The sequence below is a fragment of the Diadema antillarum genome, unplaced genomic scaffold (assembly GCF_040938485.1).
Source record: "Diadema antillarum isolate AM-2024a unplaced genomic scaffold, OU_Dant_1.0 scf00000077, whole genome shotgun sequence".
NCBI lineage: Eukaryota > Metazoa > Echinodermata > Echinoidea > Diadematoida > Diadematidae > Diadema > Diadema antillarum.
In genome coordinates this window covers 1561232-1633320 of record NW_027270966.1, presented here as the reverse complement: position 1 = coordinate 1633320, position 72089 = coordinate 1561232, and the positions used below count along the sequence as shown (strand labels likewise).

Here is a 72089-nt window from a genome sequence, read left to right as displayed (position 1 = left end):
ATAGTATAATTACTCAACTTGATACATTGTATGCTGTTGCTGTAAGATAGCTTGCATCCATGTACACATATTTCATGGGAGAGTAAAGTAGACACAAGAAATAAGATTGTAGAGGAATGCAGATTAGTCAAAACTTTGTTGAAACACTGCACTTTTTGCTGAGTAAAGTCCCAAATCAATTTTCAGTAAGGGCTAGGGCATTCATTGTGACAGATATCAATATTGTAGGGTAGAATCTAAGCTATTCCTAATAATCATATGTACTAATACTTTTGCCACAAATGTGTAATGTCCGTAACGCATTGGTTATGTAATGTCCGTAACGCTTTTTAAAAGGAATTGTGCAGGTTCCCGAAAAACTGTGTGGATATGTTGTGTGATATCACATTTTAGCTTTGCGTTTGAATTTAGAACAAAATTAGACCAAAACACAGTGTGTTACAAGAACTTTTACATCTAAAACGTTACGGACATTACGCTTTGAAAGAGGTGGAAATTCAAAAAATTGAAATGCTCATCTTTTAAGAAAGAATTATTTTCTTTCGATACCAAGGAGGATGATGTAAAAATGAGTCATCAGCTTTATCATAGCATAAAAATGGTTGCCTGAAAGTCATTTTATAGGGAAAATTTCTACTTCAGAAGAATTACATGCAAATTATACTGAATTTTTCTGCAATGTCTTAGAAAAAAACACACGATTTCAATACCTAAAAAAATACATTTTTCCAAAATGTACCAAATTTTTTCATCATATCAGTTTGATATGACCCTTCCTGAATACTTTCCAGGGTAAAACAAAGTTGTTTCTTGATTTTCATTTTTCCACCCTCGGGTAACATTTTTCACGGAATTGCCCACATACAGAACACATGATTGATGGGTTGTGTGGGCTCTCTAGCTACATGTATATATCACTGGGTTATTTTTGCTACTGTTGTGATGATGCGCTCTGCCGTCATACAATTTGAATTGAGGACATATTCTTAAATTCCCCTGCAAAGTTGGCTATTCGTCACAGCGAGATGTTAACAAATGGGAACATGGATTAAATTCTACCAAATTTTAAGACATTATTGCTTTTTAGTTATCAGCGCAAATCCCTATGGCTTATGATTAAATGTATGCACATTACCTACTTACCACAGCTACTACAGTATACCGGTACCAGTGAAGAACAATCCCCGTCCCTCTTTTCCAATAAACTCATTTGATTCATTACACTGCCATTTGGGCTATCCTGTTTCTTTGATATCAAGTAATGCTACTCTACCCTCATTGATATGGACACCCTTGTTGCCAGTATACCTTGTGAAAAATTTCTAGCTGATGTAATATTTTCAAAACAGAGACTTTGGACCTTTAACTTTTTGCTATTATTATTCTATACAACTGTCTATTCATTTTTACCCTTTCTGCCAAATCATGTTACCACTGAACACTTCTAGAAGACATTACAACTGACTTATAAATGACCCTCAACCTTAACAGATTTTGCCTACAAATCTGTAAGGCACATTTAGCAAACATCATATAGCATACAGTACCTGGGCCAAGTTTAAAGAAAAAAAAAGATTAAAAAAAATCTGTCGAGCTATTTTCCTTAAATAATTTGAACAAGATGTGGAACAGACAGATACATGGACAATCCAAACACATACAGGTGTATTGCCCTCAGACACTCTTCACAGTGAAGGCATGAAAGCTGAGCAAATTAAGTGCCTAATATCATTTTAAAGAAGGACTGCTAGCACAATTCATGGAAAAGTAAAATGAAATAATTGTCTGGTTTCGCAAACTTTGCATTGGTTTTACAAGCATGCGATACCATGATATGCAGTGATATGCCTTCTATAGACCACAATATGTGTTTGAAACAGAGCTACAACTTGTAGCACAGCACCATTGCATAATGTCATGACAATCTTTTTTTCATATCCACAACTTTTGCTCTTCCTGTCTGTAAAAGTACATTCTTGCACTCAGTCTAGAAATGATTCTGCAGTAAGTTTATTGAAAAGTTTAGGCTTTGAACTTCATCCTACGGTGTATGAATCGTGACATCCTGTAACTTTTCTCAATAACTGTGAGGTTCTTATATTGATAGTTTACACGCTTTTGTGAACGTGATATTTATACCTGTAGAGATGCAAAATAGAAGAACACTTCAGACTTGAACTGAAGATAAAGATTTTGCGCTCAACCACTGGATACAATGTAATTCCAGGCTAAAGTTTCACAATGTTTACATATTGCTTGAACTAAGCTTACCTGGATGTCAAAGATCCCACAGAACATCATTTTGAGTGGTTTTATTTTGTTAAGTTTGTTTGTTTGTCGGTTTGTTTTTTGCTCATGTACTATACATGTATGCACATTTACACTTGAAAAATGGTCTGTCATTAGTGTCAAACACTAATCAGTTTACACCAAGACCGCAACTATTGTGGCAACACTTGGAGGCAGAAATAAAATGAAAGGAAAGGAAAGGCATATCATGTACAATTCATATACTAAACCATGGCAAAGTCTAAAGTGCACAAAGAAAATGGATACCTAGTTGTTATTGGTTTTTTTTTTAAGCACACCATGCAACAAAGTTTTTCCTTCACCCTGTTTACAAGTGAGTGCTCAACATTAAACTCACTGCATGGGAAAAGAAGCTTATCATTTCATGACTGCTTCCACAATGGTCTCCATTTTTCTGTTCTTAAGGGGCAGTTTGGGGGTCTGCGTACAATAGTGATTTGTATGGACGCATATGGGGACATCTTTGGTACATGTAGGTATCATACAGGTGTGTCACTGCCCTCATCTTGAACTAATGTTGTTCAAACTCTTAGCAGAAAGGGTCAAATTGGTAAGTTTAGCGGGTAGGTCAAGATTGCATGACAACTGTCTTTTCTGGGTGCCTTCGAGCACTAAAAAATGAACGAAAGTGAACTGTACCGTTCAATGCTTTATTTAGAGTTTGAATGCTCTGTTGAGAAAGTGAACCTCATGAGCTATCTTTAGAGGGGTCACACATTTTGTACCAAGAGGGTCATTCACCTGGTGCACTTAACCCATTGAAGATGAGACCCAAGTATACTCAAGCAAGTGTCTTTGGGAAATGTGTGTTGTAGCAAACTCAGTCCGTCCTCACAAGGTAAACTATAAATTTACGAACACCCCGAACAAAGAGACTGAACTCTTTGCATTTGACGCATGTTACGCGCGTTCTTCACATCCCATGCAAACTTTTGCTGCACATCGTGAAGTGGTCCACTTTTGACTTGGTTCAGTTCAGTACATTTTAGACAGTGTATCATGTCTGGCGTAGGTTCGGTACGGTCCGGTTTGCTCTTAAGAGAATGCTCAAACACACCCTTTGTATTCTTCAAAACAGAATTAATAGATTGTCAATAATAGCTAACTCTCTCAGCAAAAGAAAACTGCATATCAAATGAATCTCAGTGTTATGAAAAAAAAAACCCAACAAACAAAACACCAGGAAACTTATTCCTATACTGTGTGTTACGTTGACTTGTTATTAGTTGGGGCATGCAGGCCAATTCTTATCACATTCACATGATTTGCTTGTTTTGAATAACATACACTCTCCACAAGTAATCTGCGCATATCCTCAGAATATGTTTGTATCTCTTTGACAAGATGACATCATAACATGTATTGTAGAGTCTAGCAATGAAAACAATGTTGGAGGGGGAGGGTAAAAATATACAATGTATGATACACTTGTTTACACATTTTAATAACAATATGTGCTCCAATGTTAATTTCACAATGCAATCTGTAAACTGAATTCTACTCATTTGAGAAGGCAAACGGATTTGTTTTCATTTTCAAATGAACCGATACTGCTGTTCAGTTCTCACAGAATAAAACAACATCTTAATCACATTGTCCAGTGCTACACTGAACAATGTTCAAACTAGGATTGTCAACAAACTGGCACTCCAAGCAGAAGCAGTAAGCTTAGAACTGCAACTAAATTTCTGAATGCCCTGTTCCCAATTCTAATCTATGGAGTAATTCCATATCAATTTTTTTTAAAAGTGTCTGAAATGATGATTGCAAAGAAAAGAGAGTGCTTAACAGCAATATGTTTTTTAATATATATTGTTTTCTTTTGCTCTGATGTTTTGTACAAAGTACAATGTATATCTGTAGAATATAAGTTGGTCTGTTAGATATTAACATATAACTTTTTTTTTGTTTAGCAGAATGATGTAGGATGGTGTGTAAATGGTAAAATATGGTTATATTTTGTGCAATATATTTATATTTGACAATGACTTTTGATGCAGATGTTATGTATGACAGTTCAATGTGTTTTATTTAATCTGACTGTACACATAATATGTCATTGCAATGTACATTTTAGCCTTCGGGCTACGAGTTTGCAAGTTTTTTAATCAAATAAACCATTCTAATAATAATAATAATAATATTTAATAATAATAATAATAATAATAATAATATATTTTGTTATTCATATTTCCATATAGAGACTTATGAAGCACCTGCTAGTAGCTGTACTCAACAGTTGAATTTCTTGTCAAACATACTGTACATTAGGATAGTACATCTGTATTAATTGAGTTTTGTTTCACATTCACGTCATTTGTCTTTATCTTTATACTAATACTCTGAAATTGTCAAGTCTGACATCTTCACAAATCTTAGTATCAATGTGAAAAAATTTCGGCATTAAATAAAATTTTTATAGAGTAATGTATTTCTTTGCATACTGCATACATTAGCACATAACAATAATTTTGTCTCCATAAAAGATGAGGGAGAATATTCACCTATTCATGTACCACAACGTGTACATTAGTGGATTGTTCTACTTCATGGGTGATATTCTTGTGGTTGCTTAGGATGCTTAGGGATGATGAGAGCCATTCAATCTGTTAGAGATATCTTATGACCCCTTGCCACTTGCCTAGGAACTGGGCATGGGCATTGTTCAATCTGACAGACTATAATGACATGCTGATCTTCAAATGATATGAGCCATTGATAGAAATGCACTGTGCAAGGGATATCAATAGTTCTTTTGTGGTCGCGTACAACTGCAATGCATGAACAATGCATGGTGGAACAGATATCATCTGTGTCACAAATTAAGATTACACTTGGCCACAGATTGCATCTGATGTTGGAAATGGGATCAATACACCCATGAATATCAAATCTTGTCAGAAGCAAAGGTAATGCCCCTGCTGATGACAGTGAGGAAAGCACATGAATACAAAATGCGCAATTTCAGGCAATCTACATTTTGCAAACCTGAGTACAGTACACGGCTTAATTGGGTAGAGAAAGAGAGAAAGAAAGAAAGAAAGAATTTCAGATGCATGATTTCAAGGTGATAGCATACAATGTAGCTAGCTTTAAGGAGGAGTACCAAACCCATTCTGTAATCTTGCAATCTGTGGCTAACCTTTCAACAGCTCATTCATTCACTGTGATGTTATAGGTCCACAAAACTAGAAAAACGTATACATCACTAAATATTTGATTAGAGTAATCTGATTTATACGTAAATTACGTATAAATCAGATTACTCTAATCATTAATCCTTCATAAAGTTCAGTTTTTGCACTCACTCCCACTCCCCCTCCATCTTCACATAAGACTTCCCTCATGAACTGGAATGAGCACTTTTGCACATGAAATCTGTGGTCTACCATACTGCCATGTGTACATACATACAATGTATGTACTCTGCACGTGAGGTAAAAACTTCCTTTCAACAACACTTGCGCGCACGAATTTGTCTTTATGACTTTAAATTCTGAAATGAGATTTTTACCACATTACTGATATGATGCAAATTTAAAGGAGGCACACTTATTACAAATCAATTCTTGAGAACAACCTACACAAGGTGATACCGTACATTCAGGACAACATTAACAGCCCAAATTACATCAACAATAATACATCATGATCATGCACAAGCTTAGTGAGAGACTGAGTGGCGCATACCTTTAACATGCGAACCTCTCGCATAGCGATCTTTTTCACCATCTTGTCATCTTCTCCTTCCAGAAACTTCTTGATGGCTACCACCTGATTGGTCTCCTTGTGCCGACATTTCAGCACCTGGCCATAGCTCCCCTCTCCGACCAGGCCAAAGCTTTCATATTTCTCCATTGCCGTGGCCGGACCCTTCATTGGGAGCTATGGGCCGACCTGTGCAAGTTACCTGTGCGTGGTAAGAGAAAAGTTAGGTGAGCTAACAATTTAAGGAATGGGGTAACAAGCCTACCACTCCGCCTTCCAAGAATTGGAATAATATTGAGTGCCATTCCACTTTGACTAGCTGAGATTTATCATATTGCCAAATCATTCAAAATAACATTTCTTGTTTTCTAACAAATTTGACATCTTCATGATATCATGATATAGTATACTTTCAGATGGATTTTTAAAAAAGTACCTGAAATCACATACCAATACCACAATGTGACAAATGAATAAAATCAATGGTCATTTGGTGGGGTGTGTGGCATTTAACAAGACATCTCCTTGACAGTGTTTACCATGGCTCATCAAAGTCATACCCATTCTGTAGTGCATGGGAACACTTTGGTTGTACTAGATCTTACTTACAATTTGAAGTCATGAGGATCACGCCTAGTGAGTCAATTCTTTTTTTTTTTTTTTTGAGAAACATAACAAAATCTGATGGGTAGAGGATAAACTCGCAATGGATAAGAAAATAAAGTCATACCAAAGTATTCTAGGCTCTGGAAATATGAGATAAATGTACCTAAATGGATAAAACTATTTAAATCCTGATAATGTCAACCATCTACATGTGTACTCAAGCAATGTTCCTCTCTTGATATTCTACTAACAAATATGTCAAAATCATGCCCCAAAATGTCCTCTGCCTTTTTATTCATCACTCAAATGGGATAGAGAAGATTAAAAGATCCATCAATGTGGACAGACTTTGTATGCAATACTTGACTTCGCGGGGGGGGGGGGGGGGGGGGGGGGGCTCAATTCACTTTACTCACAGTCACATTCAAGAAACTTTGTTTCCTTACAATGATTTCCATTTCATTCCAATAGTATCTGTCTGTCATTTCTCCTTGCTTTTCCAGTCTTGTCACAAATGTCAGCCTGTTAAACTGCAAATGTTTCTATGAACATCTAGTTCAGTTGTGCTTCCAACTTCAGTAGTTTGGTCTGTTTGGTTAGTTTTCAGAGAATTTGCATGCAATTTGATCTGCACAAATTTAGCACCAGTTTACCATGTATGTAGTACTGTATGTGTAATAAAATTACTCAGGAAACAGGCGGAATGTGTGAAAAATGGAGTACAATCAAACACATGAACATTTGTGTCAAGTATCAAGATGGTGCATGGTGAGAATGGAATGAACACTACATTGCAAGAAAATGAACTTGTACAAAACAAGAGGAAAATTCATAAACCATAGGTAATTTCCTTCATGATGGTGGTGTGTGATGCAAATCGCATGTTAATAAGGCTGTCAGTCACTTGGGCTGTAACGTTAGTGTAGTGTGGATACATTACAATGCAACAAACAAGTTGCAACCACACGTGTGGTTGGATGGTATTAAAGACACATAAATGTGTGTGACTGTATCATACATTGTCTTTTTAGTTTATGAAATTTAAACACTTGAGAAAAAACAAATAGGCTCTATAGATCTGAAACTTAACAGTACCGTAGTTATGGGTAAACTCGGCCTAGCGGGTAAAGTCGGCCGCCAGCGTGCACAGTACAATTTTATGTACTGTGCGCGCTGGCGGCCGACTTTACCCACTAGGCCGAGTTTACCCATAACTACGGTACTGTTAATAAATGAAGTAAGCTGGAAAGGTAAAGACTGGTGAATGAAGCAAGAACTTTATTCACCAGTCGAAAAATTTGCTGGAAACTTACCGCCCAGCAGTTGAAGAGTGCAGATTCACTCTTTCAACACGAAAGACTCCTTTGGCTTTGATACAATGTAGTAAGACAGTTCTGCATTTCCTCTTTTTGCAACCCTTCATCGTTACATCTTTGGTTTATTCTGGTGTTGTACTGCTCACGACTCTTGTTGTCCTCATGGTTTGATGTGTTTCTTCAGAGCTGAGGTTAGGAGGTAGAGGCACGTAGACGAATACTGACTGATTCTTTCGTTGTTCAGGCGACGGATCGACTAGAATTTCTAGCTTAAATGCTGCTTAAAACAAGACAGTGCAAGGACGATCATTTCAACATTCTATGGTCATAGTTTGTGGTTCGTATTCATGGCGTGTTGTAAACAAAACAGGATCTAACAACTGCTGGAAAAGTATACAAACGTAAATGAAGACTCCAAGTACAAGAGGTTGCGAAAGTAGTAGAACGCGACGCTACGCTACGCGGCACTAGTCCGGCTGAGAAGCTCAAGAGAAGGACGAAAGTATGCACCAGTTATGTGGAATTGACGGCAATAACGATGGACAATACTTCTCAGAATCTCACCTGCGAACACTGTATACTGTCATATTTCTGATGTCCCTAGAAACGTCTGAGAGACTTCGTCAATCACGGATATATCAGCAATGAGATGGGCACAATGTTGCAAGTCAGAATCTATTTACTCTTCCACCATTCGCACTCGTCTTGTGTGCACTAAACGATCTTGTGTACACACACACGTACACACCAAGGCCAGGCAACAACCAACGCAAACCGATTCGTCGGTCCGCCACAGCCGCTGAGTTCAGGGTAGCTACTCGGATGTACGGTCCTCAATTCACAACACACGCACACAAACACTCGTGCGCAGCGCACCATACATCGTGCACACAATCGGACCGACGTACACTGCGTATGGGTCAATGCGGTGCGGTGCATACTCTCACTTCAATGCACTACGCACCGTGTTGCTACGGGTAACAGACATCAATGGGATGTTACGAGGACTGATGAAAGAACGTGAACCTCTTTGGGAGCTACCAATAAAATCCGTCGTCCTCGTGGCGGCGGCTTACTTCGGAACGAACCAATTTCTGACAATAGCACCGACCTCAACAGGTGTTTTAACGATTAAAAAAAAAAATCAACCAATTAACTGACAACACTGATATAAAACTGTCTAAAGCACCTTGACTGTATCTACTTCACGCTGACATTTTCAGCAGGAAAATGGAGGTGAAATTCTGATTTTGATGTCTACATAGGCAAAGTGCAAATAGGTCACCTCGTAGGTGGACGTTGATAGGATTAGGATACGGGATTCGGATGAATGAAGACATGAGATTTCCTTTTCATCGACGAGAGATGCGTCCAAGTAGACCGTAAAGTGCATGGCACAATATTTTGAATGGTAACCAAAGTTTGTCAACAACATAACGCTCTTACAGTGAAGATCCGATTGCACAAGCCCAAAGGCTTAGGTCTTAGAATTACATAGATTACAGACAACTACCGTCGTTCTGTAACACTATTAAACAGATAAGGCGATGCTGCCATACGTTGTTGTACACCATTTCGACTAAAACTACAGAATTAAAAGTTTCTATTTTAAAGTCCTACCAAGAAGGTTCAAAAGATAGAGTTCCAACTGGCTGTAGTTGTCAGTTTTCTATTGATGCACAAAATAATTCCACAGGTGCATTATTTTGTGCCTTTGATGATCGGGGTTCGTTAATGCCGTCTCTCTGAGCAGTCTCGAGATCTTTTTTTTCAAACTCCTAATCTAATGTCGGCTATATTTTGCTTGTTTATTTACTGAATAAAATGAAATTTCACTTTATGATAAAAAGAATATGAAACAGATGTCAATTCCGTCCAAAAATATGCGCAAAAGTGTAGATCTGAGCTGTATGTTGTGAAAGTGTTTGAAATTTTATCCTCGTCCTCAAAAGCTGGTTTTATCACTTGTCCGATTATTTCCGTCAAATGAAACTAAAATGATATCATCTTCAAGTTAAGTTCTGTATAAAGTGACATGTCTACAGATATGACATTGTATGCAGTCGACTAATTTTTATTTTTATTTCAGCACTTTTTGGGCAATTTTTAGTTGCACATCCCTTTGTCTGTACTTGTATTTCCCTAATCGTTTCAGCCACCCTATAAGGTCGCGTATGTCACCTAGTTTTCTTTTTTGTTTTTGTTGTATAATTGTATTTTTTTTTTGGCTTCACTTTTTCAATCAAGTTGCGGTCATGACAATGCTATATGCAAACTTTATATGATATATATATATATATATATATATATATATATATATATATATATATATATATATTTATTTATTTATATTCATATGTACAGATATCCAGACAGTGAGAAAGACTATGCAGCTAATGCCATCTTGCAGTAGGATATGGTGAAAATAGTTAGAGGGACATTTACCCCAAACATGTATGGCCTATATCATAGGATTCTGTCAATGCGCTAACTAGTCGAAGGAAACTCGGATAATCCGTTTCAAAGTTTTGAAGGTTACATTCGAATAACGGAGTAAATAACTGTACATGCACTTGCAGTACTCAGCTAGCTGTAGCAAAGCGGTGGATGGGTTGGTAGTGGAAAAGGTCAGACACAAGGTGGCGCTGTTCATATTCTGCAATCAGTGCCGAAGCATTACGGCACTGTCTGCAATGATTTGAAGAGTTTGTTCGCAAAAACCGATAAGTCCATTTGCCAAATGGAGATATTTGCGATTAAAGGTCAAGAAAAATAGAAAGAATAATAAAAAAAATGTTTGCTTCTTTTGACCATAACTTCAAAAATGTACCTTTATATGTAGTGACCAATATATCATTTAAAAGGTATTATTTTATACTATATGACAGAGATCTTTATATACTTCAAAATCTTCAAAAATGGACTTATCGGTTTTTGCGAACAAACTCTTCATTTTGACTACAGGAAGCTCTGCTTGCAACAAGTCCGAGTCTGATTTTTAAATCTCACTGTGCCCCGAAATCATGAGTTCTATTTACAAAGAAAAGAAACGTAAAAATGAATGTGGCTTGAGGGTCGGTTTATTGTCGTTTTCTCTTCCAGTGGAGAGTATGACTGCAGAAAGATTTCATAGCGTAAAGGCGAACCAAGAGTATTGTCATATCTTGTTAAAATCGACGTATACAGTGATAAACCTACGATTTTTTTTTCATTAATTTACAGAAACTGTGACATAAGTTGTAACTACGATGTAAATTTAACAAGGAGATCATGTCTTCATATATCTACCATCGATCTGCACTCAAATCTAAACTTATTATTTGATAGGAGATAGGTTATCAGAATTTAATCCTATCGCAGCAATGATGACTGAAAAGGCTGAAGTGTCGAGCAGACGATAGAGCCATAGAAGATGACGTTTGTGCATTAACCTGCAAGGGATACCGTCCTCGTTTTTGTGCTGATGAATTTCGAAATGTGGTTTTGACCAAAGCATACCATACTCTCTCTAGTCTCATTCAAACATGTGAAACTCATAAATTCCATAACTTTCTCGATCATTCAACGTCTGATTTGATTAATCTTATCCACTGGTCCCTCAAACGGTGGATTTTAACCCTTGATGGGTTTCACTCAACCTCCCCTCACACATTCATGCAAGCACACATGCACGCACACTTGTATTTCATTTCCATCTGAATAATATGAGCACAGTAATCTAAACTGTACTTGAAGAGTTTGTTTGTAAAAACCGATAAGTCCATATTTGCCAAATGGAGATATTTGCGATTAAAGGTCGAGAAAAATGAAGAGAATAATAAGAATATTTTTGCTTCTTTTGACCATAACTTCAAAAATGTACCTTTACTTGTAGTGACCAATATATCATTTAAAAGGTATTATTTTGTACTTCATGACAGAGACCGTACTTCAAAATCTTCAAAAATGGACTTATCGCTTTTTGCGAACAAACTCTTCACTTTCTGTACAAAATACACGCGCACACACACATACACCTGCAAGCTGACATGCAAGACAAAATATAATGCACTAAAATACCACTGGTATCATGTGATATATTCTCAACATTTATTACAAAACAAGAATCTCAATCATTTCAATCACATCAGTGCATTAGAGTTGCAACAATACACATAATTTTTCCAGAACACAATATGAAACTAGTGACGCTTACTCTCAAATATTGCAATACAGAAAACGATACATTCTGCAAGCAAGTATCAAAGCCTCGTTTTCCCTTCTAGTATATGCTACAGGCATTGGATCTTTGATTTAAAACTGTTTACATCTCTGGGGTAACCAGTACACCAAGGTCCTCAAGAAAAAAAAGGGGGGGAAGTATTACACTTTCTGTCTTCTCATTGTGCAAGCCTGGGGTGGGACAATGGATAAGAAAGTGAGTTTTTTTTTTTTTCTGAGTTATCAGACCAGCTTGCCAAATAAGGTATTGCTTATGTATGAGAAATTTTTTCTATTATTTTTTTCACTTTGCATATGAATGAACTGTACACTGGAATTTTACAACATATTGCATATCATACCATGATGTGAACCAAGATTTTGGGAAAAAAGCCTCTAATATGAAAAAGCAGAACATTCAAGCCATCAATAAGACAAAATCATACAGATTCTTTAGAGACGTTGTATTAAGTTTCAGGATTTTTATGATGCTTTTTTTCCCCCAGAGAAGCTGATTGCATATTCATTTGACACAAAAATAGAGATAATTGTTGCACATTTTGTAGGAAGGAAAAAAACAATACTGCAGGGATTTTACTGCACGATATTTGTTAAATCACCAACCACCATACTAGTGAGAAGACCTGAAGAATTCATCCATAAGATTATCACATGGGGTCATTCCACATAAAGATGCATATGTTAGAAAAGTTCAGATGTCCTTTGAGATACATTAGTGCATTTTGCTAATTCATTAGTCTATACACAGTTTGTTGTACGGTTGCAAAATGTGATCACATATTCCATGTAAGCAATTAGACTGCGTTAATGTCTTGTATTCAAGAACACTAAATATTCAATGCATCTACTAAACATTAATCTAAAAGAAACCAAGATGCACAAAATCAGGATAATCTTTCTCAGATCAGTGGGGATGGGTTTAACTGAATTAAACTCAACTAGTGATAATTACATAGATATAAAGTATTAGTACAGCTCGAATAGTTTCTGTTAAATAATAGTAATTAAAAAAATGCTGCACTACTATGACTGGTCAACGAAATGAAAATAATTAGAAAAAAAAAAGACACAGGGCATCATACAGGACTCGATCCACAGATTACTACGCATTTTTTTTTTTCATTCGCCAACATCATCGACCAAGCATGCTACAAATGAGTACATAACTGTAAAACCAGAAATTTTCGCATGCATGAAACTTTCACGAATTTCCCAAGCCAAGATCTACGAAACTAAAATGCATGCAAAAAATCTTGATAACACTATAATTGTATATGCATTAAATGCCAATGGTAATTCGTGAACATTTCATGCAGTGAAAAAGCAGTTGGCTCCAATTTTGAGAAAATTTCATGCCACGAATATTTCTGGTTTTCCAGTATTCAAAAAGCATGTTCCCCCCACAAGTTTGTACATTTAAACTGTCTTCAAAAACAAAAACAAAAACAAAAACAAACAAATCAAACAAACAGCACAGTAAACAAACTGATGCAACTGTTTCAAGTAAATTTTACAGACGATGTATAATGTGGTATGTGCTCTAATGCATACATATTGACAACACTGACATTGGAAAAGCACAAACTGTACAAGCACAAAATAGATTTTTTCACACAATCACAATTTTAGATAGTTAAAATAAGGGAATCAAACCGTGACACCAACAATTTACGTGATATAAAATACATCTTAGTCTCTATGTTTTATCTGTAATCGATATGAATTATACACTACAAAATTGTAATATTCAAATTCATTTGCCTTTGAATGTCTTGCATTCTGTGGCCAAACAACATCTTGCTATAATTTTTAATTGTCACGCATGTTCTGCAACATGTTAATACAAATGATTCACAGCATGTCGCATTTCAGTATGCATGTCCTCAAAGTAACTTTTGTGACAATTGTGCGATAGATTTGATACAGCCAAAATGTATGTTTTACTAACAGATTCGCTGCATCTTTTATCAATTATATTGCGGGTCAGTAAAGAATTTTGCATCCCCTCGGTACAGACCATGGTTGCGTAGGACTTTGGACTTTTGGGCATGATCCCGAAGCAAGTCTTTAAGAAGCTGGTCCTTCTCTTCCTGGTCCAACTTTGCAATCATTTCATCGTGCCAATTCCGCTCAGACAACAGACGCTGAATATTCCTGGAAAATGGGATGCCAGCCACATGGGTTGGTTTGGATGGGAGGGATAGGGTTTAGGGGAATAGGGTCATAACAGCAGGGAAAGGGAAAAGTAACAAGGTAGGGTAAAGGCATATGGGTAAAATGGAAGAGTAAATGCCCAAAGCCACTTCATCCTATCAACTTGCATTAAGTGTATTAAAAACATTAACACAAAAAGTCTGGACAAATGAGTAAAACAGAAACTTTACATAATATCACATCACTAATGTACTCTCTGTGAATGCCATGGGATGATCCTTCAGAAGTAAGATTTGATGTTGAATCCTTGCCTTACAAGTAATAGACACAGCAGATAAAGATAACAAAACAGCACAAATAGTAGCAGAACACTGTTTATTTCATATGACACTTAGAATTGCATGAGACAACGAGTTAAGAGTTAGTGTCTACAATTGCACATGGTCAGACAGACTAACATTATGGCACTGAGTTGAAAGTTAAGACATGAAAGACATGGAATATAACCTTCCCAACAGTAACAACTATGCCACTATAGTCTCTTTGGCTTAAAAATAATTATGTTCATCATATCATTGAACATTTTGTTGTTTGCTTTAGGATGAAGAAGTGATGCCATAACCTGAAGCCTTCTATGCACACTAATAAAATATCTTGGTAAAATGTACACAATGGTCCTTTGATGTACTGATGGACCAGTGTATTCTTTAATATTTCACCAAATATCCACAGTCTATCCAACTAGCTGACAAAGAAGTTGCTTTTGACACATTTTGTGCTCTGTGGCATAATTAGTAACAGCTGGTCAATATTTCGCCCAGCACAGATATCCATATTTCCAGATGGATCAGGTACTGCATAAGCTAATCCTGGAACTGGACGGTCAGTGTTCTGTGTCCCTGCTGATAATGGAAGGTTTTATCGGATGGTTCACTGGATATGATGGAAAAGGTGACAACAAACGCGAGAAAGGAAAGAAAGAAAGAGAAGATGAGTGAGAATTAATGAGGTTAGGAACAAGATGAGGGAGAAAGGAAATGAGAAGTAGAGAGGTGGGGGAGATAAAGTGCATTTGAACAAAGTGAAATTACCAGTTGGCATCAAACTACACAGATAGAGGGACAGAAAGAAAACTGGAAAAGTATCAATTAGAATGCATTACAAATTTCACACCACTTGTGTATATATATATGGATATTTAGGAATAGGAGGAACACATGACAGATATAGATGAAAGAATAATAGCATAAAAGAGCAAAGTAGAAAATGACGCTCAGCCATTCAAAGTGTGAAAGGTTGACAAAGTGGCCTGTATGATGCAACATTACAGAGGAACTTATTTTAGTACAATTTCTGGTTTTATGATTATCTACTGAGTCTTGCAAGGATGTTGACAAATGGCTTAATATGAGAAAGACCAAGAAGTCCATTTTGTGCTCTTCTGCATTACATTAATGTTTATAGAAAAGCATATCATCAAATCGGTAACTTTTTATTTGTCTTAGGGAAGGGCAATTAAATACATGTATACAGAGAATGCTGCACATGAAATCTACAACTAAACTGAATGAACACTTCAAGCATTGAAGAATTATTTTAAAAAAATGTGTTTCTACCTTTTTTTCATTAGAATTTTTTTTGAAGTATGAATTAAGACCACAAGAAACCATCAAAAGACTATCAGATAAACAATTAGAAAATGAAGTCTGGTGACAGTTTTGGAAATTCTAGCACCTCGCATCATCATCCATCCTTTAAATACACATTTGTAACTCATTTAGTGGCATTACACATGTGTCTACACATCTTGGCCTGCTGTTTGTTTTGTATGTGTGTGTGAGATTGAAAGCCCACATGGATATATGAGAGTTACAATGTATGATCGTTTCTGTTCTCAGGGACAAACTACTCTTTACTCTTTATGCATGTTGATTTATGTTCTTCTGACTTACCTTTCTCTTTCTGAGTAGGAATGTTGAATTCCTTGTCTGTCTCGCTGCTTCACCTGTTCAGCCAGTTCTCTTCTTCTTTCATGCATGGCTTGTTCACTCTGCAGCTTAGCTCTTGCTGCATCATGTGCATTCGCCTCTTCTTCCTTTAGCTGGGATAGACAGAGAAATACGATTGACAATCAGTCAGTACGTTAGGGATTGCTATCATTAGAGTTCTATGTGTGTATGGTCAATACTACATCGCACAAAGATTTTGAAAATATTGAACACAGTGCTTACATTTAATCAATCTATGTGTGCTAATTCTATGCAGACAAATCACAAAAACATACAAATTGAAACAGGATTACTTTTCAAATTACATTGCTTTTACAGTAGGCATGATAGAATTAGAAAATACTGAACTGTCAGAAATCCCCATGCTGAAGGAAATACATCACATGATGTTGTGTTTCACCTTCGTATCTGACTGAGATCAGCACAGTCAATGTTTGACAAACTAAACTACTGACATTTGTGAAAGTTATTCATATAGCTTGTTCCCTTTAAATAATTAATCAACCATTTCCTCTAGAATGTAGACATCTATCTGGGATACAGGAATGTGTTACATGTAGGTTTCATTTCGAATTACAAAGTTTTTAATGCCAGGATGGTAGAAACTCTCTACAACAGGCAGTATACTGTGATAGTTATGTTACACATATTTTGTACTCTTGCTGTTGTTACCGCCTAATACGGCCTTACAGGTACTTTTTATGACAGAGCCAGAGCCTCACACAGTCGCAGGCAAGACACTGACACAAACACTGCATGACTGACTTTCTGACTGACAAAATCGTCTAGAAAGGGTCTAACCTAGTAGTAAGATAGTGCCTGGAATAAATCTAGATTCTAGATTGTTATGTTCTACTATAGTACTAAATTTTCTAACGTGTTGGTTAGACCTTCCTGCACACCAGACACAAGATTAAGCTTCCGGAAAATCCCACACTTGAGTTACGTTACCCTTATTACTTTAAGTTAAAATCTATTTAGATGTGTAGAACATAGATTCATTTCTTAAAAACAGAAGAAAGATGAGAACCTAACATTCCAATACTAGAAAGGCCAGCCTTCATTCTGGGATTTCTAGACATTAATTGTTTTGAACTTAGTTTTTACTATTTAGATTAGGAAAACCTACCTGCTCTGCCGCAAATTTGTTCATGACAGCATATTTTCTATCGATGACACGCTGCTTTCTTAGTGCCTCCCAATGATACTGTTGCTCACTCATCCTGACGGCTCAGAGAAGGTTTCTTTGGGGGAAGCTTTGCAGTATTATTTTCTTGCTCTCTTGAAATTTTGGCTGGCAATTATTGCTTGTTGTGGTATGCAACCATCCCCTCGTTAAAGTATTGAGTCGTAGGCTGCTGCAACACTCTCCGTGTGGAGCTGGCGTGGGTATGTAGACAACAACAAGCGATACGTTGTGTACCCTTACGTGTGTACGTGTACATGTTGTTAGAGCTGTGCTGCTGATCCCAGCAGCCGCATACAGCGCTTCGGTTACTATGACAACGAGTGCAGCGCCATCTTTCGACTGCCTACTAGTATTCCATGAACCAGCTCTCTTCTTCTTCTTCTTCTTCTTCTGATTAAGTCTGCCTCCTTCAATAGACTGAAGATTCTTGCAGACTGGTGCTATTTACATTATAATACAATTTATTTACAGATATTTACAAGTACATAAAAGATTTGACGAAAATAACTAGCCACTGTGATCAACCGTTAGACGGTTCGAAATGATCCCACAGATGGCACTGAAACAATTTCTGACGACAGGGAATTCCAGTTCCTTACAGTTCTTGGGAAGAACGAATGGCGATGCGATTCAGTTCTCGAATATGGTACCTGATAGGAGTGTGGTTGCGAGGCTCTCGTCAACTGAGTAGCCTCTCTGACACCAAAACTACTAGTATATTTGAAAAGTTGAAAGTTTGAAAGTTTGAAATACTTTGCCTTGAGAGTTTCTTGTTCAAACTATGGGCAAAGGTGACTCCACAAGAACTATTTACTGAGGGGTGCAGCCCTGAAGTGAATAGTTCTTTTGGAGCACCGTTGAGACCTATAGTTTTAACAAGAAATTTTAAGTCTTTCAGAATTTCAGAATTACCTAGTGACATCATTTTGCAAATGTTTGAGTTTCAAACTTGCCAACTTTCTTACATACCTAAAAATTCCCGTAATCACGTAAAGCTCTTTCAACCAGTCACCAGAGGATATTCTTTTTTTTTTAAATCCAAAACATAACATAAAAATTATACTTTGTCTTCAGGCACCGAGGCCTAATAGTTTAACCAGAAACTCGAAATTAGGCAAAGTGTATTTGTTTTCTATTCTGGATCAAAATTTAATCAAAAGAAGGGGAAATTGGGAAAAAAATTCAAGGCGAGAAATCGTGTAATGAATGCGATGTTTTGAAGGGACCCGATGTCAGAACTGCTTTGTGACGTCACAACTGTTTTGTAAGAAACTGTTGTATTTCACAGAGTGACTGTTCGTAGCAGCGTGCAATGTCACGATTGCTTTGTGGCGTCACAATTGTTTTGTTATAAACAGTTACATTTCAGAGAGGCGGTATAGTGCGCGATATCAGAATTGCTTTGTGATGTCACAATTGTTTTGTAAGAAACTGTTACATTTCACAAAGTGACGGTTCGAAGCAGTGCGCATTGTCAAAATTGCTTTGATATGGCGTCACGATTGTAAAAATTATTACGTCACAGAGAGGCGGTATGGCGCAGTGCGCGATGTCAGAATTGCTTTGGTATGTCATAGTTGTTTTGTTGAAAATTGTTATTATATGTTTTAGAGTGACGGTACATAGCTGCGCACGATTTCAGAAGTGCTTTGTGACGTCATTTTGCAAATACATGTAGTACTACAATTGTACTACGTTATTTGCAAAATGTTGGTATAGACGTCATTTTGCAAATAGTATTTCATGAGTGTCAAACATGCCAACACTGACATATAGTTGAAATACATGTACTACCGCGTGAAGCTCTTTCAACCAATCATTACATGATAACTTTTTGATCCAAAATATCATATTGCATGTAATGCATGTCACGTAGGCCTAGGCCTACTAGTAACGCAAAGGGGGTATCTCACTGAGCTGCGAATTTTTGCGAGCGTAGCAAATTCTAGGGAATTTCAGCGTTCGTTACCAGTTGCAAGCAAATTTACAAGCAATTGCAATCAAATTTCCAAACAGTTTTCATTGTCTTAAACAGTTTTTCTTGTCTCAATTTCGAACAAGTTTGATTTGTTTACGAATTTGATCGCAAGTAGCAACTGATAACGAACCCTGGCGAAATCTAAAATTCCCTGCACTCTTAAAATAGTTGGGCAAAAAATGCCCAACTTTTAACCAACACTGGGCAACATACTGTCCACACAACTATCGGTTAAAATCTGCCCAACTGCTGTTGGGTAATGAGTTTGCTATGTGGTTGGGCAAATCAAATTGCCTATCAGCTGTTGACCAATCAGACTTTACCCAACTTTGCAATTTCCCAACCGTTGGTTATATTTTGAGTTGCACAACCAATTTTATATTTTGAGTTGCACAACCATTTGCACAATCAATTTTATCCAATTGGATATTGTCCAACTTCCATTTGTCCAACTGTTTAGTAAGTTGAATTTTGGTTGATCAAAACTTTTGTGTTGGATGTAGGCCCTATGGTTGTTTACAAGAACATGTGTATGTCAAGACATTGTTCATATCTAACCTATCATAGTCCTACAGCTAGTCGTAAAGCCTATACCTACAAGTACATCTAGGTTTAGCCTACATCCTAGACCTAGTTAGTACCAGGAATATTTCATTCACATATATAGGGCCATTTAATTACCATGTAGATTACACTTTTATTATAAAAATAATTATGAAAATACCTGATCAAAGATACAAGTTGAACAGTTGAAATTGTGAATATCACGGCAATATTATTCAATAAATGTCTAATACATTTCAGACATTTCAGAGTTTATTGAAATCATGAAAAACATTAATTCTACCAATATTTTATCTTTTTCAAGAAGAGAATTTGAATAGCTTATGAATATTCATGAGCAAAAAAAAAAAAAAAACTCAGTAGAAACCAATAGAAACCAACTGGTATCAACTGATACTAAATTTCAATGTTTTAGTTACTGGGTTTTAATCTGGAATGAAGTGGTAAGCAAGTCCAGTCAGGTATATGGGTTTCAAATTGTGTCATCTAACTATTCGTAGTCCTACAGCTAGTCGTAAAGCAGCATGGGTTTCAAATTGTGTCATCTAACTATTCGCACACAAACCGACACACACACGCACGTACACACACGTACTGTACACACACACACACACACACACATACACACAAAACACAAACTAGCAATATTGTAAGAGTACTAGTATCCTGTAGTTTGCTCCCATGCACAGACAGATACTCCCACAATGCTGATTTTTCAACCCCTCCGATGTTGACGGAATAAAGGGAAACGTAAGAAAATTATGTCAAAATGGGTACGTCCACAATGTAGCTCTTGCTTACATAAACGTATATGTATATATATATATATATATATATATATATATATATATATATATATATTATATATGTGTGTGTGTGTGTGTGACGGAAGGAAAACTTGCAGTATAGACGTTGCAGTGATGTTCAGTCTTGCCTTTATTCCCCGAGCTTTCGGCTGTTTCACCAGCCTTTTTCAAGAGCTTGATGAGACATAACATGACATAACATAACATAACATGACATAACATAACATGTCTCATCAAGCCCTTGAAAAAGGCTGGTGAAACAGCCGAAAGCTCGGGGAATAAAGGCAAGACTGAACATCACTGCCACGTCTATACTGCAAGTTTTCCTTCCGTCACACATATACCAATGATGCAGTACCCACCACGTACGAGGCCAAGCCCGCTTCACATTATATAATATATATATATATATATATATATATATATATATATATATATATATATATATATATACATATATATATATATATATATATATATATATATATATATAACATATATATATATATATATATATATATATATATATATAACGAGAATAAAGAAGAGGCGTTAGACGTAGCTTTTGAATCCTCACAATTGATTTTACTTCTCGAGCTTTCGGGCCCTGCCCTTTATCAAGACTGAGGACAAATCGGACAAAATACGGAACATGGATATTATATTTTAAAAAAAATGATAATGATGATCAGGACAATAGTGAAAATAATAACGACAATGATAGAGGCAGAGACGGCAGAAAATAACAACACTAATAGGAGAGTAAACATGCGTCAATTTTACATAATATAACATACATACATTACCATCACAAACAAGTATACATATAAACACTTACAAACACGTATGACTAAACATCTGCGCACACACAAGTCATGTACATATAGATACAAATATGTATATGCACATACATACTTGTTAATCTCCTCACACATGTGAAGACAGGCAACCATGATTCATTATAAACAATAACGGCAATTAATAAAAGTCATAATACATGTAGTAATTAGTAACTCTCTCTCTCTCTCTCTCTCTCTCTCTCTCTCTATATATATATATATATATATATATTATGTATATATACAATATCGTGTCTCTCTTCAACCTGTGTGCGTGTGTGTGTGTGTGTGTGTGTGTGTGTGTGTATGTGTGGTCCCCCCTCCCATTCCTAAAACGGAGAACACCCTATAGTAATTCTTGGTACCCCTTGCAAATTCGTAAGGTTCGGCCATCCTTCCATACGTAGGCCTATACCACACACACACACACACACACACACCGTCACATACATACACACATACACGCGTACACGCACAGACTTTTTTTTACTTGTCCATGAAAATTTACCAACTTAGAAAGGAACGTAACAAAATTACCCAAGTACTGGTAAGAAATACCCAGCCTTAATGTGGAAAATAATGTTCGTAAATTATCTTATAAGGCGAATTTCTACCCAAGTATCAGGTATAGCCCAACAATAATTACTCAACACGCAAAGAGAATGCGTCACTTACACAATAGTGGGGCAAAAAGCACCCAACTCTCCATTACCAATTCTGTTGGTAAATATTTAATATAATATATAACGTAAATAATAAAATATTTAAGTAAAAATAATTGCCCAATGTTGGTTTAATCACCTAAAAGCTCAATTGGGCGATAATTCATTAATGAAAATAACACATTTGATAGAGGAAAGGAAAACATCGACGACTAAAAGTAATTTATGCGATAGAATGTTGTTGTTTTCTCCCTGCATACCGGACAAAGACGGCATTTTCCGCCGTCGTCGTCGTGGTCATTGCCGCAGTTGTTGTCAGCAATTTGGTGTACTCTCAATTAAGGCTTTCCTCTTGCATCAGCTTTGAGCCATGACCACCTGGCACGAAATTCATACCCACCGTACATCACCTTAAATGCCGATTAAGTTCAGATAATGGGTAAAGTCCGACAAGGTCAAAGGTCAAACGCAAAGGCCAATGAACTTTTCCTATAGTCCCAAAGCAATATTACTCTCACAGTCTAGGTGCACGGTTATCAATAGAGATAACTCTCCACAATGCAGCTTTGAGCTATGACCACCAAACTCACAACACAGGTGCATCACCTAGAAATGGATGAAGTCCGAGAATGCCAAAGGTCAAACTGTATATGAATTTCCTCTGATATGCACCGTACGTATATCACTTGCAATATTGTTTATAATCCTCAATAACATTCCGTGACCACCAAACTCACGCCACAGGTATACATAAAGATGCCGGTGAAGTTCTAAATGTTGAGGGAAGTCTGACAAGGTCAAAGGTCAAAAGGTCAGTAAACTTACATTGAAAAGCACTGACATTGTACTCACAAAATGCGATGCAAGGCATCGCTTGGCGTGGTTTCGTTATTCCTAAGGTTCGTTATTCCGAAGATTCGTTATCCCGAAGGTTCGTTAATCCGAAAATGTGATAAGGTTTGTTATTCCGAAGGTTCATTGATCCGAAAATGAAATAAGGTTCGTTATTCCGAAGGTTCGTCAATCCGAAAATGAAACAAAGCTCGTTATTCCGAAGGTTCGTTATTTGACGGACCCTATTTCATTTCGGATCAGCGAACCTTCGGAATAACGAGCCCTTTTTCATTTTCGGATTAACGAACCTTCGGAATAACAAACTCTACTTCACTTTCGGATAAACGAGCCTTCGGAATAGCGAACCATATTTCATCTTCTGATCAACGAACCTTCGGAATAACGAACCTTCGGAATAACGCCACACGAAATGTTTGGATTAACGAAACCTTTTTCATTTTCGGATTAACGAACCTCTAGGTATAGGGAATTTGTGTTTCGGAGTAAAGAATCTTCGGAATAACGAACCTTCGGAATAAACGAACCTTCGGAATAACGAACAGCACCCCTTGGCGTTTGCCTTATTTTAGTTGCACATAATATACAAGTCACTTAAACCGTCTTTGTACTTTGATTATCAAAGATCATCCTTTGGAGCATGTATGGCACCTACAATGATTAAGAAAAATGATAACATGTTATCTAGAAGAACCAAACAAAATTGCCTTCAATTTTCGTTTAGGCCTATAACTATTTACAGCGAGACTTGGCGCATAAGACGTAAAGTGATTCCCATACTTTTGTCCGTGGCGTTTCCAAAAGTCTCCGCAACCTTGCAGGGACGATTTCGATACGATTTGGAGACGTCGCGGGGACGTCGCAACTGAAAAGACATGGAGAAGTCCCCGCGATTACAGACATTCGCGGCATGAAATTTTCGCGAATTGAATCCGACGGCCTTTTCGTGGCATGAAAATTTCGCGAATTGCCACTGGCGTTCAATGCATATAGTGTAGACAAGAACTTTCGCGTGCATTTTATCATTTCGCGAATTGCCACTGGCGTTCAATGCATATAGTGTAGACAAGAACTTTCGCGTGCATTTTATCATTTCGCGAATCTTGGCGAAATTCGGAAAATTAAATTGCACGCGAACATTCCTCGTTTTACAGTGGATAGCGGAGATGTATGTTGTGCCTTATTAAACCTATATGAGCAGTGCCGTTGCAACTTGGACTCTATATACAAAATTCGCAATTAATCCTAAAATGCAAGGAGATATTTTCTCATTAAACCATATTAATTGTGTGGACGGTTTACTCTAGAAACAATTTTTTAAACTTTTGTTCACATTTTAAATTTAACAATACTTAGCATTGGTTATATTGATTAGCGTCTCTATTCCTAACTCACATTTTAAAGCTATTTTAAAGAACTTAAAGCTAGGCTTTTGTTTCATCTGCAAAGGGTAAATAATGTCTTTAAGACTCAAATGGTCATATAAAGCTTATAGGCCTATAGAAAAATATTTCGATCCTATTTCTGGTGATTTCTGACAATGACGTTCTTCACGTTGATCAATAGACATACAACTTCTGTGGCAACGTAAGTGAAGAGTTGGGTAATTATGTAAATATTGTCACACACAAACACCGAACACAGGGGGCCTATAGGCTATAGACTAAGGGGAAAAAACAGACTAGAGGTATACTTTGGATACATCTTTTTATGTAGAGGGCCTATTAGTTTAGGGACTCATACCATGATAATCACATTGCATAGATGATTACAGTAATACTTTAATCGCATTTGATTGCTTTAATCACTTATTGATCACTTGTCTCATTGATCACTTATTGGCCCCGAAGTTAGACAAGGAGGAGTTTGATTCTAAAGAAGCTTCGATAATGGTTCTATAAGGGTAGACGGCCCATTTCTTTTTGCTCTTTCCATAATGCACCATAGACAATAGATTAAAGGACAGGTTCACCTTCAATCATAGACATGTAGGTTGAGAGAATGCAGCAATATTAGTAGAACACATCAGTGAGGGTTTGAGGAAAATCGGACAATCCGTTCAAAAGTCATGAATTTTTGAAGTTCCTGCTCAGTCACAGCTGGATGAAAAGACTACTATAGCTTGTGATGTCACATGTGTACAACGATATAAAGAAAGAATAAAGAAAATTCAACATATTTTCACTTTTCTCTCATAACAAAAGAATACTCGACTTCTCTCTTTCAGAAGACAGGGGGAATAATATTACCCTTAACATACGTCAGTAACAAGTCGAAGAAATGTGCACTTTATTCAGAAAGTAAAGTTTTGTGAAATTCTATTTTTATTTTCCTTATCATCGTTGTACGCATGTGACATCACACTGTAGTAGTCTTCTCATCCAGCAGTGACTGCACAAATACTTTTCACTGATGTGTACCACTAATATTGCTGCATTCACTCAAACCAGTGGCGGATCCAAAGGGGGCGCAACCGGCGCACGCCCCCCCCCCTTTATTTTTCGTATAAAACAAAAGCAATAAAAAGAAAAACAATGAAATGAAACCCGGAAGTGGCACAAGAAATATTAGTCACGCTCCCCCCCCCCTTTACAGAATTCCTGGATCCGCCCCTGCAAACCACATGTATACAGCATATGAAGGTGGATTTGTCCTTTAAACGATACTTTGACTGTACTTATTTACAACATGAGGAAATGATAGATCTAACGATTATCAATACATGTGCACGAGATATTTGTTTACTCCTTATTATAAGTCTATGCCTTGCATTAACGGTTATTACATACACAGAATAAAAGATTAGCAGTTTCGGATCAGTCGCAATGAAGAAAGTCGATTTAGATCTTTTTGTTAGTTGAAGACTGCCAACTCTACGAATAAGAGAATTTTTCATGCATCTGATTTCCAAGTTAAAGATAGGGCCTGGGCCTATACCATAAGGCTCTTACGGATTGAAATTCAGCGCCATGTTTTTGTTTTTGTTTTGTTTTGTTTTGTTTTGTTTTTGTAATCGCCATGCGCTTGAAATCGCTCACTGTAAAAACATCGGTGTTAGATTTAACACCACAGGTGTTAAATCTAACACCGATCAAACTTCAATAAAGGACCACACCCACAGGTGTTAAAAATGCACTGTGATGGTGTTGAAAAGTGTTCACCTGACACTTCGTGGTGTTATTGACACTGTACCTGGTGTTATTTTGACACTGTACTGGTGTTAATTCAAAAATGACACCACATGGTGTTGATTTGATATTTATTGGTGTTAATATCAATGGTTTAACACCCGTCCAGCTTCAATAAGAGACCACACCAGCTGGTGTTACTTTGGTGTAAATTTATTTTCACATTTTTTCAAAAATCTAGTATTTTATGTACTCCTGATTGCCATAGTTTATGGTGAAACTGGACGTGGAGTAATTTTGAACTATATTAAATGTCGAATGATTGGATTCTGGTTGAGATTAGTCAAGGGAAAAGAAACCAAGTCCCTCTTCTGCATTTACAAGGAGACATACACTCCCCGTCAAAATCACAATGGTTCTTATTCATTGCAAATATTTTTTTATTATGCAGGGCTATAGGGAATGTGTGGTTAGCACAAGGGGGTGGATTTAGTGCTGCATGGATTTCAAACACCTCAAAAGTTAGACTTTGTGATATGCTTATTCAAGAGTGGAGAGCAGCAACATGGTCAAATAGAATCTGTACAAAGAGAATGTTTAAGGATAATTTGATGTTAGAGAAATATTTACAGGTCTTGTGTAAGAAAGATTACATTACATTAAGTAAATTTAGATGTAGACCAATGGATTACGGTTTGATACCTAATAAGGGCAGGTTTGATGCAAGCCTGACAGATGAATTGCATTGTACTATATGTTCATCCGACGATATAGGGGATGAATTTCATTATATTTTTGTTTGTCCCTTTTTCACAAAGAGAGACTATTGTGTTTACCAAGTAGCTTGACGGCCAGTAGACCAAGTACATTATGGCCAAATTATTCAATTCAACTAATGCTTGCCATTTGAAAAAACTAGCCAAATTTGTCAGAATTATTATGTTTCAGTTCTCTTCAATACCAAAGAAGAAAGACAGTAGTTTTGTAGAAAGTAAAGTAGATGTGAATGTTTGTACACGTAGTGGTAGAGTATACTTTACGCCTTGTTTTGTAAACATATTTATTTATTTATATCTGTTATTTTCACATGTACATGTACATTATCACTTATATTTTTGTATTCATTTATTGTAAATATGTTTGTACTCTCATATCCCGAGAGGGGGTCGATAGAGTCAATAAAATCTTACAAATCTTACAATCTTACTGGGAAAGAAGATGATGATAAACTGAAAAGTTACCTAGCTGCAATAAAGCTATAACAGGCCGCGCGGGACCTATACTGAAACTGTTTCTAGCTATATCTTATATGAATAAACATAGGCCTATTGGACCTTCTGTTTGTTTAATAACGTTATGGCATTTACTTCATAATGAAAATAAAATCGTAGCTGAAAGAGCTAGAACAACATCACAGACACGAAGAAGAAATGGAAATAAATCATTATATTGAATGGGTTAGTCAAATACAGGTTAGTAATGGGCTAAACAGAGTCACGTGATGGAGGTACATTCGTTATGTTCGCCCATGGGCGAACATTTTTGGTATTGTTCTCCCATGGGAAAACATTTTCACGTAACGATAATGACGCACAGTGAATTTGGCTCTGCGCGAGGGAGCGATCGAGTGCGTTGTGCTGCATGCTGGTGGTTGCAAAGATGCAGGGGGGTGTTTCATCAACGTTTGTCAGCGCTGACATCTTGAATCACCGTAGTAACAGTCAGTGACCAGAGCATCTCAGCCAATCAAAACCAAGGGCTTTGCTGAAATTGTCAGCGCTGACAAACGTCGATGAAACCTCCCCCCGGTTGAATCTCTACGATCTTTGGTGCGACGTTGACGTATTTGACTAACCCATATAATATAACAGATGATCACTTTTGTTGTCGGGAACATGTATCAAACGTTCCACCCTCAGGGTTTGAAATGCTATTTCGGGAGGCTATAACATGTCCCTGGACTTCGATCGTCTCGGGACTTATAACCTCATGATCCCTCAATAGCATTTCAAACCCTTTGGATGGAACATTCGTTATGTTCCCTCCCCCGCCAGTCATCATCTATATAATGTAGGCCTACTGGGTCTAACATAAATAAAGACATTTTTGGACCTGAATGCTGATAGGAAGCTTTATAATTGTGATATTTCTGCAAGGAAGGAAACGGTGTCATGTTCAAGCACGTTTGCCCTTTGTTTGCACCTTTCCGTAGGATATTACGTCACGCCACCAATTTCTGCTTTATTTTTCGGATCGTTTTCTCGCCCTGAAACTCACTTTATTGTACGCGTACGGTGCGCGTGTGCTGTTCTTACGGGTTTCCCACTTGCATATCAGGGCACGCACTACTGGTACGGTGCGCAGTAAGACTACAGTTTTCGATCAGACGCGCACTTTGAGTACATGTGCAACAACATTACTTGAACGCCCGGCACACAATTTTTCATCAATTTTTTTGGTTTTTGCTCATCAACCAGTCGTATTATTTCAATACCGATGAAAAATTAGGGCTTATCGGGGAACAGGAACCATTCTACTTGTGCAAGGTGAGGAAAGTGTATTTTAAGAATCTTTTTATCTTTGTTTTGGATTGGAATACGCACGTTTTATCCCCACAATAAATATGCCGGGCCGATTGAGAATGAGGTCGAACAACTTCCTTCCTGCATATTTCTCGATTCGCACTTATGCCAGTGTAAAGAAAATTTTTGTGAATAGAAGCTGAAATGTATATTACATATGTAAGGAATCTTGTCTATTTTACTTGTAATTTCATTGTATTTCATGCCAACACCGCCACACTACCTCCACTTTACGCGTGACAATAACGCACGTGAACATTAGTGGGGATTTTGACATGGGGCATCGCGGGAGTGCAGCGGCGCGGCGTAGTTGTGTGTAGACAACTGTGTAGGTAGTGTGTGTAGGGCCTACACCTACAGTATCAGAACTACAGCAATGATTGCACATAGCCCTACTGGGTAAATAGCTCGACATGAACGTGGTCGGCACGTTCAATTGCTTGACATCTGTGCTATCGAGTTTTAAGCTGAATAACAGTAGATTGTGCATCATGACATTGGCAATGATGCACAATGTCAGTCAGTGATTAATATTATTTACATACAATCTTGATGAGGAGTGATACGTCTACGTCACTAGTACGTGATGAATCTGATGATTGCAGAAGTGATTTAGTATTAATCTTTGGGAAAAGTTGTTTTACTTCATGCACTGTCATGACATTTGGCAATGCCAATGATTACAATTTACAGAATCTAATTCTAATGAATGAATTGCAGAATTGATCTGTAATTTGGGAGAGGTTGTTTCGTGTATTGAATTGATTAGGATCAATAATTATGAAGGCGGCACTTTTTATAACGATATTGAGAATAACGGGTAAATTAAAACTGATATTACATCCTTTTGGCTTTGATGATCTCGTCATGTGAAAATTAAATTCTCACCTTTCTCTTCCATGCAGTTTGTGATGAAAACAACTTGTAAATTTATGGGGAAAACGTTTTGTACTAGTATTTTCCAATGCCTCTGGCGACCCGACGACGTGACGAGAGTACCTTGTATGTACTACTAGCGTTGGGTTGCCAGCGTGCATGATGCAGCTTGCACGTGTAAATGCCCCTGTATCAGACCCGCATGTACTCGTATGGCTGTGCGTGCATGCACTCGGGTTCTCAATCCAGCACCCATGCACACACAACACATGCAATTCGCCATTCATCAATACTCTCAGGGCTGTCATCGGACAATCATTTTGTCACTGTCGAGCTGCTACCCTTATTTTCTCTCATTTTTCAAAACACACCCATAAATGGTTCAACCTAATGCTGTAAATGCCAAAGTTCAAAATGATATGTGATTTAGCTAACTTACCTTCAAGATATTGCCTTCCCTCAGGGTGGTTCACAATTTGAAATTTGAGCATGTTGCTACTCGTAGCTTAGAATCTGAGAATATTGCAGGAATTGTATATGCGCAGAGCGCACATCATGAGCTCGTAGAACGCAATAATTTGCAGCTTATCTCTCATTGTGCTGCTTACATTCAATGTTATCCCTCATGTTTTGCACACAAATATCAAAGTACAAGGTAGTTTGATGTTGTGTTTTACTGATGTTTTTCACATGTTTGAATACATTTTGTTTTGAGCTTGTTGCAAATTCCTGAGGATGTTGCACAATATGTTGCTGACTTTTGAGGATGTTGCACAAGAATTTGAGCATGTTGCAGGGACATGCTGAAACCCTTCGTGTATCACCTTGTTCCCCCAATGAAAAAGTGGACGGTGCTCGACCTGTCGTGTAGTGGGTGTGTGTCAAACATAGTACTGAATTCAAACTCATTTGTTCATAAAGTTCTTCCCAGCCACACAGAGATTTTTCACTTTGACAGAAGGACATATTTTTGTACTTTCCACTGGACATAAAAAAAAAGAGTCATACACATGAAATAATAAAGTAACAAACAGTGGCAGGTGCATGAATGAGTGGCAACTTCATGGTAATGGCGACCTAATGGTAGGTGACATTACATGTAGAATATGAATCTATTTGTAGCCTAGGCCAAGTAAAAAAGGAGTTTCTTGTCTGGATTTTGGGAGAGTGGTGATGATGGGCGAGGTCCTTAATATGTATTTGATATCATACTATTGGTCTACTAACTACTTTTCTAATCTGCCGGTTGAGGCCGCTGCATATGTTGGCAGGTGCAAACTAGCACAAGGTGCTAGTGTAGTTTTGTACTGCCTTGTATTGGGTCTGATAATTTCTGTCATGCACGCACAAAGTAGAGTAAAACCACCATTTTTCCGCCACCCTCCAGAAACCGGACACATGTCACTAGCCAGCAAATTCTGTTGTCACAACACATGCATATCACATAATTTCACATCTACAAGTAACTGGCACTGTCTTTCACAACAGGAAAGTCCCCAAGTCACCCCCAGAAATCCATCAAAATCCCAAATTTTGGCGTAAAAAATGCAGAATCTGCACAACTTATCCAAAGCGCGTGCGAATTAAAGTCTTGTACGTGATATGCGAAGACATGCATTCACCATGTACAAATCTACCGTGATGCTTCCCTCAATATTGCCACGTTGCATAATAGCAGTTGCAGGTTGCAGGCCCGCTGTGCAGCGGCTTTTTTTAAAGCAATCTCGCCCTGCGGTGCAAAATATAGTGGATAAGTGTTAAATTATTACTAGAGGAGATTCTAATGCAAGGTATGCATGACATCACGATCAGGTGAAATTGCAAGGTTTTTTTGGCTGCTCTAAAGCAGTAAAATATCAACAAATTACATATTGGCAACTCAACAAAGATGCGGACAAGGAACACAAATTTTTTATATTTTCATCGCCATTTTCAAAAAGAGTGATGTGGCGCCAAAACCAGATGGGTGAGAGGACGAAAAATCCCCATAATTCTGATTCGCAATGTGCATCATGGACACAATCACACAAACCTTATACAGTTGAACCTCTCTTATCCGGCCTCCCTTTATCTGGATCTCTCTATTATACGGACGCAATCTCGCCGGGATTTTTAAAAAAATAATTACGGGAGGAAAGGGGGATTCCCAACTCCTTGAGAACTCCTACACAAACACATGAATTACATATTACTTCCAACATGATTAACATACATTACATCAAATTTCCTTCCAAATTGCTTACCTTCAGACATTTTAACATCCCAAAACATCCCCAAATCATCGCAAGAACATGGACAGATTATGCGCTCGAGTCCTGTCATATCGCATTGCCACATATAGGTCCATACACAGCCGTCGATATTCTGTGACTAGATAGACATACATTGTTTCGAGTCATTGGCTGAGCAACGAATGATATTGACCACTCAAAAATTGTTCACACACAGTACACACACAAAGAGAGAGAGGGAGAGAGAGTGTGGGGAAGAGAGCAACCGAATCGCAATGCGCTATCTATTTTGAAGCGTAGTTTCGTCAACTCGTACTGTTTATTTTCAAGATCTACTTGATACATTTCTTAATAATTATTTAGGTAAATCATCCCAAGAATTTATAAAAGAAAATGATTTCATTCTTGCAAACACGAACCTCTATTTTGGGGTCTGTTAGTGTTACTGAGTGTAACAATGAAAAGGTTGCAGTATACACTTTACTACCGGTACATGTGGTACTACAATGGGCTACATCAGTACATGTATAAAGCATTGAGTCTCCCGTATCCGGCCAAATCCCTTATCCGGATGAGCCCCGGTCCTGACTTGTCCGGATACGAGAGGTTCAACTGTACTCCCAAATTGACTCTTGATTTCATCAGAGAACAAGCTCATGTAGTTGTATGGAAAAATATGGATTAGCAGTTGTTACATACGAGTTAACCATGCAAACAGACGGATACATAGACCGGTAGCTGTTTATCATGGTGAGAAGTGCACTCGAGATGCACAGTCAGTCTCTCGCGTGTGCGTGACACCACTGAATGGTCTGTTGTGAGTATGAGTACTACAAATACCGATTTTAGTGACTCATTCGAAGATGATTATTTGCCTTGAATTTCCAATCAACAGAAAAGTGCATGTTACTTTCGAAAGATTTCGAAAGACTCTAGCAATAAATGTGTGCACAAATACTGGCAAAGTAGCTTCCAGGCCTCGAAATAGGATTTTGGAGGGGCACGGCCATTTAGAAAAGGGCACTTTTTCCAAGAGGCCAGGGCACTTAAGTCAGTCAGAGGGGCACCAAGGCCACATTGGAAAGGGCATGTTTGGTGTTTATGAAAAAAGAAAGAAGAAAAACAAGCCGAGAAAAACAAACAAACACACACACACACACACACACACACACAAAGTGCAACACACAAATCTTCCCTACAGCTGTAACACATTCCCGATCTCCGCGTTTCTATCAGGTGAAACGACATTTTTTAAAACAGGAATAAAACAAAAGTAGGTATTGATTGAAACTCGACACCCTTTCAGGCCAGCCAGGCCAGGCTGCCATGAAACTTCAAAGCAAATTCCGACAGCTGGCTGGCAAAACCACAAGGCAAAGAATTTGCGTGCGCGTGTAGATTACTATGATTAGTCTGTGACAGACAGTTCATGACCTCCAAGAATGCGCCAATACGCGCGGTTTCTTCTGTTGATTGGTCTCTCTCTCTCTCCACCCCTCCCCATTCCCCAGTCTGGCACACTTTGGCATCGTGGGATTTTTCTTTTTTCTTGGTGAACTTGGTGTTCACTCTTTACTACTCTATCTGAATATGCGCTGCCTAGCTAGTACATACTCGCGGCCGCTGCGCTGCGGAGGCAGTCGGGGACGGTAAAAGCCGGTCGGGCGTACATGTATGTACGTACACGTCGTCTCGTATCTCGGAAAGATAAGAGTTTGATACAGATGTATCGGGACGCGAGTGAACTGAAGATATGATATTTGAGATCAGGAAAGTTGTTCAAGCTTATTAAAGAGACTTTGAGAAAGGGCATATCATACGTCATAAATAATAACTTTCATTCTAAAAGGGCACCACGGCCCCAAGAAAAAGGGCACATTTTTTTTGGCCGTAACTTTGATCAAAAAACCAAAGGCATTGCGGCCAACGAGAGGGGCACCGACGGCCATGGCCGTCGGTGGCCGTCGGTTAATTCGAGGCCTGAGCTTCAATTCCAAGACTGAGCATCTGTATATGACCTGCTGCTAAACAATCTACTGCAACAGTCTTACAGCATGCTCGCTGTGCCGGCTACCTGAAAATGCATGCCTTCTCCACACCGACTACCCCGACCGTACCGGCACTCCCTATGTCTTGACAAGGCTATGAATGATGAGGGTGGTTATAGAACTTACGATGCAAAGAGACATGACATTGCACGCATGGGACTGCAAATTATGGAAACAGTAAAGGAATAGCGCAGAAATATATGTTGGAAGGTTAGCGAGATAGAGCATGTGTGCACACACACAACACTTACATTGTATGATAACACAATGGGGGAGTGGCTTCTGCCTTGGTAAAAATACTTCTAATGCATATTTTCTGACCACTGTGCACTTATTAACCACTTGCTGGAGGTCCTCATGTTATGCATCTTATCAGCTTTGTTTGCAAACATGATTGGGTCACTGTTTCGCTCTTACTTGGTAAAAAAAAAGAAATAGTAATATACTGATGATTTGAAAGCCGATTTTCTCGAGATAGAAACATCACTTCATGAAATATGGCTTAGTAACATAATTCTCTTTCATATGAAATAGTTCATCATCTACTTTCATGGAATTTCAAAAATTACTGAAACCCCACAGACAACCTAGCAGGGCTGGACATAAGCAGTGGCTCTTGGCCACTAAGAATTTACGGTATGTACACAATATGTATGTTAGGCCACAAAAAAAAAGAGTTATATTTCAGTGGCGCGATTTGGCAACTAAGATTCAAAATGGATTGTCAAGTTTGCTCTTTTTTTCTTTTCTTTTTTGCCACTTCATTTCCTTTTCAGGCCACCAAAAATTTAGATTTCAAGATTTTATTTGCTCAAATGGGCTACCAGAAAAAGAAAAGTGAAGTTTCAAGCCCTGACCCTAGTAAAAAGAATATGAGCACAACTTATTTGTCGATAAGTGTCATAATGTACATACTGTTTGTGCTTTATACTCAAAAACACCTCCAGATAAGTAGTATTGCCTATTTCATGGCATTGGCAGGGTCACTAACATTATGACTTGATTCAGAGGGATTAATTTTGCAGATCCAATGGATGAAGTGTCATTTTTTAGTGCCATTTCGTTTCTTGGTGTTGTAGTGTGTGTGTTTACTTCTTGCCACGAATGTAAATGGGAATTAATACTAGTATAATACCCACATACCCTTGTTCAACTGTTAAAATACTAGTAATACTGTTCAGCGATCAACAGTGAAATTCACATGAACAGTTTAGCATTTATGCACAACAATGTAGGTCTCTGCCCTTGCACTCATTTTGGTAGGTTAAAGTGCAAAAATTATTGATTAATTGAGGATAAAGATGTGTGAGTTGTGCTCAAATCTGAGCTTCTTTGTTCCTTGTATGTTGACCTCATACACTAATATAGCAGTCTTGTTTTATAGTTAGTGTTTTGATATCTTTGCAAGGGGAAAAAATGTGTGCAATTATCACATGGTGTACATGTACAGTGTATGCGTGTGTGTGTGTGTGTGTGTGTGTGTATGTGTCCGTGTCCAGGCCTGGGCCTGCATTGAGTGTGCTACAATACATGAGCACATGCGATACACACAATTGTGCTACATGCAGGATAGCTCCTTGGGGTCAGGCTGAGGTTGCAGGGGTTCCAGTATAGTGGTTCAGTGAGATTTTTGGCTCTCTTGAGAATGGCTACCGAAAAAGCATTGGTGTTCTGATCGCGATTATTCAGTAGGATTTTTGGCTCGTTTGAACGGTGATGTGGAAAAGTGAGATTTGGATTGCAATTCAGATTGCAATCCAAATCTCACTCCAGCTGTCGGAACATACCTTGTACGCTTGGTTCATGGTTGTATTCGAAAGAGTTTCTGGGACAATTTTCCACTAAAAAAACAAACAAACAATCTCTTTTTTATCCCTTTTACCCTCTTATCCCTTTAACCCTCTGATCTTTAAGTTCAGCTGTGTTGAGAGGCACTCGAAACAATAATGCCAAGTAAAATATGTTCCAAACTATGCGACATCTTTGCTGGTAGCTAACATGTATGTCCTTCCCTTATGTACACAAATTCAGTATACTGAAACTCTCACTGCCACCAGGCTTGAACATGTTGGCTGGCATGAGTAGCGCATAGTGACTCTTGCTGTTTGCAGTGTTACGACCAAAATCACTCTGAGAATGATCGCACAAAAGAAACAATCAACTGATGTTCAGGCGGTTTATTAACAGTGATATTGTGGGTACAGACTGGTAATCGGTTTCACATCAGTACAATAATGATCAATAGAAACAAATATAGCCAGTAATGGAATCACTTACGTACGCATTACACGCAATATCCCTGGAAATGTCCAAATACGATGCTCGATGCACAAACGAATGATCCGCGATGCACCGATGAATGATTCCTCTGACGTAACTCCAGAGGTACAGGTTACGATAGTCCGCAGTATAGATCCGGGGTAAAATCCACGATATACGTCCACGGCGAAACGTGCAGAGTCCAAACGTTGTGACGACCACGTCCAGTTGATGCGTTGAATGATGATTCACTTTATATTGTCCAGCTAGGAATCCAGCCCGTCACAGCTTTTCCGTAGCAATGTCCATTGACATAAAAATATGGAGTCTATCTTCAATGTAGGCAAATTAATTATCTGCAGGCAAAATGTCTCCCAGGCCTTATCTCCACAAACATAACAGGTCAGCAGGTAACACAGGACTGACTATAACAAGTCGCTTCAGAGCCAGAAGTGACGTAACTCTCAGAGCAGAGGTGTTGGGTACTCTGCCTACTGCAGAATTTCTCTGGCTTATATACTATCCATTCACCCCCTTCTAGCACATTCTATAACTCTCTCCAACCTACTAGCCAGTCCAAGTTCCAGGAAACCTGGATGACTCACTGCCTAACTATGTACAAAACATCATTACCAAGAATAACTACCAATCACATTGGGCTACAGGGACAGTGCCTCACTCAGCCAAATATGTAAGCACTTCCCAGAAAATTCTGGAAAGGGTGAACTCATTCTAAATTGAGTGAGTTATAATGTATTTCCTCTTACATGCATGTACTGTGTAGTTACATTGTATACCACCTAGAAAATTCTCCACTGATCTGGTCAGCCTGTATGTACTATATCTATACCACATAGAATGTTCTCCATTAATCTGGTCCACCTGTGTACATACACATTAAAACAGCCCGGCATACAGTACATCATACATGTACGTGTACATAACTACTAGTGTGTACATTTGTGACACCATCCCCCATGGGAAAAAGAAAGCCTTGCTGTAGCAAGGGTTTCTTTTACCTTCACAATTTCTCATTGTTATTTGCAACGAATGTGAGGTAAAGTCCAAGTCAAGCAACAATAATCACATACTATCACATGCCTTTTGGATAGCTGTATTAATTCCATGTTCTCTTTTCATGGATACTATTTACAATGATATTGCTTAGATTCTCGGAGCTTATACAATCATATCAAACTGTTTTGCACACATTAATGAATATGCTAAACACATACACTGGAAATGATATGCGGTGAAAACTTTTCACCTTTGATACTCTCTTTATGTTACACTCTTGACAGAGCGTCGGCAATTACATTGTTTTTGCCTGCCACATGTTTGATTTTGAGTGCATATGGCTGCGTCATCATGCTCCATCTGAACAACCTGTTGTTCTTCATTTTGAACCGGTCTAAAAAGACCAAGGGGTTGTGGTCAGTATAGACCGTGATCTCCCCTTTGCTATTTGTCAAGTACACTTCGTATTGCTGGAGGGCAAGGATGAGACTGAGAGCCTCCTTCTCAATTGTGGAGTACTTCTTCTGGTATGTGTTCAATTTTTTGGAGAAGTAGCTAACTGGTCGTTCAGTGCCTTCTTCATCTTCTTGGAGCAAAACCGCTCCCACTCCTACATCGCTAGCATCTATTGCCACCTTGAATGGCTTTGCGAAGTCAGGAGCTGCCAAAACAGGCTCATTAGCAAGGACTGCCTTTAGTTTCTCGAAGGCTCTTTGACACTCATCAGTCCAGGTGTACTTTGCCTTGCCCTTCAGCAGGTTTGTTAGGGGGGTGACTACAGTGCTGAAATTTGGTACAAATTTCCTGTAGAAACCAGCCATGCCCAGAAATCTGAGCAACTCCTTCTTGGATTGGGGAATGGGAAAGCCTAGTATAGCCTCTACCTTGGCTTCTCTTGGCAATACTTGTCCCTGACCGACTACATGCCCGAGATACACCACTTTGGCCTTTGCAAATTCACTCTTTGCCAGATTAATCACCAATCCGGCCTCCCTGAGTCGATCAAAAGTTGCCGCAAGTGTGTAATGTGCTCCTCCCACGTGTCACTGTACACTAGGATGTCATCAATGTATACTACACAATTGTCAAGTCCGGCAATGATTTGGTTCGTCAGCCGTTGGAAGGTGGCTGGAGCATTTTTCATGCCGAATGGCATTACTTTGCATTGGAACAAGCCATCTGGTGTAGCAAAGGCAGAAATCTCTCTGGCTTTGTCAGTCAAGGGCACTTGCCAGTATCCCTTTAGAAGGTCTATCTTACTGACATATGCAGAATTTCCGACCCTGTCAATGCAGTCTTCTAGTCTGGGAATGGGGAAAGAGTCTGTTTTCGTCACGGCATTCACCTTTCTGTAATCTATACAGAATCTTTGAGACCCATCCGGTTTGGGCACCATGACGATTGGGGAGCTCCAACTGCTTTTACTCGGTTCTATTATGTCATTGTCTACCATGTATTGAACCTCTTCTCTTACTTTTTGCAGTTTGCTCGGGTTTAGTCTGTAAGGGTTTTGCTTGATAGGGTCAGCATCTCCTACATCAACATCATGTACAGCCAGAGGGGTGCAGCCTGGTTTGTCTTTACACAATTCTTTGTACTCATGTAACAGACTAGTCACATCTTTCCTCTGATTTTCAGGTAGGTAGTTCAGTGCCTCATCTACTTTCCCTAACATCTCTGAGTTAGACAACCTGGCACTAGAGGGCTCACTTCCATGCTCATCTTGAGCTTCTCCCTCTTCCTCTACTTCCTCTTCTACCACCTGAGCTACGCCTACCGGCTGACCAGCCTTTCTCTCATAGTACTCTTTCAGCATGTTTACATGACACACCCTCTGATCTTTGCGTCTGTCTGGCGTACTGATCACATAGTTCACATCATTGAGTTTCTTTTTGACATAGTACGGGCCACTGAACTTGGCTTTCAGTGGTTCACCTTGTATGGGCAGCAGTACAAGAACTTTGTCACCTGGGTTGAAAGTTCGGGCTTTGGCATTTTTGTCTGCCTTTCTCTTCATAGAGTCTTGTGACATTTTCAAGTGTTCCCTAGCCACCTCACAAGCCTTTGAAAGCCTTTCACGAAACTTTGACACGTAGTCAAGTAGGTGGACCTCATCATCCTCCGTCATGAATTTCTCTTTGATGAGCTTCAGTGGGCCCCTAACTTCATGACCGTACACCAACTCAAATGGGCTGAAACCCGTCGACTCATTTGGGGAGTCCCTCGTTGCAAACAGCAGGAAAGGGATGCCCTTATCCCAATCCTCGGGATACTCCTCACAGAACGCCCTAATCATTGTCTTTAGGGTCTGGTGGTAGCGCTCCAACGCACCTTGGGATTGGGGATGATAAGCTGACGACTTCAGCTGCTTCACACCCAAACGATACATCACCTCTTGAAATATGCCTGACATGAAATTTGACCCTTGGTCAGACTGCACTTCCTTGGGCAACCCATACCTAGTGAAAAACTGCACTAGAGCATCTACCACAGTCTTAGCAGTGATATTTCGCAATGGGATAGCCTCTGGAAACCGTGTAGACATATCCATGATTGTCAAGAGGTACTTATGACCCGACCTAGTCCTAGGCAAAGGTCCAACACAGTCAACTAGAACCCGACTGAATGGTTCTTCAAACGCAGGTATCGGAATCAATGGCGCCGGCTTCACTGAATGCTGTGGTTTACCAGCCACCTGACATGTGTGACAAGTCTTGCAAAACTCAGCCACATCCACATTCAACCCTGGCCAATAGAAATGCCTCATGATCCGATCCTTTGTCTTTCTGACGCCTAAATGGCCGCCAACAGGTAACTCGTGAGCAATCCTCAAGATCTCACCGCGGTAACTAGGAGGGACAACAACTTGACGGACCACCGTCCAATCCTCATCAGCTGGCCTATGGGGAGGTCTCCACTTCCTCATCAAAATGCCATCTTTGACATAATAGCACTCAGGGACCTTTTCAGCCTCAGCCTCAGAACACGCCGTCTGAGACAAGCCTTTCAACTCAGAGTCTGCCTGCTGTGCTTCAACCAAGGAAGACTTGCTAAACAGCCCATCACTGTTAGCCTTGGAGCCTAATACAGCAACCCCATCATTCAAATCCTTGAAAAAGGTTTCTGCCAACCAAACACCGGAATTCTCCTCCACATCAACAGAATCCGCATCATCTTGAATAGCTCTACGAGCCTGAGACCTAGTCACAACACAATCTGGGAAAATCCCAGGAAACTCCTCCTGCTACTGCTCAGTTTCAGCAACCACCACTGGTTTACCCGAAACAACTGGAGACGCAACCACCTTGTCCCCAGCCAAGTCATTCCCCAACAAAAAGTCAATGCCTGCCATGGGCAACTCAGGAACAACTCCAACAGTAACAGGACCAGAAACTAGGTCACACTTCAAATCCACTCTATACAGTGGCACTGACATATAACTGCCATCAACAGTCTGAATCAAGACTTTTGCATTCACTGCACTATCTGGTGGAAAAGTCATACCACCATCCACCATCAACGACTGAGAGGCCCCCGTATCCCTCAGGATAACCACTGGCTTACCTGCCTCACCAGAAGTACATGGGGTCACCTCACCATCAAACAAAAAGCTACGATAGCTCTCATCCACCTGCTTCAGCCTATCTTTGAATTTGGGAGATTGACTTTCAATGGCCTGTGTTTCACTGAACGGGACACTGTTTTCGGGTAGGACACTTTTTGACATGACAAATCCCAAGTCCTTCTTTGTTTTGTTTTGCAACTTCCAACACTGTGACTTTACATGCCCTGTCTTGTTACAGTGAAAACATTTGATGACATTTGCACTTGTACTGGACCCTTTGTCAGATTGAGGTTTTGGTGCCGATGAAGTGTCAGAACTTGTGCCTTTTTCAGAACCAGCATTCTTTGGATTGCTCGACTGAATTTTGTCTCTCTTGTTTCCAGAGAAATTCCTGAAAGGTGGTCTGTTGTCATTTCTGTGGGTCAGCTCATACTCATCAGCCATCAAGGCTGCTTTATGCAAACTTGTCACTTTGTGATCATCCAAATGCGACCTCACACTGAAAGCAACACTCTTTTTGAATTCTTCCAAAAGAACAACCTCACGTAGGTTATCAAAGTCCTGATCCACTTTCAGGGATCTGTACCACCTATCAAACATCATTTCTTTTTCACGAGCAAACTCAACGTGTGTCTGGCCTGGCCTGCGGTACGAATTTCTGAACTTGTGTCTGTACGCCTCTGGCACCAACTCATAAGCATTCAACACTGCTTTCTTGACTGTAGCATAGTCACGTGATTGCTCTTTGGAAAGAGATGAGTAGACATCGGCTGCTTTACCAACAAACACACTTTGAAGGAGCATGGGCCAAAATTCCTGTGGCCAGTTCAAACTGTCAGCCACCTTCTCAAATGACACAAAATATGCATCAACTCTGTTTTCTTCAAACTTTGGCACCAATCGAATATTCTTGGCCAAATCGAATTCAGGGGGAGCCCTTTCACGATTTCCAACAGTGTGTGCATGAGTCAATTCCATCTCACGCAATTTCATTTGCTGCTCCATTTCGAATTTCTTCATTTCCATTTCTCTTTGTTCTCTTTCCCTCTCTCTTTCTAATCTCATCTTCTCTTTTTCCAGTTCTACTTCCCTTGCTCTTTCTCTCTCCTTTATTTCCAATTTAGCAAGCTCAAGCCGTGTCTGATCAGAAATTTGAGCTTGATCTGGAGTATCAATTTCTTCTTTGAGCTCCATGTGACCAGCTACTAAGTCAAGAATCTCTGCCTTTCTTGCACCTTGTGGAACATCTACATTCAAATGCTGTGCAACAGCAGTCAAATCACATTTGCGTAACCTTTGCAAATCTTTGAGGGACAAATCTGTCCTCTGAACAAATGCCTGAACATCCATTGTACTGATTGACATTGTTACAATGTATAACACACAATATACAATTGAACAATCAACTCAACTGGTATTTTGTCTGTACCAATATTCTGGATTCCGGAACGTTCCAAATTCTAAGTTTTGGCTTAAATTCACTTCTCGGACACAAGCCCCCAATTTTGTTACGACCAAAATCACTCTGAGAATGATCGCACAAAAGAAACAATCAACTGATGTTCAGGCGGTTTATTAACAGTGATATTGTGGGTACAGACTGGTAATCGGTTTCACATCAGTACAATAATGATCAATAGAAACAAATATAGCCAGTAATGGAATCACTTACGTACGCATTACACGCAATATCCCTGGAAATGTCCAAATACGATGCTCGATGCACAAACGAATGATCCGCGATGCACCGATGAATGATTCCTCTGACGTAACTCCAGAGGTACAGGTTACGATAGTCCGCAGTATAGATCCGGGGTAAAATCCACGATATACGTCCACGGCGAAACGTGCAGAGTCCAAACGTTGTGACGACCACGTCCAGTTGATGCGTTGAATGATGATTCACTTTATATTGTCCAGCTAGGAATCCAGCCCGTCACAGCTTTTCCGTAGCAATGTCCATTGACATAAAAATATGGAGTCTATCTTCAATGTAGGCAAATTAATTATCTGCAGGCAAAATGTCTCCCAGGCCTTATCTCCACAAACATAACAGGTCAGCAGGTAACACAGGACTGACTATAACAAGTCGCTTCAGAGCCAGAAGTGACGTAACTCTCAGAGCAGAGGTGTTGGGTACTCTGCCTACTGCAGAATTTCTCTGGCTTATATACTATCCATTCACCCCCTTCTAGCACATTCTATAACTCTCTCCAACCTACTAGCCAGTCCAAGTTCCAGGAAACCTGGATGACTCACTGCCTAACTATGTACAAAACATCATTACCAAGAATAACTACCAATCACATTGGGCTACAGGGACAGTGCCTCACTCAGCCAAATATGTAAGCACTTCCCAGAAAATTCTGGAAAGGGTGAACTCATTCTAAATTGAGTGAGTTATAATGTATTTCCTCTTACATGCATGTACTGTGTAGTTACATTGTATACCACCTAGAAAATTCTCCACTGATCTGGTCAGCCTGTATGTACTATATCTATACCACATAGAATGTTCTCCATTAATCTGGTCCACCTGTGTACATACACATTAAAACAGCCCGGCATACAGTACATCATACATGTACGTGTACATAACTACTAGTGTGTACATTTGTGACAGCAGGTCTTACCAAATGCCTGCCCTGGAGGAACTCATGAAGGTGTTGTCCTCGAGCACCATGATTGCTTGCTCTATACACTTATATCTCTCCTGAAGAGTTGAGCAGCCTAGGGTGTGTGTCATGGGAACTAGCTGTGGCTTAGCACTGCAGTATACACGGTAAACAAATGGAATTAACAGAGACCTCGGGATGTTTTTCAGACTCTTACATTTGAACAACTATCAATTAATTATTCTGAGTACAGTGTATCAGAATTTATAGTGGTTGGGTTGAGGAATAAGAATTTTTTCAAAATTTAAAACAAATTGCAGTGAACCAGGATGAAGACATGGCAGCCTCACCATAAGAATGCATGAGTTGGGGCTCAAGGAAGCAGAACTAAAGAAGGCATGCATAAATTCTGCGCAGGTGAACTTGTTAATCAAGCGGGATTGTAATGGAATTACACTGCTACATTTCTGAAATATGTGAGGCTCTATGTCATCAGCATTGTTAAGTGTACCGGTAATTTGTTAAAGATATTTCAGAGTACTGGTTTCTCTGCTCAAGGGCCACAATGAATTCCACAAATCTATACATGTGGCTGTCGATTTATATATGTACAATACATGACGTGAAGTTTTGAAAATCGCCTGGAATGCCCCTGTAAGGACGATGCATCAGAAGTCCTTGTCCTGCATGGAATTTTGATGATCTGGATTCTTTTTTTTTTTCCCATTTTATTCTGATCATGGGCATGTCCTTTGATGTTTTCTCTTTCATTTGATGGTAAAATTGTCCAAAACCGACTAGCCATTTTTTGTTCTACACAAATTTGTTTATGGCCATGTATCTGCTCATAACATATGCAAGCACCACTCAGCCATGCATACAACTTGAATGAATACTAGTGTGAGTGATATCACTCGCCCTGCAGACTGACTGACTTTGAATTGTAGGGTTGTTCAAGGAAGGAAAATCTATGTGATGCTGCTCTCTTATCCCCAAAATTAAGTGTCATGATAAGATAGGATTAAAGTGAGTGAAAACCAATAAATCAGGAATGGCTTCCTGAAAGTGCTGGATGGATCAAAGAATTTTCATAATGTCGTGTTTATTTGCTGTTGATTTTTAGTCTCCCCAGGATACACTGTTATAACATAATAATTCAGATTCCATGCATGCCTTTAGAATGGTGAATTCTGACCACCAAAAAGCTTGCCTAAGGCTTATTTGATGTAGCAACAGGTATTGCATACATACTGGATGAAAGTATCAAATTACATCATGTACAAGTGGTGTATGTACAGAAAGAAGGAATGATTTGTTTCTAGGTCCTCAAAGGATTCATATCTGAGGATTTTAATCATTAGCAAATGTTCAATTAGGATATATGTGTATATCCTTGATTTAAGATACTTCAGATGAAATATTGATTGAACAGAAATTAGAGGGTTTTCTCAGATAATTTGTAGGCTTATGTTCTAATTTTGCCAGTTTATGAGTACACAGAAAATGTGCATAATGTATGTAGTTAGGCACTTTGTTGTCTCGCCAGCATAGCAGAAGGAAGACATACTGCGTAACAATTCAGTGGAGGCGTCAGCTGTTTAGCATACTCTCAATAGAACCTTCCACAACTTTGAGCTGTGACCACCAAGCTCGTACCACAGGTGCTGGCCTAAAAAATGCTGGCCAGGCTTGAGCATTGGTGAAGTCTGAAGAGATCAAAAGGTCAATGAACTTTCCTTTTCAAGCACTGTACTCACAGCACTGTGGTGTACTTGCAATAACTTTCCAGATCTGTGATCTATGACCATGGAACTCACACCACAGTTACATCACCTTAAGATGCTGGTGGAGTACCTGATGGGTGAAGCCTGACAAGGTCAGAGGTCAAAAGGTCAATAAACTTTCCCTGATGAGCATTGTTTGCAATATTTTGTATTCTCAACTTTCCAAAGCTTTGAGCTAGACCACAAAACTCACACTATAGGTACATCACCTATGCTCATCTTTTTCAAATAGGAGTAAAGTCAGATAAGGTCAAAGGTCAAAAGGTCAATGAACAATTTAAAAACACTACACTCTCAGCATTAGGGTGAACTCAAAAAATTTCTACAGCTTTGAGCTATGACCATGAAATAAGTACCATACACTTATTACTACATTATAATTACTAGTAATTAAATTGACCTCTGACGACCTCTGCCTGGCGTTTCCTGGTATCAAACGTATAATCTATGTTTAAGCTTCTTCGGATCTTGATGACATCTCTTGCTTGAAAGCTATGTCAAGCTACATGTACATATTGTACCTAACCATACACTGTATAAGCTGTCATTTTCACATGAGTTTAATTTTCGCGAATTTTGTGAATCACCGTAAATTTAACAACACACAAAAATATCTAAAATTGACAAGCATTAGTACACTATGATAGCGTCAGTGTCAGAATCGTGAAAGCAGCATCTTGCAAAAATGTTTGTGACCACATCATTTGCAAAAATATCTGTGCACAAAAATAACAGCTTATGCAGTACAAATTGTGATACCAGTATGCAGGAGAGACATTGCTTGGCTTTGTATTTTTGTATGTCAGGAATTTGATGGAGAGCCTAATTATACCCCCGCCAAACGAAGTTTGAAGGGGGTATATAGGAATCAGCGGACGGTCGGTCGGGCGGTCGGTCGGGCGGGCGGTCGGTCAGGCGGTCGGTCCGTTGCAAATCTTGCGTCGCGAACTACTTCCTCAGTTTTCAACCGATTCCCATAAAACTTGGCACAGATGTGTGCCTTGGGTTGTAGATGTGCAAGACGTATTTTTTGACAGTACCCAAAAGTACGTTGCCATGGTAACGGCATATTATGGGCAAAAATGGGTACAAATCTTGCGTCGCGAACTCCTCCCACAGTTTTTGATCAATTTTTATGAAATTAGGTACAGATGTTCATCTGAATATGTTAATGTGCAAGACACATATTTCCGCAGTGGCAAAAAGTGCGTTGCCATGGTAACGGCATGTTGGTAAAATATAGGGCAAAATGCTTCATGGCAAAACTGCTTCATCAGTGTTCTTCCAATTCTCATGGAATTCATATTGAATGTTTGTCTTAGGATATAGATCAGCATGACACATTTCTTGACAGTGACAAAAAGTAAGTTGCCATGGTAACAGCTCACATATTATGAGCCAAAATGATGGAAAATTTTGTGTTGCAAACTACTTCCTCAGTTTTTGCCCAATTTCCATGAAACTTGGTACAGATGTGTGCCTTTGGTTGTAGATGTGCAAGACGCATTTTTTGACAGTACCCGAAAGTACGTTGCCATGGTAACGGCATATTAATGGCAGAAGATCAAGGAAAGATCTTGCAGATTTAACTACTTCCTCAGTTTTTTGACCAAAGCTTATGAAATGTGGCACACACCTTGATCTTGGTGGGAAGATGTGGAAGACATATTTTTCGGACGTGTCGGAAGCTGCGTTGCCATGGTAACGGCATATAACTGGCAGAAGATCAAGGAAAGATCTTGCGGATTGAACTACTTCCTCTGTATTCGACTGAAGCTCATGAAATGTGGCACACACATTGGTCTTGGTGAAAAGATGTGCAAGACATATTTTATGGACATGTCGGAAGCTGCGTTGCCATGGTAACGGCATATTAATGGTGGAAGATCAAGGAAAGATCTTGTGGATTGAACTACTTCCTCAGTTTTTGACAAAAGCTTATGAAATGTGGCACACACAATAGTCTTGGTGGGAAGATGTGCAAGACATATTTTTCGGACGTGTCGGAATCTGCGTTGCCATGGTAACGGCATTTAAATGGCAGAAGATCAAGGAAAGATCATTCCTTGGGTAAGACTGTCGTCACGGGGCGGGGGTATTAATCACCTTAAGTGATATTTCTAGTTTAATTCCAGTAAATGATAATGGGCAATTCCGCGGTTAGTAACGTTACATTTAAAGAAATTTAGATATTTATTTTTACTACTAAATCACCATTTATTCATTTCAAGTCAAAATCATGTTAAAACATGTTCATCCTTCCCAGGTGTATGATATAGAAAAGAATGAGTACAATCCAATAAATATTACAATTACTATGGCAACTAAAAGGGCTGGTTAGTAACGTTACGAAAAAAGGACATGACAAAAAAATCAATGTCTTGTAACAAAAAGTGTGCAAAATTTCAAGTTACTTCAAACAAAGTGTTGCATTAATTTTAATTATTACATCATGACAAATGTTCATGCAAATATTTTTAGCAGTTCGACCGATAATTTATTAGCTAGACCCCCAAATGCATGGTTAGTAACGTTACGGTTAGTAACGTTACATTTGTCCGGAGTAATTCCGCAGGTCATTTCACCCTTTTGTAATTGACAAAATGTCACATGACTTCTGGAGTATTCAAATGTATTCATCTTTTACCTTTTAGCAAAAATTTGAGGAAAAAATTTCAAAGCAACCCACTGTAATTTGCATTTAAGTGAATTTCAGCATCCCCAGTCCCACATGTACATTTTAAATGATGGTTTTAGATCTCGCAAAATCAATAAATACGAAAAATAAAATCTACTGAATTTGAAAGACCTTAGTGATTGGTGAACATCCATGGCATTAGTTGATACCTAAATTAAAGCGTAAGATAAAGAGGCACATTTCTTTTATCCATGTCATGTCCACCTAACTGCGGAATTGCCCTAATACATTACTAGGATCTGTCAGTCCATAAGGCTGCGTTCACATAGAAGTATACGGTATTCGCTATTCGCTATTCGCTATTCACTATTCGCTATTCGCTATTCGCTATTCGTTATTCGCTATTCATTATTCGCTATTCGCTATGCACCGTCAAGTCGACCCAGTACACCATCACCCGCACCATCAACTCCCTACTTCTTCCTCCGACACAATCATCCCAGCAATAACAATTTCTAAACTGCATCAGAATGTCAGTCTACATGCTTATTTTTACTAAAGGGCAAATCCAGACCAAAATTTTCATCATTTCATAAACGAAAGATGGTATACGCTGCTCGAAAATCGAACAAGCGCGATTCCCACTATGCTATACTATTCTATGCTATTCGGCATTTTCGAATAGTGCCCTCCTATTAGTAGAGTAAATTTGTGGTTTGACCCCAAAAAAATTGATGCAAAAGGTTTTTCAACGGATTTGGGTAGGTTTTGACCTCCAAAATAACATACTAAAAATCTACTCAAATCCACCTACCGGAAAGGGCCTATTTCCAAGATGGCGTCCAAAATGGCCGCCGTGGGCTTAAATTTCCATAGAATGTGCAATAGCTGGCCTACATTTGTGATTTTTTGTGTCAATTTCTATGTTTTGGAGGTCAACAAATCCAATGAAACCATTTTTAAAGCTGATTAGTGATGGGAAAAAACCTTAAATCCAAGATGGCGTCCAAAATGGCATCCAAAATGGCCGCCATGGGCATAAAATTGCTACTAAATTGTCAATAAATACCATGCATGTGTGATATATGTGTCGATTTCTATGTGTTGGCGGTCAACAAATCCACTGATATCATTTTCAAAGTTGATCAGTGATGGAAAAGCCTTAAATTCAAGATGGCGTCCAAAATAGCCCCCAAAATGGCCGCCATGGGCATAAATTTGCTACTAAATTGTCAATAAATGCTGTGCTTGTGTGATGTATGTGTCGATTTCTATGTTTTGGAGGTCAACAAATCACCTGATATCATTTTCAGAGTTGACTAGTGATGGTAAGGCCTTAAATCCAAGATGGCGTCCAAAATGCCCCCCCCCCCCCTATGGCCACCATGGGCGTGTACTTGTTTTAAAACAGGCAATAAATGGACTACATTTGTAGTGTTTGTGTTTATTCCTATGTTTTGGAGGTCATGCCCAATCCTTCAAATAGTGTCTACCTGAAAAGTTGTCCCGTGTGTAGTGATCAGAATTAATTGACCATCTTGTGCGTAACATAAATAAAAATATGCTTTGGTAATTTAGAAAGTAATAAATTAATCGGCATTCTCACAATGATCACCATTTCCTCTAGAACGTACTTTCAATTAAAATGCCTTCAAGTTAGGGTAAATCGAAAACCTCGACGAAAGTTCGTTCATTGAAGTAGCATTTACCATAGATAAACTATGCTTCCTCTTCGTCCTCCGATACTGTCTTTTTGAAAGGATTTTCGCAGGTATCAAGTTGACAGGGTCCGCAGACGCTGTGGCATGGCAGACCGTATCCCCTACAGCTACAGCGACTTGTTCTACAGCCAGTTGTGCAGTTGCATCGGATCATCTTCAACAACTTTTCTGGAGCAGCGTCCTTGTCTGACGTGACTGGAACTAGTTTATTGTCCTCCAGTTTCCAACTCCAGTCTGTTGCCTTCAAGTTTCCGTTCCTCCCCATCCAGACCATAATCTGATAGTATACTCTCAGAGAGTGAAACCTTGTTGAAGACGCTGTTGGTGGCAGACGTTCTGGGGTGACAAACGACTTAGCTGAAGCCAGTTTCTTCACAAAGACATTGTATCGTTTTTGCCAGAGAATTCTGTTCCAGGTGTGAAACTGACTTCGGGATGAACAATATGGCCACGACCCTTGTGTGTATTGTCCTTAATAGTTGGGCCATCATCATAACCATCAAAAACGACTGTTGCTTTTTCCATAGTGACGAATAGTGAAGTCAGCATACGACTTGGCTATCACATTGAAACTGTTCCCGGCTGTCCATGACAAACGAGGCAGCAAGGAGCCACCATCAAGAACATAGTGCTCAGTTTGGGGAACAGAGTCAGACACGGTATTATTTCACACTTTGGCAGAATGGTCTCTGATAGCTTGAACTAATTGAGGATTGTCAGCCTTTCTGAAAATACCTATACCCTCAAATAGGGCAGGGGGAAATGGGCTCAGCTCATAGCCCATGACATCTTCCAACGAAATGTCTCCTGCTTTTTACACGACAAGAAATATTTGAAAGAGTAGAGCAGGGTCAATTGCTCTGTCTGGACCAAGTTTGACTGAAGATAGATCTCCAGGTGTTTTGGCTCTGTCTTTTCGATTGAAGGAAGATGTGAAAGCAGGTTTATTGACCATACTTTCCATAATCTTCTCTCCAACAGACTTATGCTCGTGGACATTCACATCCGACGCGGCCACCACTCCAGTCACAATATTTCTTAGTGAGGGATCTGGAGAAAATGGAGAGCATTCACTGAGTTTTGAACTGATTTTGGCTAGGTCAGAAGCATCTCTTTCCATCCTTGCGCCACTAGATTCCTTGTGTTGTTCACTAGTCGTGTACAAAAGATCAGTGAATTCCTGCATCGCACTGTTATATTCCGACGTGATCGGCATTGACATTGTCCATAGAGACAGTTGTTCTTCACCCATCCCACTTCTGCGTGTTAGGCCGCCAGTGCTCTTCAGGGTTCTCATCAAGGTCTGTTCAATGACAAGATCAGGGCTTAGACCCGCCCAGAACTTATTACTCCGTCGGATGACATGGAATCCATCTGCAAACTTGCAGAAGACATCTGGATGATTCTGTTCTAGCTCTGTCATTTCTTGAAGATACAAGTAAGAAGACTTCAGGTAGTTGGAATAGCCAGCTGCAGTAAATATTGGCAGACATTCAGTTACAGCATGTAGGTGCATTGGCCAAGATCCTTTTCGATCTGCCATGATCAACTTTTTTGCGACCCCTAACATTGTCTGATAATTTAACCACAACTGACTTGTCTTGGATCTTGTTCGAAGTTCCATATTCCGTTTGTCCATTTGTTTTCTGATTGTAACCATTGCTTCAGATGTCACGACATTCTCAAGCGTTGTCTCACCATCCAACACCTTAGAGTACATATCCTCTGACTGAGCCACAAGTGATGCAAACTCAGTATTCTCATTCATCATTTCGGATACAGCCATTCGATTAAGGCACTTGTCTACCAGCAAATGTCCTCTGAACGCTCTTTGAACTGCCTTTCCAGTCATCTATGCACCACTGCATTCTCACCATACAAGACCTCTAGAACCTTGCTGAGCCCTGTTCCTTGCATGAGTGTTCCTATGGCACCGAGCAAGTTCATGAACAAATGAAAACAGCCAAGCAGTAATACAACCCTTTTCAAGGGACTGTCTTGCAGTGCATCTTGGATGATTTCAACAGCTTTCCAGTAGAGTGGTTGATCAAATGTTATGATGGGTGAGAAATTGTGCTTCAATGCCATGTTGGTAAGGAACTCCAAAGTCGATAGAATGCAAGTCTTATCCCCTGAATACATGTCTATCATTGGCACAAACATCACTGAAGACTGACCAGGGTGTTCATACCCTCGATGAAGCGAGAACATCATTCCTTGCCAGTTTGGGGTAGCCTTTCGGAAACTGAAGGATAGCTCCCACAAAATATCGATGCTCACACCAACAGTGTGAAATAATAAGACAACAATGACCCGACTCAAAATTGACATTTTGTTTTAGATTTGATTTCATAATCTCGTGTTGTTGTGAAATTACAAAACAAACTATCTGAATTGTGCACATATTATCAAGGTGTCAAATAGACTATTGGTGCAAGTTTTTGAAGCAACAATGAACACAGGGACAAATAACTTGTTGTAATACGACAAAAGATCGCACAAACTTGAAACTGAAATGTATAATCAATAGCCGAGTTAGTAGTTATAAAGTAAGGTAAATGCACATAAGTGGGATTCCATATCAGAATTTCAAGTTTTGTTATACTAGCACTTGGCAAGAAATGATTTTGGCCTGGATTATACAGCTGACCTCCACGATAACGGATTAAATCCAATCCAAACATTGGAAGTATCAGATACGCATTGGGTATTTTGAGTATAACGAATTATTGGCTGTTTTACAGAAATTTTAACCCCATGGTGGCCATTTTGGATGTCATCTTAGATGCCATTCCTGGTTTTAGAGACTTTCCATTCACTAATCAGCGTGACAAAATAGTTTTAGTTGATTTGTTGACCTCCAAAATATAGAAACTGACACAAACATATCACAAATACACGGCATTTATTGACAATTTAATAGCAATTTTATGCCCATGGCCGCCATTTTGGGGGCCATTTTGGACACCATCTTGGATTTAAGGCTTTCCCATCACTAATCAACTTTGAAAATGATATCAGTGGATTTGTCGACCTCCAAAACATAGAAATCGGCACATACATCACATATGTTCGGCATTTATTGACAATTTAATAGCAATTTTATGCCCATGGCCGCCATTTTGGGGCCCATTTTGGATGCCATCTTGGATTTAAGGCTTTCCCATCACTGATCAACTTTGAAAATGATTTCTATAGATTTGTTGACCTCCGAAACATAGAAATTGACACAAAAATCCCAAATATAGGCCAACTAGTGCCCATTCTATGGCAATTTAAGCCCACGGCAGCCATTTTGGACGCCATCTTGAAAATAGGCCTTTTCCGGTTGGTGGATTTGAGTAGATTTTTAGTATGTTATTTTGGAGGTCAAACCCTACCCAAAACCGTTAAAAAACCTTTTGTATCAATTTTTTTTGGGTAAGGCTATTTTTTGTTGTAGATTTACCCGACTATATGTGAACCGGTGTTCGGAAATCCTATCGTTCGATTCAAGCTATTCGCGTGCACTCGAAAACGAGCACCGAATACCCGAATAGTATACTTCTATGTGAACGCAGCCTAATGCACTGCATACAGAGATGCTGTTTCACTGGCGGCTGTATACCCTGGTATTTACAAGATAACTTTATACCTTATAAAGATCTGTTTCTCATTCTATACCTCTGTATTGTCTTAACTGCGGGTACATTGTCCCAATTCTGGATAGATATATTCCTGATCGTATGCCTCATTTGAATTTGAATTTATTGCCACTTCATGGGGTGGAACACCCTGATCAGCAGAGCTGGTTTCCATAGGGGTCCACATGTATACTGTATACAGCATACATTTAATGACTTTAGTTTTAGGGGAATCTTGACTTCAGACAATTTTGTGAGTGGTCAAATTTGCGAGCATAGAGTACAGTAATGAAGGGAGACATGTATGCATGCATGTTGCATTCTTGCCAAGGTCAGAGTCAAATTTTTGTGTTGTTAAATTTGAGAATAGCACGCGACTTGCAAAATTCGTGAAAATGAGAACCTTGCGAAATATACAGCGTATACAGGAGTTCTGTGTTGGCTATGTAGTAAATTACATTTACAGATTTTTGTGAGATCATATGTCTATAGGACATTTAGTTTTTATGCCTCCGCCACGAAGTGGTGCCGGAGGCATTATGTTTTCGGGTTGTCCGTCCGTCCGTACGTACGTCCGTACGTACGTCCGTCCGCTTTCGTTTACACGATAACTTGAGTAATATTTACTGGAATTTTACCAAACTTGGTCCAAGTATGAAGTATGATGGGGCAATGATTTAATTAGATTTTGGGTGAAATCGGCTAAAGGTCAAAGGTCAAGGTCAAATCATGAAATTGCATCCGTTTACGCGATAACTCAAGACTGGATAGAGCAAATTTCACCAAACTTTGTTGGAGGATGATGTATGATGGGACAATTACTTGATTAGTTTTTCAGTGAAATCGGACAGAGGTCAAAGGTCAAAGATCAAGGTCAAATCCTAAAATTTATCTGTTTACTTGATAACTCAAAACTGGATGAAGCAGCTTTCACCAAATTTGGTCCAAGGATGATGTATGATGGGACAATTAGTTGAGTAGATTTTAGTGACATTGGCAAGAGGTCAAAGGTCAAAAGGTCAAGGTGAAATGCTAAAAATGTTGCTATTTCCCCCATATCTCTGCAATGCCCGCAGTTATTTTCTTGAAACTTAGCATAGACATGTACTACTGCGTAAAGACTCTCCAGAGAGAGTTTCATGTCATAAGGTTAAAGGTCAAAAGGTCAAAGGTTAGGTGAAAATGTTGCAATATCACTTTTCTCGCAAATGGATCAATGTATCTTCATGGAACTTGGTACATATGCATGTACTGACTGGCAGGGATTATCTAGGGAATTTAGGGGTCATGGGTCAATAGTCAGGGGGTCAGAGGTCAAGGTCAACTCCTCAAAATGTTACTATTTCCCTCATATACTCGTTTATGCAATGATTGCATTATTAGTTTTAAAATTCAATGTATGTACATGTATTAGTTAGTGGAGATTCTCTTCGAAATTTCCAGCCAGAAGGTCAAAGGTCAAAGGTTAAGGGTCAAAGGTCAGGTTTAAATGAAAAAAAAAGATATTTTGTGCTGTAATTACACTCTTTCTTCATACCTTGAAAATTATACTCAATGCATAAACTTATAATAAGGTCGGCCAGAAGTCCAGTAAAAATTTTCAATTCCCCAAATATGTGTACCTGCACTCTTTAATAGACAATTATAGCAAACTCAGATCATGGAAAGTGAACATTCAAGATATTTCTGACAAACCTGTCATTTCGATATTTTGCCAGTTATGTGAAACTGTCATCACACATTGTAAAGACATTGTACTATACACCTATTGGGAGAATCATGCATTATGGCGGAGGCATCAGTCGCCATAGCGACATTTCTAGTTCACATTTTAAATATTTTGCGTGTATGATAGGAATATGTGTAACTGATGCACATGTGTGGTATGGCCTGACAGATTGCATACCAATGTCAGTCATAAAGTGAACCGGTGCTATTTCATGCTGTCAGTCATCAGTTTGATGTTATGGGGGTAAAACAAGACATTTACATGTACCAAGTGCATGTGTTTGCATGTCTTCCCATTCAAACTTTTATTTTTAATGTGTATATTCTTTTGACTTTTATCATATCATCTTGAAGTGGTACAGTCATGGTAATGGCCACCCATCCTCCGGCTGCGCCTCAGCCTGCTCCGGCCACGACGGCATCCACCAATCCGCCAAACTCAGCCCAAGGACCCAACCAAGCTGCTCCAATGAACAACGTGACTCCTCAGTCTGTGGGGCGAGAGTTTGTGAGGCAGTATTACACTCTGCTGAATAAGGCGCCGAAGCACTTGCACAGGTGAGATTTGTGCACAGTTTTTGTGTACAACTTTTACACCTTCCCACGTAGGGCATGTCCTACCCAGGGGCCTGTTTCGTAAAGATTACGCTCAATAAATGGAGTGTAAGATCAATTCGCAACTCTTTATGAAACAGACCCCAGAGCTGGCAGTGAGTTTACTAGTCTTCCGGATTCTGTAGGAGGCTTCATGAAAAAGAAAGTACGGACTGAGTACAATAAATTAACTCATATTACCTCTTGTATGGAAAGAAGGGATATACAAGTCTCCTGCATTCAGGAATGATTTTTGTTTGAATTTGATATGGGCATGTTGGCAGCCTGGCTACAACTGTCATGCCTGCTTGCCCCAGTCAACTGATGGCCACAATTGAGTTCTGTAAAGCATGATATATATTTGCGACATGAAAATTTCGCGAATTTGAGCCCGTCGACAGCCTTTCTTGCAGCATGAAATTTTCGCGGATTTCCACTGGCATCCAATGCATATTGTGTAGACAATAACTTTCGTGTGCATTTTAAGTTCGCGAATGTTGGCGCTCTCGAAATTCGAGAAATTAACATGCACGTGAACATTTCTCGTTTTACAGTATGTAAAATGAGAGGATACTTGTTTTAAGCTCACCTTTACAAAAAGGTTCAAGTGAGCTATTGTAGTCATTCATCTTTTGGCATTTCATAAACTAAACATATGCCAACTTCATGCTAGACAACCAAGAACTCAAAACAAGGGTCACTCTCCTCCTGTGTGAATGTTAGCATTCCTGAGTGTATGTTACAGCTTAAAGGGATGGTAGAGTTTTGGTTGAGACCTAATTTTAGGTTTCTAACATTTTTTGGTGAGATAATGAGAAACCTCTTATGAAATATGAAAGAGCATGTAATTTCATGAGGAATTCAACATTTATTTGATGAAAACTGGTTTTGAAATGGCTGAGATATCCAAAACAGAGCGATTCTAATAAGTGTGGGACCCACAATTTATTACGATCGCTTTGTTTTACTTTGTTTTTGGATGTTTCAGTCATTCCAAACCCGATTTTCTTCAAATAAACTTTGAATTCCTCTTAAATTGGTATGCTCTGTACTATTTCATAAGTGTTTTCTTGGTATCTCGCAAAAAATTAAAAGCCCAATTCTCGTCTCCACCAATACTGTACCATCCCTTTAAATCATCAGTGCATGGGACCAAGTTGAGATGCACAGCAGCTGTTAAAGAGGTCATTTGTGATGGGCATTTCAACTTTACAGCACTGCAAACAACATGCATCCTCAGTTTTCTTGCGATCTTTTATTAAAGTGTCCAGTATGCACTGTATTAAAAATGCAGTACTTTTCCAGTAGACCACTGCACTAATGAAATGTTTAGTGATGAAGTAGTACTATTTTCATCATATATTTAGCAATTCTAATTTTTCACAAATCAGGACTTCCCGACAATTTCGCGAGTGGTTTAAATTTGCGATTGTGGAGCACAACACTGAATGTAGAAATGTATGCGTGCACTTAAAGGCATGATTTACCATTTGCAGATGAAACAAAAACCCAGCATTAGTGCTTTAAAATAGTTCTAAAATGTGAGTTAAGGATAGAAACAGCCACTGTAAAAATTTGAAGCAGTATTATCGATGTTAAAGTATTGTTAAATACACAAAATGTGAACAATAGTTATAATAAAAATTTTCCAGACTAAACCGTCTACAGTTTTGGTTTATTAAGAAAAATACTGATATCTCCTTATATTTTAGGCTTTATTGCGAAAATTTTATATAGTAGGATGTTTTGTGATACAACAGGCCTACACATATGCATCAAATGTGATATCTTGAAAAAAATTTTAATCGCTGCTCCCAAAGGTAAACTGGACCTTTAATGTTCATGTCAGGATCAGAGTTGATATTTTTGCATGTTTTTAAATTTGTGAATTGCACCCGACTTGCGAAATTTGCAATAATAAAAAAACCTCGCGAAATATTCGGCATATACAGTATTTTGTTTTGGTCATACCGAGTGTGTTCGCACATACGTACAGTTTTGTAAGTAATTAGTTAGTTGGGATGACCACTTTTCAACTACTGCTGCAAAACTGCACAATAGCACTAGAAATCTCATAGGATTGTGTGTAAAGTGTGCAGACTCCTTGCATTACTTGAGTGATGCTAGCCCATGTGCATGTAGACTGCATAGCACATTCTTAGATTACCAAAAAAAAAAAAAAAATGTATGTTGACTTGTAAACATCAAGCATAATGTGAAACACTAAAGATTTTAGATTAAGTGCTCAATGAGTGGTAGTAATAGTTGATAAATGAATGATAACATTTGGCTCAGTATTGTTGAACACCACAAAATACTGTCCTGTTCCAGCTACATAATTGCATTGATCTTTGATGGGTGTGTGGCCTTAAGCTGAACAGAGATTTTCTAGTGTCTTACTCGGTACAATCCATCCAATATGCGCGTGAGAATGTCGTTGCTGCGTGGTAACTTTCAAAGAAGTCACTTAAATGACGCTGATATAATGAAGAGTAAATTTGTTCATGAATAATTTTGGGCTGTCATGCTTACGATAGACAGTGTAATTGATGATTATGGTTGATAGTGGCATTACCCTAAAGTGATTGTAATGCAATATAGACAGTATACCAGGCTTCAAATCCAGCAGCATGGATACAGATTATAGGTGTCTGCTTTGCCATAGGAGTTTGTAACATGATGACTTGCACTTGCATGACTTGTGACTCATTGAACTTTGGCAAGGTTTACATGCGTGTCACTTCAAAGTGTGTTAGTATCACAGCTACGAGTCAGTACGGACTGAATACACACATTGCGTTGTGCAGCAGTTTAAACAAGTCCCTCTAAGGGGGCCTCATGCATGTGTTGTATTAATGTGGGTTGTGCTCAAGACTGCAAGCTGAAGGACATGCATTTGTTGCAGCATACTTGCATATATTATAGTTTTATAATTATAATTGAATGCACTCTTTTTTGTATTCTTTTTATAACATTGGTGTGTATGAATTGCAGATCTTCCTGTAGGAGTACATGGTGGTCATGCATATGAATTAACGTTTGAAAACAAGTGCGAAACTTTTCTTGATTTAAAACACTAAATACTTTTGAAAGGAACTCTGAAAGAGGAGATTAAAATGGGTAAATGATCAAAAACATGTGGCCCAGGTGTGCTACATGTTGTAGTGAAGTATTATGCTTTTCAGATTTTGGCAAAATGCCTCAAGATCCAAGGTCACTGTGGCAAAGTATGGCTGAAAGTAGGATTTTTGAGCTGTAACTCCATCTAGGAGTATCATTGGTGATATTAGTTTGTGGGGAGGGTAAAAATTAATGAATTCTTATCATGAAATGATAGTGGTTTAAGGTCAAAGTTCAAGGTCAATGAACTCTGCGTTAAATGTCATTTTCCAGTCACAACTCTGCTTATGAATGCCCAGTGATGATGTAACTCAGCAGACTGGATAAAAATGTGATGATGAGTATTTATGTGAACCTCATGGTGGTGACAATTCAAAGATCAAAGTCATAAGTCATCATACTTGGTTAAAAATATCACTCTTTAGTCACAGCTTTAGCTAGGAATGTCCCTTGGTAGATTATATAGTACTGAGAAAGATTAAAAAAAAAATGAACAGTTATGTGTCTTAAGTGACCAGTAAAATGTCAAAGTCAAGGTTAGCTGTCAAGGCTGAGTTGAAAAAAAGTGCTTTTTGGTGTGATAGATATGAATGTATAAAGGAATAGATGTGAATGTAGGAATATATGTGACCCTGCATCACAAAACCAACAAAAAGTCACCAGACATGGATTTTCAGAAAGAGCAGATTCTAAGATTTAAAATGATGTATATACATAACTCAATTCAAATGAGCTCCCCTAACCTATCTAAATACTGGAAAGAAAGTACACACTCTGGAAAAGTGTGAACTGAGAAAAGAGGCTCTGAAGTACAGGGTCTACTCAAGCGCTTTAATAATCTTTACCAAGCCGCACTAGCTGTGTGATGAGGAGGACTAAACACAGCGTTTAAACTACATGAGCAACAACAATGAAGGGATTATCAGATTAAGCTGAAATTGAGCATGCTCTATCAACACATTCTGTCCATGATTACTGCCAACTTTCAAAGCAGTAGCATTGTCCTTTCAAAAGTTATTACACTTGAAAGTGAAGACTATTCAATGGATTTCAAGAAAATAAAAGGGGCCTCTAAGACATAGCTGATCATTCTACTGTCCCCCCCCCCCCCAAAAAAAAGGGTTGTAGAAAAACTGCTCAAAACACACTTTCCCATTCATGTTGTGATCCAAAACTTAAGAATAACGTAGAAGAAGGATAGCTCTTTCAGAAAATATGAAAAACTCAAGATTGACTTGGTTGACCCATTTCACCTTTTTTTTGAGTCCTCATGTACAATCAAGGGGTGCAACTTTTTGTTCGTTTTGTGATGCACGGTCACATATAGGAATATATTTCCTTATTGCAGGTATGTATGGTTTAAAGTCAATTCTTGTTCGGAAGTCAAGATCACTGGGTTCCTGCAATATGTTAATGAAGAGCAATGCACAATACTTTTGACAGTTGTAATGATTGGTAAGAAGCATGAGATTCCCATCACTCATTCATGCCTGCAAATTGAGTGGATCTAGAGGTTATGATACCTGAAAACTGTCCTCTGTCTACAGCAGGGTATAAAATTTGTGCACGTCTTTGGAATGTAAGGTATTATGTTAGTAGGCTTTATAGTCTGTTTTATTTCAATTGATACAGTGTACCTACATGAATTATCAGTTTCCTTAACTGAAAAATGCGTACATGTCATATTGCAGATTATTCATATACCGGTACCTAAAAGGTTACAGAATTGAATGAAGAATTTTGGTATAGAGCTACATGAAGTCCCAGAGAATCTCATTTCATTTGCACTTTTTCCTCTCAATTGTTTGTCTTTTTCCGGAATAACTAACTCAATACAAATATTTCTGTGAAATACACCTGCTGGTAGCTCAACTGTAAGTTAATATGTAAAAGTTTGCAGTGGCATGATTTTATTTTTCATGTTTTGTTTTGTTCAATCACACACAGGTTTTACACGAATGCTTCATCTTTCGTGCATGGTGGAGTTGATCCTGATGGGAGCCCGGAGGATCCTGTCTATGGCCAAGAGGTACGTATTTCTTCCCCCTCTATTAAAACTAGATATTTTAGAGAAAATGAAGGAAACGAGGAGAGGGAGAGAGATGAAAATAACACTAAATCAGCACATACTAAAACTGCAGTGATATCGAGGAAAATAAAGGGAGTATGGCCAGTGGAAAGAAACTTGTTGCTCCTGGCATCCTCTGAGCATATACTAAACACAGCAATCTTGGCCTCCTCACTTCCATGTCTTTGCTGATGCCTTTTTTTTTAATGGGACTGAAATATCAATGTTTCTAGAGAATCAGAACAGGAACGATATTTTTTATTTGTTTTTTAATCACATACATGTACAATGAATGTTAATGTTTAACACCGGTGACAGTCCCAGACCATAAAAATCACCGTCAGGCCAGTACCTTTTCAGGAATTGCCAAATTTAATGGTCGGACATGGAAAAAAAAATTGGGGCTGATCGAGAAAAAAACAGGACCAGTGAATTTTAGGTTCAAACCAGTAAAAATTAGTAAAACTTGGTATAGAATTAGTATGTCCAGTTGAATAAAAAAATGGGTTGTTTTGCAGCCCTGTGTATGTGCTTATGCCACAAGGCTGATAAGAAGATGTGATGCGAAGTTCAAATTCCAGGGTAGACATCTGAAATTTGTTTGTATGTGAGATAATTCCAGCAGCCTTTCATATGTCACGAAACTTGTTCAGGTAGACTCTCATGAGGCACTCCCAGACTGAGAAATTTTAATCAAGGTCATGGCAGTGTCCACAGACCTATATTCCAGGCTTTGCTCAGGTTGACAGTGACACTATTTTCTTCAAGTAAGAATTGACCATTCTACTGCATTCCATAATTTAAACATACCAGAATTGTAAGACAGAATGGGTCAACAGAACTATGGCATTTGATGCACAGGCATTATTAAGTAGCCTTTTAATAGTCTAGAAAGTTTTGCATCAGGTTATTTATTTATTTCGTTAATTATGATGCTCTGACGTAGACTAACAAATTTGATTTGAGACAAAACGTGTTGGAATGAGTTCAAAGGTCATTGAAGTCTGAAATTGCTTCATACATTGGCAATCACTCAAGATAAGAGAAATATTTATAACTGTTTTACATGCCATGAGACAGCTAAGTTTGTGGCATATTTATCAAGGACAGAATGATTCATACCTTGCTAGATACACCCCCTCAAAATAGTGGTTTAGCATGTAGTAGCCGGTGTCAAGGAATAGGATCTTATAACATGGTTTCACGCAATCATGATGACTTTTGCTCTTTCCTGCCAGCGACAATTTAAAAGAGTGATGTTATGGTGCTGAGCAAGGCATTATGATTTAGAATAACTTCAATCACAATACACAGTTATTTGCTATCTTGTTGCAGCATGTTGAATCTTTGCTGTTTCCTGTTTCCTATCGTAGGCCATCCATGCCAAGATCGTGTCTCTGAACTTCCGTGACTGTCATGCTAAGATCAGGCAAGTGGACAGTCATGGCACAGTAGGGGATGGTGTTGTTGTGCAGGTAAGTTCAGCAATCATTCCTGGTATGGTATTTATAGATTTACGATATACTGAAGTTATTTTTTCTATTATTTTTTTTAATATGATAATAGCAGTAGTTGAGAAATCACAATAAGCAACAATTTAGAACATTTTACAGTTGAATGGTTCTATCCAATGCATCCAAAGGTAGGTCACTATTGCATTTTGTGACGGATTATTTGTGTGCGCCTGAAATTTGCAAAATATTTTCATGATCCAGTGTCATGCTTATACTCAGTAGTGGCAAGCAACTTTCATAGAGACTAGACTGTGGTTGAAGAGACGTGTCTGTTTCTCTCAGTTTTCACGCCATGAATATTTCTAGTTTGGTGAAGAGATAATGGCGTTGGTGGGTAAGACGACTTTGAAGGAGATTCTTTGCCCTGCCGTCCACAGGTCACTGGTGAGCTGTCGAATAACGGAGAGCCCATGCGTCGCTTTATGCAGACATTTGTGCTGGCGCCCCAGGCTGCCAAGAAATACTTTGTCCGCAATGACATCTTCCGCTACCAGGATGAAGTCTTTCAGGACGAGGAGACCGAGAGTGAGCCTGAGATCGGTGTTGATTGTAAGTGTGTGTCATGTTTGCTCTTGTAATCTTTGTGTCTGTAAAGCGGAGTGCTGTTATAATTGGGCTAGGTGTCTTCGAAGCCATCTACAGGCTTTTCAGTTGTACTCGATAGGTTGTAGAACTGAAATATTCATAAGTTTGAAAAGAAAGGAGAAAAAAAGAACAGGGTAATTTTGAAGTTTGTAGTTTCTTGCCATAATGGTCTGCAAAAGAGTCAGTGGAGGTCACATTGAAGATGTTTGATGATAATATCATGTAGGTATCTGCAGTCATTGGTTATTGAAGGTGGCTCATTCGGTAGTCTAATTAAATTGTGTGTTACCATGCTGCCCCATCTAGTTTGGGGCACGATAATCTATCTCTCAGATATGCATAAAATAGAGTTTACACATGTGTGGGGTAAAGCGGGTTTATCGTGCTGCACGAATGAAGAAATGATTGGAGCAGTGATCATGTCCGCTTGTGTGTCTTACCTATTATTTGTGGTTGACATTTATGACTATTGCAGGCGACTCTGATGGTGGCCGAGAAGAGATCAGGCTAGACCAGCAGCGGATTGCCACGCCAGAGCCGGCTGTCATCCCAAAGGAGCCTCCACAGGTGCCACCCCAGGCCACGGCTTACTACGAGCCACAGCCTCCAGTTCCTGTGAGGTAACGTCTATTTTGTCATGTCAGTGGGCGTCTGTCACGCTCCTGTCTGGCCAGGAGTATGTGTCCCGGATGCCCTGTCATGTAGTTGTTTTGCACATTTCCTCATGTCTTTTCTGCCAGCTTATTGTTGGGGTATTTATTTACCTTTTGGGGGGGGGGGGGGGGGGGGGGGCGGGGGAATGGGTGATGTCTGATTGTATGGAGGTTTGGGCCTGAAATGAATCCCAGAAAAAAAACCAGAGGTGTCTCGAAAATACAACATTTCATGTCTACAGTAAACTGATAGCCTCAGTGAGTGAATCAGTGTACACCATATGTTTGGCATTGGCCTGTTTGATTGATGGTTAGCATGATACATGCAGGCAAGAGTGTTATTCATATTCTTCTCTTTTCTGCAGTTTTTAAGCATCTGACTGCCACACAAGACTGGTGTGGGGTCCGGCTGCATGATAATGTCAGGTTCTATTTTCAGATTGTGTGGACAGGGATTATAACCTTAAACTTAATCCTTGTTGCTGTTTGTTCTTTTTTTATATTAATATTCTAGAATGTCAATGAATGACTTCAGGCTTATGTATATCTGTACTTGTACATGAATTTATCCACAGCAATGGCTCTGCGCACCCGGATTCCCCTGAGGACACGCCCATCAAGACGGTGGCACCTGAGGTGGAGACCTTCACCCCCGAACCACAGGGTGAAATTGAAGACCCTGGAATTAGCCAGCCTGTGAGGGTGGCTTCACCGCCCCCCATGGAGAATCACCAAGTGGAGGCTGTTGAGGCGGAGAAGCCACTGATAGAGGAGCCAGTGGACAAGAGTGAGTCGAAAGAGATCATATGAATGTTAAAGGTGCACAGTCCCAGTAGTGTAGAGGGCGCTGTTGATGATAGTGCCGATCACCGTCAGCATTGATACGAAGAAAGCTGAAGTTGAGCTGTCATCAAGAGTAAAGCGCGTAGGTGTTGCTAAGTAACGTTGCTTTCGTTGTCTTCTCTGCGCATCACGCAGTCTGTAGTAATGCCAGGGTGCGTGCATATGTGCTTCTTATTATGACATCACAAAAGAAATTTGCTAAAGCTGTCATCCCGCTGAGCCGGAACATGAGCCAAACTGTGATTGGACCACTGACTACATTGGATCGGACTTCTTCGGACTCAGGGAAGTGGGCCATAGCGTAAGCGCCAAAGAGGAGTCGATAGCATAGGTTTCTATAGGAAACTTGCACCGTGCGCCCGCGTATGCATTTGACTAAAACACCGGGACCATGCACCTTTAAATCTCTGGAGATGATGTTCAAAAGGAGTGAGTTGTAGATTGGTTACTAGATGAGGAACACAAAAGAAAGATATAAGAAAAAAAAAAAAACAAATCTGTATCATAATGCCAGCCTTGATCTGTTTCCTCAGTAAGTTGTGCCATGCAGCATATTGCCAGTATGCACCTAGATGGAGAAGGGTATTAGTCTGCTTTTCTGGTTAGCTTGAATTAATGGACATGCTATGGCACATAATTCAGATAGCCATCAAAGATTTGTGAAAAATCAAGCAGCGAATTTGCAGAAGCTAACCTTGCATTGTGCTGCAGATACTGTTGCACATATGGTGACATCTATGCTGATTTCATAGCATTCCACAGGAATCTAGCAGTTCAATAAGAATTCTCAAAATTAAAGTAAGTGCAATAATGCCTGTCGGCTTCCTAGAGACATGCCTAACTATGTAAACCTTAGATATCTGTGAAAGCGGTTACTTTTGCGTACAAATATTTTTGCTAATGAGGAGGTCACAGCCATTTTCACACGACGTTTTAGCGGTTTGACACTGGCTATCATAAGTGTAATAATTCCTGTCTGTTCACTCTGTCACTTTACTTTATATGTATTTATTAGACGTGTGACAGCACAAAGATACCAGTACATACCTTAGCAATTACAACTGGACCGGAAGAAAACATACGCGGCCTCGCATGCCCATATTTGCAATGCACTAATACACTCTGCTGTGCACACAATTGTGTGTGCCATGCATATGTACACGTATACTGTATACTTACAGAAGTCACATGATTGGGGCTCCAGTCATGTGACATGTGTATGCTGAAACTTATGCAATGACTATTATTTACTCGATATGAAAACAATTTCACTTTCCAAAATAGGAGTAAGAAGTTATGCACTCTCCATTTATTGTCATGCATCCTTTGTAGAGGGGAAGTCCTCAGTCAGTTTTTGTTCAGTCTGTGATCCAGGAATTTATAAACACTATGCAGTGTTTCAATTCTTCGAGTGTGAAATCCAACACATGGAAAAACACTGAACTGTTAAAAATTCAGCAGAAATTTTTATTAAGAAGTGATGAGCATTAAAACAGTAAAATGCCCCAAGAGTGACGAAACATTAATTCATCCAGGTATGCATCCTCTGCATCGCTGTTTTTATAGTAGCTCTTGACAGCTTGAAGTCTCGCATCTGCAACGGCTTTCATGATCCCAGTCTTATGGAAATCCTTCATGATTATGTCTTGATCTTCAGAATTACATTTAAATGCGTCATCCACTGTTCATGAATGGGCTTGATGACTGAGTTGTGGAGGTCATGGATTTGACCTCATTGTTGACATTTCCTCCTCCTTCAGTGCCATCAGCTACCCTCTTGGCATACCAGTTGGAAAACAGTGCCTGCATCTCCTTTCACATAGTTTTGATGGTGGCATCAGGGGGGTAGGAGTAAACATACAGAAATTCTCATAGAGCATGTTGAGGAATTTGTTGGTGCAGCGAGCATGGAAGATGTTAAAGATCAGGAGGGGTTATACATCAGCTGGCCAACCCATCTTCTCCTTGGTCTGAGTATTGTATGGGAGGATGATTTTTCTCTTTGTACCGAATCGTACTGTCACTAGTACTCCAGTCACTGTCAGTGTGCTAAATGTCCCAGTCTCGTGGGTATTTTACTGGTGGATCACATTTATCTGTCTTACCCGGGTAGATAATCTGAGGGGGTCAGAACTTTCCACTCAAGAGCGTGCTAAGAGGGAGGTGTTCTGCCACTTGTCATCAGATGCCTTGATGGGCACCTGCCTGTCTCCTTTTGGATTCATTGCCATGATGTAGCTAGTTTGGCTTGAACTACTGTCTGGTACCAATTAATTACCAGCTCAGCTGGTATGTTGAACTTGTGCACTAGGCATCCAATTCTTTGGTGATGTAATCTAAAGTACCATGAAGTTAATTTTTTTAAAAATGATCATTTATGTTAAATTATGCTAATTTATGCATAATGATGCATAAAATCAGACAATTTGGTATAAATCACTAAATAAAGCTCAAAACAGGCACATTTTTTGTTTAAATATTCTTTTTAGTGTCCTTAGCAAATGTGAGAAAAAAAATCGTGCAATCAGAAAAATTTCTTAAGTATTTTATTGTTTTTTGAATTTCTTATGTATTTCCTTGTTTTTTGGACTTTATGTTTTTCATTGTTTTTTCGATGAAATTTGTCCGCAACATTGTTCCGAACAAGAAAATATGTTATTAATTGATTTTAATCAATAAAACCCCAAAGTAATCATGCTTTGATGAAATTTGCCTGTAAACACAGTCTGCATTGAAATTGTACACAAATTCACGTTTTTGAACAATTTTTGGTCTGACATGCACGTACATATTTATGCGCAACTTCGGAACCGCGCGCCTGGGCATCGCAAATTTGATGTCAAAAGATGCGGGAGTCTCGAAAGAAAAAAGTCATGAAACGTCGCGGCGATAGCTTTTCGCATTAGCGGTACATCGCGGCCTAGTTAGGGTTAATTTGTGGCCCAAAAGTGATTTGAACAGCTTCTACAGTATTGGAAGCCATTGAATGCTGTAATTATGATCATATCAACAGTAAAAATAATTTTGCCGTTCATTCCCATTTGCTCATCAAGAATGAGACAAGATTAGATACTGTTTGAAAGCACACTTGTAAAATGAACATGTTTCATAGTTAGTCAGTGCTATGGAATGTAATGTGTCCCATCCCACCCTGTAAGAATGACGTTTATAAAAAAAATGTTTTGTTTGTTTCTTTAGCGCCGAAAACCTTTTCTTGGGCGGACAGGGCCAGAGGACCCACAGCTCCCAGCACTGGTTTGGCCAGCAATCCCATGGCAGCACCGGTAACTCTCCCTCTCTCTTGCATATTTGTCTTGCTTTTAAATTGTGCTACACCAACAAGAATTGTGCATGGTTGGAAAGATAATTCTGCAAGTTAAGTCATGTAAAGGACTCCTGACAAGTTCTCTAGTTTGGCAGACCACTGTGAGGTTATGGCCAGCTATACCCTGATAGCCATGAGTAGGATTAATGGTTGTTAACTATGTTCTATTTTTCTATTTTGCCTGTTTCTTGTGAAGGTAATGGCACGTAGGAGCAGCTTTGTATTGACTGTAGCAATTTACACATGTGATTTCCTCGTCACCCTAGAAGATTACTTGAAACCCCACTGATGGTAGAGTAGATTAGTGCATTGTTACTATGATTCTGGTGCTATTTTCCTTCATCATTGGCAGAGCCAGGTTATTGCCCCAAAGGCAAGTGATCAGATAGGTGGTATGACCACCTTGACGAGGGAGCCACCTTCAAGAGCCAAGGAAGTCCTCCCCCAAAGAGAACCTAAGAAAGAACGTCGCGGACCCCCGGGTGGCATGGGCGGTGGACCAGGTCCCGCTCCTGGCATGGGACCTGGGCTGGGCAGTGGCAGGAGAGGCTTTGAGGAGGGTCCTGACAAGGGAAGGGGACCATCATCGAACCGCTACCCTGATAGTCATCAGCTGTTTGTGGGCAACTTGCCTCAAGACATCAATGATGAAGAGCTCAAGATTTTCTTCTCAGGTGAGAATTAACTTGCCAGAAGAAACGTAGTAGATATTCACCAAATAGGATTGTTCACATGTGTTGAGAGTTAAGCCTTACGTGGCCCTTAACATCAGTGCTCAAAGTTATCAGCTTTCATTAACAGTTTGTGGCAACACTGATGTTTACCAAGAAGAAATTTTAGTTCTTCATAATGTAGAAATACTGATTTAAAACATAGGAAATAAAACATAGAAAGCAGCACTGGACTTACCCTGAGGCCAACAGTAATGATGCTCCACCAACTGGCTGCAGTGCCCCTCCAAAATTTGACGAGTTTAAGGCCACTATTGGTCGTGATCCTTTCTGGTTAAAAGAACTAGGGAATCTAATAAGTATAAAGATCAAAACATAATTTTCCCCGCCTTTCCATAGATCTGCATAATGCCTAAAGTGTAATGCACAATGGTTGTTAAGTACAGTGCACTCCCGTTATAACGAACACGGTTATGACGAAATTTCGTTATAACAAAGTAAATCTTCTGGTCCCAAAATTATCACCATTTAAGTCTATGGTAAAAAATTCGCTTATAACGAACACGGTTATAGCGAAATTTCCGTTATAACGAAGTCTTTTCCGAGCGCCACAGACAGAGAAAAACAAAAGAAATGTGCTCCATTATAACGAAATGCGAATTGCTTTCGAAAATACGTAGCGGAACAAGCATTTATAGCGTCTCTGCATGGGTGAACGCTTCACACCACTGTGTGTTCGCTCTTTGTGTCACGCACAGTTTCTGAGGGGAACTTGCGTTTATTATTGTGATACAGTTATCCCATCACATTTTACATAGCTTTCCAGTGTATGATAAGTATTCAGCAGCCAGAATATGATATATATACGTGGTTTCCTTGTATTCGTTATATATTATATTTGTTCGGTTATAACGAAAGAAAACTGCCGGTCCCGAGCATTTCGTTATAACGGGAGTGCACTGTATATATCAATGTATTGTATGTACAGTAGCACATCCTCCTGAAACATTGTGGTAACTTTTGTTGCCAGGCAAAGAAACACCAATCAAATCAATGTAGTTGAAATTAAAAACATAGATTTTAGGTGAATTGATTTTGGCCTTCAACCCCCGACTTGATGCCTTCAAAAATGTATTAAATAAATGAGAGTAAAACGAAACTTGCTATGACCCCAAACAAATGGAATTTGAGGTGTAAGGAAATTTGAAAAATAACCCTCTTATTCAGGTGTGATGTTGATGATACATCTACCATTTACTTTATCTTAATTTACTCCATTTATTTTGTGGTGTTGTGTACAGCACAAGAATCCCGCCACTGGATGTACATCAACCGCAGTCGAATTCTATGAGCTGCCATACTCTCATACTCCCGACCTCACATAATCCTTATGAACTGTAAACTAAATGTTGAAATATGCTTTCGATTTTTTGGTTTTGTTTTTGTTTTGTTATGCAGCCAACTTTGACATGGTGTGGAATTGCACAGAAAGTAATTATGTTTCATGAGTATGGAGGTACAACAAATTGTCAGAGCTAACATTGTTTTTGCTGACATTGTTCAATCTGCAGACTTTGGGCGCGTTGTCGAGATGCGCATCAACCGCAACTCTGGACCCAAGCTCCCATACTTTGGCTTCATTGTGTTTGATGATGCAGAGCCAGTTCAGAACATCCTTGCTCTGAAGAAAACAAAGGTAATTAAATGTCTGTTAGCACACCACATCTGACTCAAAAATGCATGTATGTGTTTGATGCCAGCACCAGTAGATCCACTCTGCACAGCCCATAGATATGTCAGAATCTTGCAGTGGATGGGTTGATGGAATGTCTGTAAGGCAGTCATTTTCTATGTTGGCAAGTAAGACCCAGTTATTTCTCATCTTTTTGGGGTGGGGGGGGGGAGAGGGGAGGGTTTGCTTTTGGAAGAGGTCTTGAAAATGCTTATGATGGAAGATGAAGTTAAGGAGATGCAGCTGTTTATGTCTTGTTATTGGTTTGTTTTCTAAAGTAGAGTAATCAATATTTGATCAGTGTTGGCCTGTCATCTTTCTTTCTTTCTGTTAGTCCATCTTGCTCCGAGGAGAACATCGCCTGAATGTTGAGGAGAAGAAGGCCCGTGACATGCGACCCCCTCGCATTCCGCGTGGAGATACCAGGCCTGGCAGTGGTGGAGCCCCACGTGGAGGCTCCCTGGGTAGGGGCGGCGGTAGGGGCAGTGCAGGAGGTGGAGTCGGAAAAGGAGGTGGAGGAAGCAGAAGCTACAACCCACAACGCTAAGTCAGTGGTACCTGAGGCCAGGGAGGCTTGGACTGGAGTCAGTTGTTAAATGCAACAAGGATGGAGTAGCTCAGGAGCCAATGTTCTGCCTGTGGGCCTGTAATAGATTAGTTTCTACACAACTTTTGAGTCATGGAATGGATCAGAGTGGTAGGGATTGGGCAGGATTTTGGGGGATTCTGGGGATTAGATTGGGGGGAGGGGGAGTGGGGGATGGGGGGGGGGGGTGGGAAGCGTCTGCATTGAAGATGATTATGAGATGTTACAGAAATGCACGCAATGATAACCAGTAGGTATAAGCTTACCCTCTGCATGAGATACAAGATCCTGAAATACACTCAAAGTGAATGGCACATTTTAGCAAGTGTGTTACAATTTTGAAGTTTATATGCAATTTTTTTTTTTCCCTTAAATAGACAAGTACTGATAATGCAATTGAAAGGTCTCTTTGTCACATATCTTTCAACTTGTACTCTTGTATGTGATCATAGATTTATTTTTATGCTTTCTCCTGTAGACAAGGAAAGTATGTTGGTGTGTGTCATATGTCATCAATGTTCATAGATCAAGCATGGGAAGGGATTGAGTTCTCTTTGTATATGTGTTCACCTGTATGTTATTTTTCAGTTTTATTTCCTCTTATTATTATTATCAATCTGCAATGTTAGTCACCAGTGTTTGTCACCAGTGTTCCCTTAAATGACGTCGTCTCATGCTGGAAGACTTGATGATGTGAAATGTTTGCGCTCATTAGTCTTGATTAAACTCCTGGTTTATACCTTGGTGCCTTGTAGTTCAATAAAAGAGGACATGTTATCAAGAATGAGCGATTTGGTTATTTTTTTTTCTGCTGATTAGTTGTTTAAAGGTCAAGAATATTTAGTGTGTGCTCCTCCAACAGTATCCACAACTATGTCTCTTTGCTGTTGAGGGTTCTGTCTTTTTTTTTTTCTTTTTGGTTCTGTTTATGTTTTGCTCTGTAAGTTGTACGTGTAGCTTTGTTACAATAAAAAAGAAAATGTCTGTTTAAAAAAAATGATGAAAAAGGAAATTTGAGTATAATGCAAATGTTCCTAGCCTGAAACTTTCATAGAATGAGAGAGTGAGAGGGCAGTGTGTGAGTTTAGAATGAAGACATGGGACGAGAAAAGCCTCAGGAAGAACAAAAATTCACACATTTAAACAAAAAGAAAAAAAACAAATCTAAGCAGTGTCTGACTATAGCTAGATATTTATGTCAAAAAGTCAGTGATGTCAAGGGAAATGGCTTAGGTGCTCCCTTGTTTTCACACAGTGATAAAGAGATGGCATTCATAGTGTTATAAGTAGTATCTGTGAACGTTAAAGAAAAATAAGAATATTAGCAAAGCAAGAAAACTTACGGAATAGAACATTTGCTAATTATTCG

General features: G+C 39.1%; 3 protein-coding genes across 3 annotated transcripts in view; 1 reads left to right on the top strand and 2 right to left on the bottom strand.

Annotated features, from left to right (window-relative positions):
- LOC139717588 (cyclin-dependent kinase-like 2) overlaps window positions 1-8594 on the bottom strand; it is a 24148-nt gene extending 15554 nt beyond the window's left edge. Inside the window, exons 1-2 of the mRNA XM_071629097.1 lie at window positions 7938-8594; window positions 6001-6220 (exon numbers count right to left, since the gene is read on the bottom strand). Of these exons, the coding sequence (XP_071485198.1) occupies window positions 6001-6189 (189 nt within the window). The 5' untranslated portion in view covers window positions 6190-6220; window positions 7938-8594. The remainder of the gene's footprint in view (window positions 1-6000; window positions 6221-7937) is intronic.
- A 5471-nt stretch (window positions 8595-14065) lies between these two features.
- On the bottom strand, window positions 14066-17555 carry LOC139717586 (uncharacterized). The gene is made up of 3 exons (XM_071629096.1): window positions 17454-17555; window positions 16268-16416; window positions 14066-14315 (listed from the first exon to the last, which is right to left on the bottom strand). Exons 1-3 carry the CDS (start codon window positions 17544-17546, stop codon window positions 14129-14131), a joined length of 429 nt encoding a protein of 142 aa, XP_071485197.1. The 5' UTR covers window positions 17547-17555; the 3' UTR covers window positions 14066-14128.
- Window positions 17556-28724: 11169 nt separating this feature from the next.
- On the top strand, window positions 28725-70848 carry LOC139717594 (ras GTPase-activating protein-binding protein 2-like). Its single transcript, XM_071629104.1, has 11 exons — window positions 28725-28888; window positions 55384-55587; window positions 60691-60772; window positions 62185-62286; window positions 62703-62874; window positions 63386-63530; window positions 64139-64350; window positions 67605-67690; window positions 68084-68405; window positions 69974-70098; window positions 70469-70848. Exons 2-11 carry the CDS (start codon window positions 55394-55396, stop codon window positions 70679-70681), a joined length of 1653 nt encoding a protein of 550 aa, XP_071485205.1. The 5' UTR covers window positions 28725-28888; window positions 55384-55393; the 3' UTR covers window positions 70682-70848.
- The last annotated feature ends 1241 nt before the right edge of the window (window positions 70849-72089 follow it).

Bases quoted from the DNA above. Each gene is read 5' to 3' on its own strand.
- LOC139717586 (XM_071629096.1), bottom strand. From the start codon at position 17,546: ATGAGTGAGCAACAGTATCATTGGGAGGCACTAAGAAAGCAGCGTGTC. The intron at 16,417-17,453 runs GTAGGTTTTCCT...TGTCTATCCCAG, and splicing joins ACAAATTTGCGGCAGAGCAG to CTAAAGGAAGAAGAGGCGAA. The intron at 14,316-16,267 runs GTAAGTCAGAAG...CCCATTTTCCAG, and splicing joins TCCTACTCAGAAAGAGAAAG to GAATATTCAGCGTCTGTTGT.
- LOC139717594 (XM_071629104.1), top strand. From the start codon at position 55,394: ATGGTAATGGCCACCCATCCTCCGGCTGCGCCTCAGCCTGCTCCGGCC. The intron at 62,287-62,702 runs GTAAGTTCAGCA...TGCCGTCCACAG, and splicing joins GGGATGGTGTTGTTGTGCAG to GTCACTGGTGAGCTGTCGAA. The intron at 62,875-63,385 runs GTAAGTGTGTGT...TGACTATTGCAG, and splicing joins GCCTGAGATCGGTGTTGATT to GCGACTCTGATGGTGGCCGA.